Genomic DNA, 58,120 nt, shown 5'->3' on the forward strand with positions numbered 1-58,120 from the left:
TTTGTCTGGCAGCAGGCATACAATTGGCTGGTGATGAATCTCTGCCTGTTACCAGCACTGAGTCCTAGTACAATTTTCTTGCTTTAGTTCATTTTATGCCCGTTGCTCAAGAAAGACACCATGCAAATGGCCAGGATTTCATCATGCAATGAACATTCAAAAAAAGATATTGCTGTGATGCATTTTTCTGTTACTTCAAGACAACATTACAATATGCCTAAGAAAATGATAGTTGCAAAAAAAGTTTTTGTATTTACTGCACTGAATAGCTGGAAGCAGGACTTTCTTTAGCAAGGCTGATAACATATAAGGAGGGGGGCACTGCCAGATTGGAGCCTCAAAAGGGATGGAATTCAGCATTCATTTTCTTCATTGAGCCAGAAAATCTGGGTTCTGTTGACTGCTGGAAACAAAATTTCTTCTTTTGTCATTTTTGTCACTGAAGTCGATCTCATTGATTGGCTTTGCTTTGTGCATGGAAGTCAAGACCAGTGTAACACTTGGTTAGTGACTGTGAATGTCTGTTAAACTTCCAGTTTCTTTCCAGCAACATTAGTCTTACCCCGCTTCTAACTACATTATTAATACAACGAAAACTTCCCTATTATATACCTTTACATTTCTAGGAACCAATTTAACCGATTATCTTTCTTGCTCAAAACACATTATAAGACGACATGGTTTGGCTGCGCCAGCCACGGAATATGGCGTGAAAGCACATTTTGTTGGACCAAATCAGCCATTCTCTTGCACCAAGCTAGGCATTGCCATGCCATTATTTGACCGGTTGCTAAATGAATGCTTTGTAGTGGTGATGTCGTTGTTAGACTTTTTTTGTAAGGGAGGAGTGACTAAGCGGCACGGCACGCTGCTTATACTATAGGGAGCACGGTTCATTTTCATGATGTGCGAGCTGTCACAAAGAAAGAAGACGAAGGGGCATGGGGTGCACACGCCAAGTGTGTCAAAGAGCTGGCTGGCTTTGGAAAGAGAGAAGTATGCATGAGATCGTGGCCTAATTGTTAAAGCACTGGGATGCTGCACTTCACAGCCGAGGTTCCGTCCCACCATCAGGTACACATTATTTTTTTTAACGCGGGGCTGTATGATTAAGCTTCATCCATAAAAGTTCGGTTGGGGCTAGTTGGTACATCGTATTGTAAGGCGGGAAAATTCCAGTGCGAACACCCAGGACAACTGCTTGTCTCATCTCTGTGGTTGTCCTGGGTGTTTGCGCTGGAATTTTCCCACCGTATAATACTTCACCCAGACCGAGGCAAAATCGAGGTTGGTAGGCTAGTAGTGCTATCGCACTAAAATAAGCAAGGAAGTTAACTGCGTTCTTGATTACTTGCATCGTTGCTGGATACTCGGACCACTTTCTATAAAACTACTAGCATATTCGACAAAAGTACGATAAAATAATGTTCCAGTCCAGTCTGGGACCTTCCAATATATTTAAAGCCCTACAGCTATATTTGTTTATAACGAGTATTACTACTACAGTTGCATGTCCTTACAGACTAACTTTCACGACTTAAAAATAAGACAAAACTTTCCTTTTTTTTGCATTTCGAGTTCTTCCTCTCTTAACTGCAATATCGCCTGTACATTGCTACCGCGCCATTGGGCCTCCAGTATCAGACCATGTATCTGCTGCCTGCACATATTTCTTTGTACCTGAAATCCTTCGTTCAGACGGCTGCCGATCAAACTGTACCATTTCGAGGGCACTACAGAAAAAAATTTTCTTTATCGAACAGAAGCCCACCCCTCATGTAATACTCTGACAGAGGTGTTTGAGGAATTAATAAATTATTTGAACACAGCAAATAGTGGGTATTCCATAGAGCTAACACGGAACACAGCTATGTATTGCGATAGATAGATTTTATTAGCTTGTTTAATCACTTTGCTTTTTATAACACGTGCTATATACCACTAAGAACAAGGGTGAATATAGGTGACCTACTTGCTGTAAAATGTGTGCCACAGTTGGCAGTTCTCAACATTGTTTTTTCTGTAAAAGTTCCTTCTAGCCAAGACTGGCCAAGGTAACACTTCAAGGTAACCCTGCATGGTAGTACCTTGTCTGTTATGCCCTGCCATTTTTTACAGCTTAACTACAAAAAGCAGTTAATGTTGATCTGAAGGAAGCATGTGAGGTTAGGCAGTATACTTTGCAAGTTGTATCTGCAAGTTACAGTGACGTGTATTGGTGTGCTTAATCTTCCTTACCCATATTGCACAGATAGCATTGCCTGGAACCAATATTACTCAAGAAATGAACACAAGGCACATTTATTGGACTAGTGTCTTTGGGGTTTTATTTTCATTATACTGATTTTGACTTCTCCATCAGGAAGACGTGCCATCTTTCATTTCTGCATCATGTTACATTGAAAATATCACTTTTTCTTTGCTGAGATGTGGCAGTTCAAGCTGAAAGTTATTATAATCATATCATATCTTGCATATATAAGAACAAAGGTTCAGTTGGTCCATCACTGATTATGCCTGTTAAGAATGCAGGCACAGATATACGTATACAAGCTGTTCATTACATGGATACCATCATGGCTGCACATATTTCCATTGCAGCATGGAATAGCCTAGCATGAGTGCCAAAATTTGGATAGATGATTGTAGCTGCGGAGATCTGTGTGTATCTACTGGTAGGGGCTGAAATTACGTGCTAAGCTTAGTAGAGGATGCGAAATCAACCTGGAATTATAATTTAGTTACCACAATGGTTTTTTGCATGGCTGTTTTTAATTGCATTTGTCACCTGCCTATCTCATATTCATTCCAGATACCTCGTCGGCATATTAGAAGAGGAGGGCACATGCCAGCAAATGAAAAGGAGCTCGAAAGTTTTGGCGGCGTGCGCAGAGATTGCGTCATTCAAAAAGAAATGGAACTCTGTGAGTGTTATTATTGCTTGGTTGACTTCAGGTACTGACTTACGTTTCCTGCTTTTCATTTTCAGCTCTTCTGATGGCCGAAGACAGGCTCGTGTTCTGGCTGAGGTTGATGTTCTTTGAATACACTATTGAAAATTGACCTTCTTGTGTTTGTCTTTTTTCCCAAAGACTATCCTGAGTATTCATGTAACCTTTATGGAGTATCAATTATTACTGCATACATTTGGTGGTGTTAGAAAAGGAGAAAGCTCACCAACAAAAGTTCAGCTCCTAATTCCCATACAAGAACCAAAAAGGTGGTTTTGTTCATTTTGTCTAACATCTTTATTTTCTAATGGACTCTTGACTGTACGAGTTCCATTTTAATTAGACTACCTATATGATGGCAACAACATTGGGTAATGCTGCACAAGGCAGAAGAAGTCACACACGAGCACCTGTAGCAATCGCTGGTGTTGCGATTTTTTTCTTCCATCTACTTATGTTGCATTATTTTATGACGTTTACATTATTCATGAAACCTGCTCTACAGCACAGCAACCATACAAATTCATTACGGTGTCATTACAGTCACAATTTCTCACAGGCGAGATCCCTTGTGCACCAGTTACGGTTCCAACCCTGAACTTGCATGTTACATTTATATAACTTCACCCGTGGTGCGGCATTGACAATGTCGATAGGTAACTACGGCTTTAAAAGTTTTCATTCGTGGTACGGCATTGGCAACATTAGGAGGTACTACAGCTTTAATGGTAGTTTCTTGCAGTACGGCATTTGTAATGTTGATGAATAAGTACGGCTTCAGAGGTTTTTGCTTGTGGTACAGGATTGGTAATGTTAAGGAACACTACAGCTTCAAAAGTAGTTTCTCGAGTTACGGCATTGATAATGTTTGTTGGTAACTATGGCTGCAGTAGTGTCATGTACCGTTACGGGAACTTCCTGGCATCATGAGTTTGCAGGTTGTTATACCGTAATATGGCGGGAGTTTTTTTAGCAGCCGTACTAGGTTCTCTTCCAGATTTCCTTTCCTCATTTTTCGAAGGCCATCTTTAATAGTCCGCACTGCCCTTTCCGCCGCACCGTTAGATTGAGGATGGTATGGAGCACATCGAAGGTGCACAATGTTGTTGTTTGCCAAGAACAACGCGAAGTCTTGACTGGCAAACTGGGTCCCATTGTCGGAAACGATCGTGCGTGGTATTCCAAACCTGCTGAAAATGCCACGTAGACAGTTAATGGTAGTCTGCGTTGAAGCATGGGACAAAGGTTGCTTCGAGCCATTTGGTGTGTGCGTCAACTACTACGAGTATCATTTTTCCGCAGATCGAACCCGCGTAGTCAATGTGAATACGGGACCACCTTTCGCCTGTTTCAGGCCAGTTAACAACGGGCGCCGCGGTTGGCATCGGCAGATTTTGCACACAGTTCTGGCACTGAGCAGACACCTCTTCAATATTTCTGTCGAGGCCTGGCCGCCAGAACAAAGAACGTGCGACAGATTTCATTGCCGGTGAACCCTGGTGCGTCTCGTGTAGAAGATGCAGCACTCGCTCTCTAGCTTCGGTTGGTATTATGACCCTATTACCCCAGTACACCAGTTCATGTGCTACGGATAGTTCGAGCTTATGGTCAAAAAACGGCAGTAGCGCCCGGGCCATTCCGTTTGCGTTTCTGGGCCACCCATGTAGTATGTACCGTTTGACCTCGACCAGGACAGGGTCAGAAAACGTTAATGCATTCAGCTCATGCGTTGTTATAGCGCCATTGTTCAGCTGGTTTAGCGACAGCACATATTCGGGCGGCTCACCGTCGTCGTCAGATTCCGGAGATCGCTGCGGAAGTCGGCTCAGGGCATCAGCGTTCAGCATCTGTCGTCCTGGTGCGTATTGTAGCCGGTATCAGTAGGCCCCCAGGTGGAGCGCCCAACGTTGTATCCGTGCGGCGGCCATTGTCGGCGTCTGCTTGTCTGATCTCAGCAGGCCCAGCAACGGCTGGTGGTCAGTCACCAAGGTAAATTCCCGACCTAGAAGGTAGTCACGGAATTTCGTGACGCCAAATACCAGTGCCAGTGCCTCTCGCTCGATCTGTGAATAGTTGCGCTCCGCCTGCGTTAATGTTCGCGAGCGGAAACCGATGGGCCTGTGAACGTTACCGGTCGTGTGAAACAAGACAGTTCCCACACCGTACGGAGACGCGTCACATTCAAGTTTAAGTTCCTTCGAAGGGTCGAAATGAACGAGAACCTTGGCTGTTTTGAGGCTTTGCTTGGCAACATCAAACGCGAGCTCTTGAGGCTGTTTCCATTGCCAACGGGCATTCTTTTCAAGTAGTTGATACAATGGACCAAGTGTGGTTGACATGTTCGGCAGAAACCTCACGTAAAAAATAATCATACCCAAAAACGAGCGTAGCTCGCTGACATTACAGGGACTCGGTGCCTGCATGATAGCGTCAAGGTTTTTCTCTGTCGGATGAAGCCCATCCCGATCGATGCGATGCCCTAGATAGGTTACTGCTGGGCTGCGGAAGTTGCACTTATCGAACCTTAGCTTTACACCACGCTCTCGGAAGCGCTCTAAGACGTTTTTCAGCCTTTCGCCGTTGTCACTCGCTCTTTCGGAAATAAGCACATCGTCAAGATAAGCCTGTGCTCCTGGAAGGCCAGCCAATACCTCATCCATTTTTCTTTGGAAAATCGCGGGCGCAGAGGCTATCCCGAAAGGAAGTCTGTTGTAGCAAAATAGCCCTTTTGGCATATTAATGACGCAAACTTTCTTCGCGTTATCGTCTAGCGCCACTTGATTGTATGCATGCCGTAAATCCAAAGTGCTAAAATAGTCCCCATCGTGTAGTTGCGCAAACATATCCTCAATAATTGGCAATGGGTATTGCTCAGTTGCACACGCTGGATTTACTGTGGCCTTGAAATCACCGCATATTCTTACTGTGCCGTCTTAAGCACTACGACTATGGGCGTTGCCCATTCAGAGTGTGCCACCGGCGACAGCACGCCCAGAGAAACTAAACGGTCTAGTTCAAGTGACACTCGCTCGCGTAGCGCGTATGGAATGGGTCTGGCCTTACAGAACTTGGGTACAGCGCCTTCCTTCATGTGCAGGCTGGCTGGAGGACCCTTGATTAGCCCCAGTTCCTCGGAGAACACGTCGTGATAGTCGTTGAATATGCTGTTCACGCTGGATTCACTTGCTTCTTTTGTTGTCCCTGAGTCTTCTACAAAACGAACCACCGGAGCACCTGCGCTGTTGAGCTGCTGGATTAAATCGCGACCACAGAGGCTTGGTCCCGCACAGTCCAACACGGTCAGTGAACACTACTGTCACTCCTTTATGACAAACCTGGAGCGCAAGCTACCCAAGTACTGGAAGGCGTCCTGTGTAGCAGGATAAATTCAGACTGGACGGTTTCAGTTTCGGCCATTGGTCGCGGTGCGTATCGTACACTTGACGCGGAATGACAAACGGGCGACCCGGTATCGACTTCCATGCTCAGCTGCAGACCACACCAAGCAAATGTTCGGCGAATCGGCGGTTCCAGACAGCTTTTTCGTTGTGATACCAAAGTCCAAATGTGGGCGGCTTCGTGTTCCTCGTCTCCCGAGGCTTCCGTCCCCAAGAGGGTGTTAGTTTGTGCCGTCCTTGCCGTTCCTTGTTCTCGAACCCCGCGGCTTCGACATTTCCTTGCAAAGTGACCACGTCATCCACAGCGGCAACAGCGCGCGTTAGACCAGGGGCAACATGCGTCATTATGTTTTGTACTGCCGCACCTTGTGCATTCTTGACGTGCGACAGCCCTCCTCTCATCCAGCAGAGTTTCTCTCTGATACGCCTGTACTTTTAACACGGGTGTCGTTGTCGATCCGATCATGCACTTTACATCACTATCCGCAGCCTCAGCTGCAAGGGCCATCGCTTCAGCGTCTTGTAGCGTTAATTCCCGCTTTGCCAGTAGCTGCTTCTGCAGGGCACCTGACCGTATACCACACACAATGTGATCTCGTAGCATGCGATCCAAAGAACTGCCAAAATTGCAATTGTCAGCCATTCGGCGAATGTCTACCAGGAATTCATTAATCAGCTCGCCCTCCACTTGACAACGACTGAAGAACTTGTAGCTTTCGGTGATTTCGTGTCTCTTGGGACTGTAGTGCTCGCTCAAAACTTCGACGACTTCTTCATACGTCAACGCATTTGGCTTGCGCGGAGCCACCTTCCCTGCCAGCACTTGGATCGTGTGCGTATTTAACGCGGCAACCAGCAATGCTCTTTTCTTAGTCGAGTCTTCAATCGCATTCGCTTCGAAGTATGCTTTTACTTTAATAAGGTACGGTTTCCACTTATCTTTGCCTTCTTCGAAGTCCAGAAGGTGGTGAGCCATGATGGCCTTGGTTTCTCGGTTCTGCGTGGGTTCCGGATCAGTGTCGACTTTCACTGCATGGGCGATGTTCATTCTCGTCGCCACTGTAGCATAGCCATGGCGTGCTCGCAGTAACGCCAGGCCAGTGAAGCATCAGGGTAGTCAGTAGAACAAAAATGAGCCTTTTTCAAAGGTGTAGAGTGTACTTATAAGTAGCCGAGTGGCAAGAAGATAGGAAGGAGCACGTGTTAGTAGTAATAGTCCGAACTCGGAAGGATCGCCAGATGAGGCGATAAAAGGTGCGCGCACTTCAAAAATACACATGTAGTTCCAACACCTACTAAGATAAAATTGTTGAAAATAAGGAACATTATGGTAATGTGCATGCGAAAATAAATGTGGGTTGGCTAGTGCAGCCTTTGCTAAAAATTTCTTAAGCAGACGCTCGAAAGCGTTATATGCGGGTGATGTTTTCATCGGGTAACGTTGGAAGGTGTGCAATCCGCCTTTTTCATTTTCCTGTGCTGCCCTCTGCCGCACGCCACCGGAAACGTTTTGGTAGGGTGCCGGGGCTTTCGCTGGTTGATTTGTGAACCTGCGCCCTTGTTGAGTGCGCATCGGTTGTGCATTTCGTGGATCGCGAATAATTATTAATGGCTTCTGCAGGGCAGCATGTCGTTCCTGGAAGCCATGTAGCACTCACCAACTATATGGGCGTCTTGCGCTGGAGTTTGAGGTATAGTAGCGGCGCCTGGTGGCGGCGTAAAACGTCATCTGGGTAGTACCAGCTTGGATAGTATTGAGCCCTGGCTGTGGCGAAGCACGTTTTCTAGCCCGCGTTTTGCGTCGATTCGCACTTTTTTCTGTCCTGTTTCGAGTGCGAAAAGGCTCGTCACTTTTCACAGACCATGGCGACCAGGCTGCGAGCTGGCCGCAGCCTATAGTTTTACGAAAACGGACTCTCCGTGTGTCGCGGGACGTAATGCTGGAAGCAGAAGACATCGGCGACGCCGATCCGGAGAGAGCTAGCTCAGCCTCGAAAAAGCGTCACCGTCGTTACTGCTGCGTCGTGGGCTGCCATGAACAAGAAGGCCTGAATTCCAACATCAGATTCTACCGTTTTCCTTCAAGGCCTCACGCTGCGGAGCGTCGGGCGCACTGGATAACTGCAGTTCGTCGCGCTGGGTAAGCGAAATGGAAGACCGACATAGCAGCAGGCATGGCTGGTGATTCAAGATTCGAGACCCGGTCACAGCGACAATTAACAATTCGACCGGTGCGAAGTCGTGAAGTGACCAGGTGTGTGCAAATGACCACAAATGGTCGGGCTGATTCGGTGAAAATTCACTACCCCACTACGAGCAGCACAGGTTAGAGAGTTGAATGTGCTTATCCTTGACCTCAAGCCAGCACGTTGAGGCGGCACACCTAGGTTGTATTGATTACAGCACATCTATGTTCGAGCGCTGTCATTAAAAGCTACATCAAGCGAGCACTGAACGAGAGCGCGCTGCAGCGCGATTCGCACGTACGTACGTTACTGCGAGCTTATATGCATTGCATCAGTTATTTATCAATTGATAGACAGATGGCCGCTACTACAGCGCAGGCATAACTACTTGTCTAGCGGCATGCAGTCAACAAAGATTGCAGGAGACCCGCCGTTTCGCGGCATGTCGAAAGACCGCTGCCGTCACGGCGCGTACGATCGTGCGCTCGAGCAGTTCGTACACCGCGGCATGCTGAAAGACCGCTGCCGTCGCGGCGCGTACCATCGTGCGCTCGAGCAGTTCCGTACGCATGTCTGCTTATCGCTGCTCTGAATTCATTTATAGAAAGCAATTCCACGCGTTTGTGCGCCTGAATCTAGCAGCGTGCAAACTTTACCTGAAGTTCAACTTCGCACGTGCGTGACTCGCTTCACTTGCGATTGACACCGCCCTAAAACTTCGCCGCTTATTTCTTGAATGGCGTACACGTATTCGGCGTTGCATAATTTCTTGCCTTTAGGCAGCATGCCACCCATGCAAAAATCTTCGGAGCCTGATATTCGCTGCAAGCCGTGGTACAACACAACCGAAAGTGGCGGGTCCATATTGCAAACGTGCTTCCCGAAGCAGACGACCAAGCTTGGAACTATATATATAGGGTGAGCAGGCGTGATAGCGCTGTTTTGTTTATAGTGTGGCCTATAAAGGTACGCTGAGTACCCTCTGCCGTCGCGGCTGCTTTGGAGTTGTTGTCGCTGATTCCTACGCTTGCACCACACTTTTCTTTAAATTCTTTTTGCACATTCTTTAGACATCTTGCATAAATAAGAAGTTTTCGAGCCCGCAGCCTTCCGCGTCGGATTTAGCAGAGCGGTGCGCTTGTTTACATCGACATCTACAGCCACAGATCGTCGTTAGCGTGAAAAATTGGCAAAAGGTGCATCGCTGATATGAAAAAAAAAAATGTCAAAACGTAGAATAAAGCACACATACCTGCTCATATGAGCCGCGTTATTCCACCTTGAGACGAGTCAGTATGAGTGCCTGAGCTACTCAACGGCGACTGTAATCCAGTTACAAATATCGGGCTGTTAATTTATTACTGATTCTCGCTTTTCTTTAGCTTCATCATACTTAGTTTGCGCGTGTCATAAAGCATTATTAGAGAAAAATGTGCTCACATAAGCGCTCATTTAAAGGCTGTGTTGTTCTCCCGCAAAAACTCGGATGCCATCGCTGACACCGTTGGTACATAACTGAGCGAGGCGGCTGTTTATGCTGCTGTACCGAATGTACCGTTTCTTGTTTCGCGTTTGACGCAGAGATAAACAGTACATCTCAGCAATTAAGAAATGCGTGAGCATACCAACACGTACAAACCGACCCATCTACGTTGCGAATACGAGCGGCAGCCTACGGCAACGGTGACCTACAGATGTTGGCACCGCGCTGTGTCGCCGCTTGCAGATTATTGTGTACGCGCCGTGCGAAGCGAAGAGTAGCTTATTTCAAATCCTTAAGGCCAGAACTGAACTATAAAAGCAGTTTCCTTCGTCCTAACTTGCTTACTTTTCAGTACAGGTCCGCCGGTAGCGGGTGCACGAACTCGACGGAGCCAGGCCTAAGCTTCGCAGAAATCAACATTGGCTCAAACGTCATGTGCACGGATTGAGAGGCCTGGTTGAAGCCTTGCGCATTTCAACCTTTCAACTTCGTAGGCATGTTTTGACTCAATTTGAGCGCGATTATTTATATATACCAACGAAGGTGTTGCAGCTATCGCGTTATCGGTTCGACGGCCTATCGCGCGGGTTTCGGTCGAACGATGGTATTGGCACGGTGATTTTATCGGTGCCGTCGACAAGAAAGCCCGTCGCACTACCAAAGCCAGTCTTACGCTATACGCACACTTTCAGTACTGCACTGACGTCGAGCTACCAGTGGAGTTTCAACGCGGTACACGGCACGAGCTGTCAGTAGCACGCGTCCGAGCGCTTTTTTTTTTTTTTGCGGGGGACGTTTCCCTGAGATGGGGCCGCACGGCCGCGCGCGCGACCCTTCCAAAACGTTTTGCGACTAATCCGCCAGGGCAGGGCGCATGCGCCGTCGGGCCGTGAAAAAGGCGGATTGACTACAGCAATCTGGTGTTGCGAAGGACCAGCTTCGCTGGAGTGTGATTCGTATGCCCGAGCGGAAGCGCGGGGACGCGCGCTATCACGGAGAGCGAACACACTCAATCTCCCACGCGCAAGCAAGGAAGCGGGAAGCCAGCGCCGGAGGGAGCGGGGGGGGGGGGGGGGGGGGGGGGGGCGCACTTCTACTCTGCCAATAACCGCGCTCGTCGCTCGCTCGCACCGTCGCTTATCTCCACACGGCTCTGACCTTTATGCGCCGTGCATTCGCCGCTCAGTTTCCGTTGAAGCGATAGACCGCACGTACCTTCGCCCGCTGCGGCGTATATACGCTCGCTGCCCGCGTTTTGACAGTCGTTGTCTGCAGTCATTCAGTGTAATCTATTCGTGTTTGTTTGTGCGCGCTCACACCACGCTCGTTCATTCAGTTAGTAATAGTCGGGCCACATTTTCCAACGCACGCTACACATGCAATGCTGCCCGGATCGGCAGTGCAGCGCTACAGGTGTGTCCCTTCGCACGCGCTGCCCACGGGAAGCGCTTCTCATCAACACCACCGTTTCACACGCGCCTTCTCGTGGTCATCGAGTCTATCTTCATGTCGGTCTACTTACGCCGCAGCACACCTGCTTACTTAATCAGCTCATGTTTACTACAATTCATATTGCTACCAAAGCCGCTTTCGTATGACTTTACTGTGTTGCTATCGCATTCATTGCTTCGCCCTTAGGGCGAAACTGTGACATTTTTTATTTACTTACTTGAAGTCCGCTTTATCGTCACAGCAGAGAGCTCCGCCGTAATGTGCAAATACAGTGAAACCTGGATATAACGAAATGTACAAATTCCCGAAAAACTTCGTTATAAAGAGGATTTCGTTATATGGAAATTAGAAAACGAAACTGTTACCGTATTTACTCGATTCTAACGCGCCCTCGATTGTAACACGCACCCGTTTTCCGTTTTCGTCACTCATCCTTGGAATGTTACACCAGGTACTGGATGCATGGACGCGTGTCGTTTCGCACAAGCGCGAGGCATCGGAAACGAAGAGTGGGCGTCACGATGGCGTCCTATAGAGTTACAGTAGAACCCCGCTGTTACGTTCCCGGGTGCTGCGTTTTCCCGGCTGTTACGTCGTTTTCGGCCGGTCCCGGCGCAGCTCCGATAGAACCCAATGCATTGGTAATCCCGCTGTTGCGTCGCAACTGTGGGACCGTTCCCGCATCATAGGTTGCGAACTGCCACCCCACGCCGGCCCGAGCGGCCATTTTGCCTTTTCATGTCACTTGGCTTGGTGGCTTGTCGATGGCATTGGCCACCCAAAGTGCCGGAGCCGACAACTATGACATATTTTCGGTTTCCGCCAGCAAAGGTATGGCCCTTGAGATCCGTATTTGCTATCCAAAGGTGGTGTCTATGACGCGTTGTGGCCCTAAAATTGGTTTTCACTTATAGATGTTCCGTATAAATTCCAAGGGCGATAACGCAGTCGCCGCGCGCCTTATGCTGTATGTGCGAGTGAAAACGTGCGAGGGGAGCCGACGACCGCGTCTAAATCTCGCGCGCGCAAGAAAGAAAAGCGGGGACGAAGCGCGCCTTCTTCCATTGCGTTCCGCTCGAGGCACCGGCAAGGGAGCGAGGGGGGAGGGGTAGCGGGCGGCGTTGTACTGTACTCCGGCATCAACTGCACACTGCGCGTCGCGCGGGCCTTATCTTGAAAGCGATCTGCGTTGGGGCACAGTCTAGGCAGTGTAGGTGCGTCTCGGCGGCTCGTAGCTTTGTGCGTGCTGTGTGTTCTCGGTGCTTAGTTTGCCTTGAAGCGATAGACAACAACACGAAGGTCACTTAGCTCGCTTCTAGGGTGGCGCTTCCAGACGCCGCCAGTGTTTGACAGCGCGTGTCCACGCTTATCGAGTGTGATGTGTCACAGCCTCTGCCAGCGCGTCGACATCAACTGGAAAAGGAGAGTGCCGGCTTGGCGGGCTAGGCCAGCTGCAGCAAGCGGCAGGATCAGGTTTGAATGAAGGGAGGGGGAAAGGTCACGGCGGCGGCGGCAAGATCGCCGGGTCGAGGGATGCAGGCCCGCCTCGCACACACACTCCCGCACGCACACGTGCGCTCGCTTCGCATTCCATCGCGGCGGAGAATGAGCTTCCGGTTGCTGCTCGCGCAAAAATGACAAAATTTGGGGCGAAATCTCTAGGTTGTCGGCGGGGAAAATTCGTTATTTCGAGGAGGTCTCCCGCTGCCTCTTCGTTACGTAGAGGTCCCAAATACATGTGCTTCTATGGAGTAACAACGGGGAATACAAAAACTTCGTTATATCCAGGAATTCGTTATATGGCGGTTAGTTATAAGCAGGTTTAACTGTAGAATCAGCTTTGGCCTCATGGTAGCCGCAATTACAGTTTTATGGGTAAATTTCCGAGCCTATTTAGACGTCCTTCTCATTTCAACTATTATCTTTATTATTGTGCTCTTAGCTCTGCATGACCATCACGTATGGCATTCTGAGACCAAGGCCAGGGGCCGAATTCACAAGTTTTTCATCCTTAAGTGCTATATGTCATTGGCTGGCTGCGTTTGTTAACGTGTCCGGCATCACAATTGACTGGAGTTTTTATCTTACGAACACTGGGCTAGCATGATAAAGTTTTTGAGAATGCGGGCCTAGCTTTGCCATCGCTCTTGCTGGCCAGTTCTCCAGCGTAGCCGCGACGACTGTCTCTGGAGTTGGGGGCACTGCAGTCACGCCTAGTGCGTCGTCTGCTGCAATATAGCACAACACTCCGAAGCGTATGTTCATTTGTACAGCCCACTTCCACACCCAACCGGCCGTGGTAACTCAGTTTATCTACAATTTTAAGACAAAATGGTCATTCTTGTCGAGATACAATTGTTATCGCATGTTGATCTTTCTTGCCTCGTGTTGCAATATCCGCCGCAGTGAAGTGCACGGTGAAGTCGCGATCACGCTCGTCGACAAAGCGTAATATTAACAGCGGAGCTGTTTAAGCCGACCGCCAGTCCATAACACGTTAACAAAGAACATCGCTCACCGATGAGTCACCTGGGTTGCCTAGCAACCCCCTCGCGGAGCGGCGTGTGCTTCGCCTCCTCTCCATGCCGTGCACATGTTGCCTTGACTTTAGCCTTGACATGGGACGTTAAGGAAGGGGAAGTAGAGCATGCGCGCGGCGCGCGCTATGCTCGAGAGAGAGAAAGTGAAAATAAGAGCGAGAGAGAAAGAAATTGTAGCAGCACCAACAAAGCAACGCGCAAAGCTGCTGCCGACGCCGTCCGCGTTTCCCCGCGTGCGCACCGAACGCGCGCGGTGTCCGGGACTGTAGCAGGCGCCTCTGGCGGCGACTCGGCAGGTTTCGACCCGCCACGACCCGGCAAGTGTGGAGGCGTAGCTTGGCCGTTACGTCACCTGCGGAGATAAAGCTCGGAGCCGCCGCGACGGCGGCATAGCTCTCGTTGACTCTGTGGCGAGTACATGTAGCCTTGACATGGGACTACCAAAGAAGATCCGGACACCTGAAGAAGAATTAAGCCGCTCATCTTGAAGCGCGTCGGGCGGCCAAGCGAGAATCTGCGCGTCGGCGGCGAGCTGATTCGGAATACCGTGACTATCAGGATTGAGTATTTCCTAGCAAAACTTAGCCAAGCCTAGTAAAACCTGGAAGAAAAGCTAGGTCGATCACCAGCTCTGCTGCTTACTCCAGCCTTGTGCCACTAGTGCAAGCTAATAAAAATATGTAGTTTTAACGCGATAGCGTTTAGGACCTCGTGTCGCAGAAAATCCGGCGTCGGCAACCGGCATGTGACCGCGAGTGGTGGAGAAAATCATCCAACCACATTGACCGCGCAGGCCCTCCACGTGGTGCTAGGTTTTGGTGAACAAACATTTGATTTTTCACAGTGAAATCCGTCAGAAAAATCGTAAAGTAGGACTTTACCATTCGGCGTTGGATTCACCGCCGGATTGTTTACCAATCGGCGTGGGATTGTAATTTATATGTACGAGAAAACCTAATTCTTCTACGAAGAAACTCAAACCACAAACTCCTTTTCCAGCATTTCTACCAGACCTGCGCGCGTCGGGGCAAGACAAACAATAAAATAATAAAAAAAGGTGCTAGGGCCTTCACATTACAATTTAAGACCACTTATATGGCCCCTGGAAAAACGCCTTTCCAGCAGTGCATTTCAGTTTACAAGTGAAGCCGACTTTAAGGGGATCGGTTTAAGCTTGGTCTTTGTAAGCCGGCTTTCCCGCGTTCAGTGTTGCAGTGAATGAAGCCTACTTGCCGTATGCGAACGATGCGATGCGAATGGGTCCCATTAACGCTATAGCGTTCTGCTCTTAAAGGCGAAGCTTAAGCGTCCTCCAATTTTTTATTAGTGCAAGGGCCAGATATGGCCAAAGAGCGCCATGACATATGGTGATGGTTTTTCAATCTATTATAAATACAGTGGACTATAAGTTATAAATGGTTGATGTAACGTGGCTGTAAAAAGGCCTAAAAGCAAGTCGCTGTAAATTGCGTAAAATATATTGGTATTATAAAATACGCAACCACTGAGTCATTGCCATTATTTTATAAAATAATGACAATGACTAATGGTTAGAGTTATGACTATAAAATTCCGTTACGAACTAATAATATACTTAAACATATACAATAGCAATAGTGCCTCAAGAGGTCCGTTGAAGCCAAGGGCTGAGGGGCACGTGCTGTAAAAAATACTTTGCACTGCAGCTGCAGCCTGCAAGACGAGGCTGCGCTACAGATACCCTGGCCAGATTATTTGTAAAGTGTTTACTTCTGCTAAACACTTTAAGACTGCATTAAAATAAAAAAGCGGCTCATGGCTAAGAAAGACTGCTGGGTGAAGAGGGATGTGCTCACAATATGCGGGATAAAAGTACTTTTTTGCGCTGGACTTCTATTTCAGGGCACTGGACAAGAACATGGAGGACTGTAACAATGTCGCCACACCTATCACATTTTGGAGGATCACTTCCAGAAAGGAGGTGAAAGTGTGTGCCATATGTATGACCCATTCTTAACCTGCAACGAAGCACTTCCTTGTGTCTTGCTGTTTTTTCGGACAACCATTTCCCTCTTCTTGGTTTGATCATATGTAGCTTGCGTGACACTTCGCTGTCCCACTGCCTTTGCCAATATCTCCGCAAATGATGGCACAAGAAAGGCTTTAGGTCTGTGGGAGGGATAGCTATGTTTGTGTCTGTATGTTCAAAAACTACTGACGTGGCACTTTCGTCTGCAGCTACATTGCCTTTTATGCCTCTATGGCCAGGTACCCAGCACACTATGACCACTTGGTTTCCCATGTAAGCTGAGCATATAACCAGCTGTAGAGTTCGTTAAAAACTGAATTCTTGTGTGTTCGTAGATTCATTAGAGCTCTAACGACGCTCAATGGGCCTGTGAACACAATATCTTCAGGAACATTCATTGGCTTTATGTGTTTAACTGCCTAGTGGATTGCGTATGTTTCTGCTGTAAAAATACTTGTATGCGGATTTAGTGCACCAGACGTTGAAAAAGACGGTCCCAGAGCTGCGTAAGCAACACCATTAGGAGATTTGGAAACGTCTGTGTAAACTTCTGCACATGATTACTTCGCCTGAAGCTCGAGCAAGTGCGAACGTATACGAGTCTCAGGTGCGTGCTTGGAAATCTCTATAAAAGAGACATAGCATTCAATAGTCTGCCACTCCCAAGGTGGTGGAAGTCGACTGGGAGCCGTTAAGACATTCTCTTGAAGTATTATGCATGTTTCTTCAGCCAACGCTTCTAGACGCAGGGTCAGAGGAGTCCTCATAGACGGCTGGTTTCGATAAAGCCTGGCAGGCGACCCACTAGTGCAAGCTGTCCACATTTTATCTTTTAATTCATTAATTACTCGAATAATAAATACAGCGCAAGAAAAACAAGATGTCCCGGTGAATGCATCTCCAATGACATAGACCACTTATTAGGCGGATGCCGTATGACATTAGACAGGCATGCTTGGTTCCGTCGCTAGGGACTGTCTTGCGAGAAGCTTCTAAATTGCCTAGCGTTGTCACAACTTTGGACCCGTTCTCGAGTATCATCCGCGTAGATGGTTGTGTTTCTTTGGCTGGAATTCGGAGTTTTCCTTTGACTATTCTGTACACTGTGTTTGTTGTGTAGAATTCTAATATGACATGGTACCAGTGTTTCCATGCTATAAAAATGGCAGTTGTGCCTCGATCAGAAATATTTCGGAACGAGGCGAGTTCGAATCCTACATGCAAGAACCTTTTTTATGCCATGTGTAATTTTGATGACATACACTCTGAGCGAGGACTGAGTTTATATTACAAATGACTATTGCAATTGAAGTAACAAAATTTCACCGCGAAATATGTAATGAATTAGGAATGGAGAATAAGAATAATATAATCAGAAGCGTTTAAGAATCACAGTCGTTTTATTATACACACAGTAGGCTACATGCACATGGTATATACATAGTTTGAATAATACCGAGGTCGTCGATGACATAAAAAGGACAGTCTTAGTAATGAATGCTTCCGCGTCTGCAATATCTTCCGAGTTTCCGGGCCAGGGCAAGCAGGCTCGGAAATTTCTTGAACGTTCCCTTTCCGCTCCTGCAAGAACACGGATGCATCACAGTGTAGCACTGCACTGACATCTGAAGCTCATTCGCCGCAGTTATTATGAATTTAGTTATTAGCTCATTCGCCCCATTTTTCTCACAGCATTTTCTTCTAAATAATTTAAATACGGAAGCTTCTTAGTAGGCTCACATTTTATAGTGACTGCCCCGGCAACATACGGCATAGCAACGCACAGTAGTACAGGATTTGATCCTCAGATCAAGACAAATCGTAACGCTACAGCGTTAAGGGCCCCGTTTCGCAGATAATCCGGTGCCGGTGGAGTTTTCTGTGAGCGAAAATTTCCGTACATATTTAGGTATATACTCGCATATATGCCATGCCTTGTTATATGACATGCGGTATATGCGGGCTCTACTGCACCACCATTCTATCCATAAAGTTGCTCATTCTTGACAAAGTTATTCTTCAGGAGTTGGAGAACGACAGCCCACAACGTAATGGATCAAAACACCGACAGTGCATGCCTTTTATGTTAAATCTTCTCAGACTGAAATATTAAAAGTGCGCGACAATAACAGAAACCTGAAAATGATGTCATTTTTTGGCGCGGCTGAGGACTACCTCTGGGATCAGCCCAAGAGAGAGGCCGCGTTTCCAAAAAAAAATGTGGTTGATCCCTCTTATATAGGAATCGGTATAGAACACGAAAGTGAAACGTGTCTTCACAGAAGTAGTGTAATGTTTATTGCACATTGATATATAATGTCTATTGGTGTTTTGTGGCTAAAGCGCCCTTAGGCGTTGATGCACCCACGCTGACGCCTGGTGGCACGTCTCCTCCATCACGACTACCAACGTCGATGACCATGAGCAACCGTCGTGCATATGGAAGCTGCACTACGCTGCACACGCTAGCACAACGCGAAAGACGAAGCACGTAACTGACACACTAATACAACGCGCAAGACAAAGCACGTAACTGAATCGTCACCGAGTCAAATCAGCGCGTACAGCGCGTCGTAATTGCAGCCTCCGCGATCAACTTCAGAAACATTTTCAGAGCTAATTGCGGAGGCCACGCTCCGCTGTGCTGAGTACGGTGAACGCCACCTAGGTGGCGTTGGTAGTGCTTCTTGATGCCAGCGTCCCTTCGAATGCTGGCATCGAGGCGTCGTAGTGCTGAGACCACCGAAGCGTTCACTGTCGGTGCGCGTTAGTGTCATAATGCAGTACTTCTCTTTTCTGCTCGTAGGCGGCGGCACCGCCCCGAGCAAGAGCGCGGGTACACGGAGGAGTGTTAGATATATAAGGCGCGTCTGTGTAGCTCTCTGCAAATGCGTTTGTGGCGCAATGGGTTAAACGCTCAGCGATCTATCGTCGCGGACCGAGAGGTCGTGGGTTCGATTTCCAAATTTTGCATGTTTGTGGAACTTTTTCTTCTGGTTTCTTTCTTTGTATTATGTTCGTGTATGTTCGTGTGACGTATTTCCGTGACGGAAATACGTCAGTGAAGTCTTGGTGGACCCCGGCATAAAACACTTTCGTGTTAAAAAAAAAAGAGCGCCAAAGCTTGCACTAGGCCGCGCAAAGCTCGAGACCACGTATCTTACTCCGTGCTGGAGACACAGCGAAGCTGGCCGATCGATTGCGTCACAACCTAAGATATATCTGGCATAACCAAGCTCAACTCAGACATAGCCAAGGCCGAACCTAGCTGCTACCAAGTTCCCAACCTAGGTACAACGAAGTTCAACCTAGCTACTACCAAGAGACGCAATCGATCGTCTAGCTTTGTTGTGACTGGAGCTTTGCGCGGCCTAGTGCAAGCTTTGCCTCTCCATTACGACGACAGAAAAGTGAAATTGCACGCTGGAATGATTAGCGGGCCACGCAGCCAGCTGTAGAAGAATACAACGACGATGAACGCGGGAGCAGTGGCACGAGCGCGTGCCGAGCACGAGTTCGAGCGCTAACCGAGGGGCGCCAACAAGGAGGATTAAAAAATCACAGCATATCCACGGGGTGAATGATGATGAGTGGGCGAAGCTCCGGAGGGAATCATCGGATCTCCCGCTTAAGGGGACGCTAGCACAAACGCGTTAGAAACGTGCAGTACTCTCTAGTAAGGGGGAGAGGCCACAGCGTCTTACGCAGCCGTTTACACATGCCGGAACGTGCACCGCGTTTGTCGACGCCATCACATGACTGCTGAGAGAGTATAACCCCCGTATTCATAAACGCTCCTCGACTTGAACTTGACTTGCCACCGCCTTCAACGCGTTTCGAACGCGCTGCCCAAGGCGGTGGCAAGTCAAGTTCAAGTCGAGGAGCGTTTATGAATACGGGGGTAAGGCGGAGAGGCCACAGCGTCTTACACCAGCTTCTTACACGGGCCGTGACGCGCTAGCACAAACGCGTTAGAAACGCGCAGTCTTTCGTTAATGTTGGGTATTTATTGTCATCGTGGTGCGTGTGTTCATGTGAGCTTCGTGGCGTAGTGGTTAGCGCCGCGCGTTTGGAAGCGAGGGGTCCCTGGTTCGATTCCGCGCTACGGACACAACTTTCGGAATTTTTTTTTCTCATAAAAGTAGACGTGGCTACCTACTACGACGACGACTACTACTACTACAGAGGAGGGACAGACGCACACCCTAAGGAGCTTCGCCCCTAAAAAAATGCTGGAGTGGCAGTCCCCGCAGTTTCTTACCAGTACAGGTGAAGCCACAGTTTGCCCATACTTCTACTCTGAAAGAGGGCCGTGACTGCTGAAATCTGCTAGCAGCTCACATCTTTTTGGTCAGTTATTGGCGCTGAGCCGTGCTCCCTCAAGGGCTGCAGAAGATAGCGCCAACCTTTCCCTTTCCCTCAAGAACCACTTATCATGGTCAGTTATTGCAAATGCTAGGCTAATTTGAAATTAAAAGCTCCAACCTTTCGCTTAAAATATTACCTTTGTCTGTGTATTAATATTATGATGTGCCATAAAATTTGAAAATAACTTAAGGCTTTCTTCTGAAACCAGTGACAAAAAGGAAGACGTCCAACGATATCTGCACGGCTAAATTTTCCACCTAAAAACAGCACGGAGTGGGAAGAAAGTGCTTCGCGTATTTCCCGCCATTTCCTAACGTTATTGCTTGCCTCTGGTAAGATGGCGGCGGTCCGGCTTCACTTTTGAGACGGCAGCTCCACTCCAGCATTTTTTTATCCTCCTTGGGCGCCATAGAGTTTCTAAATAGTAATATGAAACTCTATGTTGGGCGCCAACGAGCCAGCTGCGGAAGAAGGCGACGCTCGAGCCAATGCTGATGATGATAGTTTCGTGTAACGCGCGCGGCAGTGGCACGAGCGCGTGCCGAGCACGAACGTACGAGCGCTAACTGAGGGGCGCCAACGAGCCAGCTGGAGGAAGACGTCGACGCTCGAGCCAATGTTGGCTAAAGCACGTCCTCAAATCTATTAAGCCAATCCCCTACTCACGCATCACGTTTCAACGTGAAGTAGCGGTCTACATTCGAGTAAGTACGGTAATAATGGCCGTAGATACGCCGCTGCGCATCGTCACACGTTTCCTTTTTCGTTAACAGGGTCATGGCTTCCGTGTCCCTTTTTTGTTGCTGTTTTTTATTGTTCGTTTGACTGTCTGAACATGACATAAAATCTTTTTCATCGATCTTCTCGCGCGTTTGATTTTCCATACCCGCTTGTCACATTGCACAAAACTAGGCATAGTACTCGCGATTACGATTTATTTTCAGGCGTAGCCCATACTGGGTTCATGTTTAAATGACTGCTGATCCTCGTGTGTTTTCAAAGCTTTCTGCTGCATTTTCTGATATATAACCGCTGCTACATGTCACGTCGTGTGATAAAACGTTGTCGCCATTTTCACCGCTCGAAGATTGATAACAGATGATATGACACTGGATATCTTAAGTGTACAACTGATTTGATTTCGCAGTAGGCCGAAGATAGTTCTTAGAAAAGCGTCCTGCCAAATGTTCCATGTTCAAGAGCGTAGTTGTAGTAAATAAGTAACTTCTTAAGTTCGAGATTGAACAAGCATCGACCGAGAAAAATTGTGTGCGCCTGTAACTAGTCAGTGGTCGCCTGACCTAAGCCTAGCACTGTATTCATTTACAGGTCGATTTATGTTATATATTCGAACACTGCAAAACTAAAAAGACAGATATTTAATTGCGATTAAAGAGTTACGACCTATAAATGTAACTAATGGCACCGAACCCGCCTTTAGATGTGCTAAAAAGCCCCCCATCTGTGCCGTAGCTCCTGTCGGCTTGAAAAGTTGATTTGGCGCCTTGCAGCTACAGTCAATTTTCCTAAGCAAGGTCTGCAGTGCAACGAAGGTAGGACTCGCGTCAGCTAATCACTAACGAGGTATACCGCTGGTTGCTCATAAAATGGGAGAGCTCACCCATTGTGCACCACTAATCTTTTCGTGAAACTTTTGTGAACTCAGCGTCGAGTGGAGGGCGGTCAAATCCGATCAATTTAGGAGCACTGTGAAGGCCACTCTTAAGGTGGCAAGCTCAACATCAGGTGCTTTCCATGCGATCAGAATGCCTGTACTTCTGACTATTCCTTTCTCTCTCTTTATTCCTTCAATAAGCCACCACTTCTCTCCGGCACATAACAACGTGTACCTGTCTGCTTCCTCCTGATTCCTAGACAGGTCTACCTGGTTGCCTGTCCCCGCAGCGTCATTAAAATGGCTTTAGGCTCCTTTTCTTGAAGCCTGAACAACATGCTTTAATGTGTGCAACGCATTTCAAGGATATGTCGAAGATGTAATACCTGATAATAATGAGGGGGGGGGGGGGGGACCTCCCTTCACGTCGTCGCAAGCAGCACCAGCCTCGCAGCTTAAGGAGATGATGAATGGTGGGGAGAGGATGTCACAAGCTGGGGTACACCACTCACTTGGTGGATGGGACGAGTTAACAACCACTGTCACTGTTTCATAGTGTTTGATAGTATATGTCGGGAAGGGTGTGCGTTCGTGCATGGTCGGAAACGATCGGCCTCAGCTGATCAGCACTCCGAAAAATGGTGAGGAGCAGCTCTAGCTGCATTAAAAAAAGGAAGAAGGGGAGTTTCAGTTCGGTTGTTACGTTCCGCTTGTTGCGTTCCGCTAGCCCACAAATATGTCCACTACCCGAAGAATATCTGATCTGCCACAAAGTTGTATTGAGAGGTTGTGCAGGGGGGATTTTGTGTCGTGTTTTCACTGCCACGTGCGTTTCATGACTAATGCTCACTGCAGGCTAGTTAAGTCCACTGAGTTAGCTCGAATAAACGTGGAGTGCAAGCACTTGCCATGTCTGGCTAGGACACAATCCAGGCAAGCGTTGCTGCCGTATGATACCAGGTGGAAGCATTTGCTTTGCAAAAACTTTCTCTGGGGATCTTACGAATCAGAGCGTCGTACATTTGTATAATTTTGATAGTAATTGGTGCGAATGGCGGCTATCCGACTAGTTTTTATTTTTTCTTTCTGTATCATTGACGTGTACTTTTTCGAGCAGATACAAGGGTACACCCAAATTACCTTCAAGAGGGTGCAGGGGCTAAACGCACTCGTCGCGCGTAAAAATGTTCAATGAGTCTAAATATTCGATGGAAAAGCTGCTTGTTACTTAATCAAACGACATATTCGAATCTTGACATCAAAATCTGTCCCTGTCCAAAAACGAATTTAGTGTTGCGTTTCATATTGCTCACGCTTCTGTTTTGAGCTGCTGCTATGCGGGACGCATCCAAGAAATGATCTTGCTTGAGATCACAGTATCCTATCTGATCACGAGGAGCATTTATCGCTATGTGACCACGAGTTACGTTTATCATTGACGTGACACGGCACATGCGCAAAGAATGTTTGGCTTAACTTACTCCTTGGCTCGGTCCGGCAGGATGAACTTGAACTCCGCCGCCCTCTTCTGCGCGGCCTGTCGAGACTGCTTCCTCTTCTCTTTGGCAAGCCCACGTGAATCACTACTTTCGGTGGTCGCAGCTTTTTCTTTGTCGCGTTCAGCCGTCGCCGTCGAAGAACGAGTCTTCCTCAAGATCGTTCTCAAGAACACGAATCGACGGAGGTCGGTGCCGCGTCTCCAGTATTGCATTTCCTTGAACTTCCGCTTCGTCACTTTCGCCAGTTTCGAATGTCTGGGCGTCCCGGAAGTGCCCACCGGAAAGACATGCCGAACTCTGGCACCGAAGGCGAAAATCCTGCGGATGACCTTGCACACGCACGTCAGCGGCATGGCTCACTCCGCGGGCGTGACCCTCGCTTGGCAACTGCATCTTGTCATCTTCGCTTCTCCGCAGGAGGAAAGGAAGCGACGGCAACGTGGAATGGAGTTCGGTTCCGCTGTGGGATTAAGTGGGCGGGTCAGTGACACGGACAGGGCGGAACTAGCCAGCGCTCTCCGCGGCCGCGCAGGAAATAAGCCGGCTTCACTCCTTCAAGCCGCCACCCTCCCCCGCATCCCGCTCTCACCCGCGCTTTGAAACTAAAGCCTTCAATATGGTCGATGCATTTTCTCAAGCTTCCTCGTCGGCGCCCAACTATAGAGAGTGGAGCGTTTGCCGGCCTATGCATTTATCATGCGCGGCCATTATCTACAGAAAACGACTACTCAGAAAAAAAAAAAGAATGTTGCCAGGGCGTCTACATCCGTCAGATGCTATCAATCTGTGATACAAGTTGCAGCGACTGCGTTGTATGTGTCCTACACAGTGGGGCGATAGACGCGTCTTTGTGTGTCGCGAAGAAGGACGCTGATAACGCCTCCTAACTTCATGTTTGGAAACAAGAGCGCCGAGACGACTGCGGCGCTCAGCTAATGGCGATGAAATGCGGCCTGCTTTAAGAAAAGAGCGGTTCGATATAGCGAGTGAATGCAAAAAGAAATCGCGTGGTATTTCTTCTTCTGCTCACAGTTACGGCAGCAGTACACGGCTCCCGTCTAGGATGTCACAATAATCGGTTCGCTCACTGCTCGTGGAAAATTTGGGAAGCGCTGTTATCCCCAGTTTGGCTATCTAAGGAAGATACGAGTGGAGCGAGCCAGCGACGTAGCGGCAGTCGGGCCTAGACGCTGGCGGAATTCGGACAGCGCCTCTCACATTGCTGGCGTGCTTGCATGCGGCAGCTTAGTGCGATTGTCGAGGAGAAAATTAGGTGCATGCTGCTGGGTGATCGGTCGTACATCGTTATAAGCAAGATGCTGCACGATACAAACTTGGACGAGAAGAGCAACAGGGCGGGCGCAGACTGCCCTTTAGGGGGGGGGGGGGGGGCGCAGAATGCCTCCCCCCCCCCCCCGACTGAGTTTTATTCAGAAGAACACGCAAATTTATACCTACATGTCTGCAAAACCATCGCCTACGCGCATGCTAGAAACCTGCTTTCTTTCTGATACAATCTGATCAAGGTATATCACTGACACGATCATCACCCGTGCTCTTGATGAAGAAAGCCTCCGCAAGCTCGCGTGCCATCTGGTCACGACTGCGTCTCAAAATTTTTGTTTTTGCCAGCAAAGGCCGGCACGGTTTCTCACGTGTAGCCAAAGGGCATGCGCTGCAGTCCAAGGGCAAATTACACCCTTTTCCGGTCTTTATTGAAAGCTGGTGCTCCCTTAGCCGTCCATTTATACAATGGCCCGTTTGACCAATGTAAACCTTCCCACAGGACAGGGGGATTTTGTTTACAAAGTCAGCGGAGCAACCGACGAACTGAGAGGCGTGACGCTTATTGCAGTCTTGCAGGCTCCTTTCTCCTGAGGCGATCCGGGGGCACAGTGAGGCCAAATTGCATGGGGAAGAAAATACCACCGACGTATAGCAGCGATTGGCCACATTCTTCAGCTTGTGCGGTTCGAATTTGGACAATTTTATGACACTCCTTGAATTCTATCTCGAGTCAACCTTGTGCAACCTTTGCCAACCATATCCTTGTTCAACGTGAATGTATAAGCACTGCTCTTGTGTGGAATCTGTATTGACTGATATTTTTTTGGCCAGCATTGATCCTGATTTGGTGAGCTATTTTGACGAACAGATTGTTCTCAAGGTTTTTCGATAACTGTCTAGGTTTTCTTAAAAATATTAAACGTGGCTTTTATTAAACGTGGCAATTATAGTTTTGGCACATTTCGAAGTTTTTTTAAAGGCGCTTAGTGTGTGACCAGTACACAACCTCGCCCCCAATGAACAAGTTGTGAGCTTGGACATCATTCTGAGTTGTTTTATTCCAATGCGACATGTCAAAGATGAAGCTCAGTCGCTCACCCGCTACCTTAAACAAATTATTTTCAATACTCACGCCTAACTGATGAGCTAGGCTGACATTTCATGTCCCGTGGTCGCGAATGACAGCTTTAATGGTAATTTTGGCGCTTTGGGTTAGCGAGATCACTAAGTTATACAAAGCAGTTACCGGCGTCGATGTGAGTCCCATTGCAAACGCCACTTGAGCTGAACCCACGTTCCTAACGCAGCTTGAAAAGGGGTTTGTATTTGAACTTCCGCGTTACAGAATTATGCTTTCTCGTATATTCGAATTACAATCCGATGCTATCATGTCGGTAGATTGTGTGTAAGTTGTACCGGACAAAATTTCTGGCACATTTTACTTTGAGAAATTCAATTAGTTCAATAACGCACTTGCGCTAAGCAGAGGGCCTATACGAATGAGAATGCATGCTGTGCTAACGCTACCGCCACCTAACGGCCTCTGCTACGCAGACAGACCTCAAACGGCAGCTGGGAAATGGCTTTGCCTTTCAGTTGCCGCGTAACAGATTTATGTTTTCTCGCATATTCGAATAACAGTCCGAAGCTGTCATGTCTACAGTTTGTGCGTAAGTCGTACTTTAGGCATTTTCTGGCACAATTTACTTTTAAACATTATTTAAGTTCAAAAGGCACCTGCGCTTGGCGGACGGCCTAGAAGAATGAGCACTTCCGCTCATGTGCGTGCGCGCGTGGAGTACGTCGCTTGTCGTGGTGGTGCGTGTGAAACTTCGTCTAACGTCTGCACCAGATTCGCTGTGCATCCTCTTTCACAGGGTGGAGTAGGCGGCTTTCTTTTTTTCGGTCTATCTCATGAAAGCTTGAGGTGAAAACTTTACCGTGCTTATTGCATTTGGGTGATTACTGAAACAGGCTCAATGATTCCTGAAATCACACCTGGTGTCATGCTAGCATTAAATAGCCACCATCTCAGGGAACGCTGGGTAGGCAAAAAAGAAATTTGCTGCGGGAAGCCAGTAAGGCTCGCGGCCCACATAAGTTCAAATACAAGGTAAATTTCTTAAGGCACCCAGGGAACCGCTTGCCCTTGACCCGCTTTCTCAATGGAACGTGCGCACTCGAAACTATCAGCAGTTCCTGTGTCACACATGTACGAACGACGCCTACAGCCTTCGAAATGAACGGTGTTAACCTGCTCTGCTGCTTCCGTAACCTCCTGATGGTCCTTCGATAGCTTCCCACTTTTGCCTGCAGACGCTTCTCATGCAATTAGCATTCTTAGGGTACTTCGTGCACCTTCTGGGGAATGTATCTATCTAGCTTTTGTTTGTGTGCATGTACGTATGTTTGGGGCTGTATCTATGTATGTTTGTACGTAACCGTTTTCCGTCCTACACGTGTGACTTGGTAGACCGTGGCCAAATGGGTAACGCGTCGGGCTGCTAGCTGTCCTGACGGAACAAGGGTTCGAAAATGAACCATCGGGCCAACTCGGGTCACTGACTACGTCGCAATGTGTACATGCGTGCCGCTCTTCATCGAACCTATACTACGTCGACACGGGGCACTGTAGATGGGCGACGTGGTTGGTATACACCGCAGTTCAAAGAACCTCTTTGACGCCGACAGTAAATGCCACAGGTTTTGCGGCAAGCAAAGAGACAAGTCGTCAGCGCTCACAGGCACCGGCGTGCCACGCTTCTGGTCTCGGAGGCTATGGGCGGATTTGTCTGCGGCACCACTAGATGGCGCGGCGTGTGTCCAGAAAGAAGTGCGAGAGAGGAGCCCGCTTGTCGCATGGCGCTTTTCTCGGCGCGTTTGCACGCACCGGCGTGCTTTGCATTTCGGAGGCCCCGTGGAAGCTTCGCGGCGTCGCCGCTATATGGAACGTTGTATTATATCACACAACCTTGTCTTTGTCTCGATAATTCCACCATCACGAGAATGAATCGCATATAATCACTATTAAGCGTGTATCCATGGCAAGAAGGAATGTTACTCGCATTATACTGTCGCCAATAATTTCCATAGGATGAATGCGCTGCCAGCTTTTTTGGTTGTCCTGAATTTCTTTGACTGAGAGCCTATCGCTGGAGCGCCGCATGCAACTGTCACAAACAAATATACGTGTCTTATTAAAGCAAAACGTGTTTCAAGTCTACGGTTGTAAAACGCTCTAATTTACTGGTTCCCTCGTCCTCGGAAATGTCTTAAGGGACTGCAAAACCTGCAACCCAATGCACTAAGATTTATTTGAAATAAATATAATCGTCTTGACCTTATTGCAAAAAGCAGCCTCTTGCGGTGTGAAACCAGCGTGTTTTTTCACACTGGATCGCACTGGGGACGCTGGCTCTCGCTGGGAGTCCCTGGGAGGCCAATGAGATCGATGGAAAACAGCTGGGTCGCACGAGACGAGACGCTGATCTCATTGCTATGGCTCTTGGGCGCACTGGTGTGTGTGCTTTAAACGCGCTGGTTCTCGCTGGAGTTCGCTGCTTGGTACTGAAAACTGCGCGGTTGCGTTTGTGCCTCACTGATTCCAGTATGCAGGGAGTGTAGGCACCGTTGATTATTATATGCTTGATAAAATTTTATGATACTAGTGTCCTGTCCTAAATAACGCTACATTTTGAGGTCGTAAATATCTGCTTCGTGTCGCAACTTGGAATAAAGGTGCGTGAGCTGCTTCGTTTGTGCAAGCACGTGTGACACAGAAGATCACATTTTTTTTGCATTTCCATTTTGAATGTGCAGATAGCCATGTTCTTGAACGAAAATACGCAAACGCAGATGCCGCTTCGTTTTTGTAGTAGTGTGTATTTATGTTATGTTTTTTATTCATCTGGCGTTAACATAAGCTCATCGATCAGCAGCAGTGAATGTTTACATTTCTTGCACGTTCACCGCACTTCTTATGTCAGTGCGGCGTTAGCTGCCGTTATACCAAGGTAGCAAATGGTGTGACACTAGGCAGTAACCATTACGACCTTTTTTTTTTAACAGTGTAGAGCAAGATTGTTTGTTTAAACTTTTTTATGACCTCCTTCAGCTGGAGGGGATGGAACTTCTGCAATGTGCTACGGTGCCAAATATTTCTGCAGCGTGTCATAGGGATTTGGGTTCCTTGGAGTAGATACTGAATCAGCCTGGCTTCCGAATGCGATGGTTTCGCATTTGCCCAAGCGCGGGAGGGAAAAGCAGAAAAATTACTCAAATTTGGCACTAAGTGGTGTGCTTTGTCTAATTTTGCTGTGGTGAATAATACGTTATTGTTTTGTTTTCCTCAGCTCCAAATAACGAGGTGAAAATGTCGGACGTTTTTCAAGAGCACTCTACTTGCACGGAGCGCTTTTCTTCTGTAGCTCTGCCTATCTTCCCACAGAACCATTTTCGAGAGGACGCCGCCGATGATGATTAATTCTATTGTCATCTCCATTGAATTGGGGCAGCGGTGATATGTAGTCACCTAGCCTGATTGAGCTAACCAGTCTTATATATGTGCATAGCAGTCTAGTATTTTGCCTATCTGTCTTTGATGGGTTCACTCTTAATTAAAACGGCTATTTTGATGTTGTACAGTTAACCTACTACCAATGGCGATTCCGGTTCTTTCAATCTATTCGCTGCCGTTTTGTTAGCAGTGTATATCATAAACGTCTCCTGCTTATCTCCCCTGCTGACCAGTTTTGCTTCCGTCCGCCATCTTGGGCCAGCGGCACCACCTATCTTGAGGCCGGGCGAAGCACCCATGCATTGTATGTGGTTGTTTTGTACAGTTCTAAAATAAATATAGCATTTTCACCTTTCGAAGTAGTGAATGAAACCACAGTGTCGAAGAGCAGCACCCGCAGCCATGCAGCAAGTTTCAGCACCACAAAGCTTATAAATGACCTATTTACCAAAAAAAAAGAACCACTGAGAGTTGATCTAGAGAAATATGTTCACCCGCCCTCCCCCATCCCCCTTCCTAAAAATTGTTTGTGCGCAGTGGTGACACATTATTTGATTGAGCGGGAAGAATAATCGCACCCGAGGGGCTCAATTTTTATTGGTTACAACCATACGAAGAAGGAATTAAACCAGAGAAAGCACACGAGAAAAATTACACCATCTTCCCGTAGGGGAACCCTGACTAGTATGCGAAGCAGCCATGAGGTCGACTCAAGTTCCCATTAGTTTTCACTTCGTGGTTTCCGTTAGGTTGAGGTACGTAGCTACCGGCTTCGCGAGCCCGAAGTTCGGGATCGGCCTGTCGCCGCTGCCGTTTCGTGGCAGCGGCTCGAGCCCTCTTCTCCGCGGCGCTGTCCACGGCGCTGACGCGTTGACGCTGGCGCTGTCCGTGGCACTCATTGCGGCGTTGCGGGAGGAGAATGAGAGGAGCGGAGCGCGCACGCGCGTCATTATACCGCGAGCTACAGTGGCGCCTCCCAGCGGAGTATGCAGCGCCTACCGTCGCGCCTGTAACCTAAGCTGCTTCGCAGATGTTGCCATTCGTTACGCAATCCGGAGAGGAGGAATGCCGAGAGGAGAGATGAGACAAGGAGAGGAGGGGGAGGAGGATGCGCAGTGCGGGTGTGGGCGCCGCACGGCGGATGGATGGAGGGAGTGACATAGCCCCGACCATAAGCTGCTTCGCATCTAAAATATTTGTGTTTAATTAAAGTGTAGAAATCACAGGATAAAGCAAAAGGAAAGCGGACGAAAAGGTAACTTGCTCTAGTGGGAGCCGAACGCACACTATCCACATTACGCGTGCGGCGCATAGTATAACTAAGCTTCCGTCCACTCAGGTATTTTCGCATGTGTAAAACATCAGCCCTGAGAGTTAAAAAACCTAGATAGGTTTTCTACCTTGGGATTGTAAGCAACCGCCGCTCACGGCTAAGGTGGAGGTTGTGAAACATCCTTTTAACCGCAGGTGTAAGGTAGTACATGATCTCAGTGTTTTCTGAGTGCTCTCTAAGCGAAATTTACCATCACAACATTACAATAAACTGATCAGGTTGTATCGAAGTCAATCGATCGAAAAGAAGCTGCTTGGACCGTAGCTGTAATCAGCAGAAGCGTGCGCTGACTGCTCTTCATCAGTTTTTGGCAGGTAATTCATCTTGTGAATAAATACAAGAATAAGAACTGCATATGTATTTCACCCTCGCGAAAACGACATTACATATATATGCAGTGTATATACATAGACATTGTGGGAAATTGATCATAATTATATCATAAGTGAGACCTTTTTTTCTTCTTGTGTGTGTAGTGTACCTGTAGTGTTCGTGGCAATCTACGCTGTGTTTGTCTATGGGGGAATTTCTTGCTTTTAGGACTTATCGAAATGTGATTTGTCTATTTTTGTGATATTCGATTGTATTTTTTATGCCACTCCTGCGTAAAGCAGTAGCGACACCATGTGTTGGTGCCAATACGTGATTGTAGGAACAAAAAAAAAAAAATGAATATTTGGTCAACCTGTTTTAGTGACAGAAGAATACTTGGGATTGTATGTCCTAAAGCGACACCTATCCTCTGCATGAGCGACGCCCCATAGTGGAGGGCTCGGGACTGCACCCAAAGAGCAGCATATGCGAGTGTTTGCATTCTGCCCGCGTCTGATTGCAGCCCCCGGAGCCGGTAAGCAAACGTACGGCTTCGTGCTCAGCATCAGTTCTCCACAGCCACTGAGTAATAGCAGCGCGCCAAGTGCGCGAATAGCGCTTTTGCATTATCGAAACTGTCGCTGTTATCGTGAGAAGGGGCTTAAAAAGTTCCGCAGGGCCGCGATTTTGTAGCGATGCCTTATGACTTATTCTTATCATTCACCGCTCACGGCCGGCTGATCCCGTTGATAACGTGAGCGGACCGTCGCTCTGACCACTGACAAAGCGCGATAAGCGCGAGAAGCCATTATTACCGGAAATGCATCGCTACAAAATACCGGCCCAGGTGTTACACTCTTGTGCTACAAGAAGGCGAAAGCCTACTGCACATTTGGTAATACATGAAGCTATACAATCGGAGTTAGACTTCTTTGTAAGACGCATTAGTACTGCATTAGGTTATACAATCGGGGCTAGACTTCTTGCAAGACATAACGAGCCGAAATGGGAAGTACACGTGTGGCACTAAGGAGACCTCCTGAACGTCGCATATGTACAGTCTGTTTCACACTTAGGGGGAATACTCGGAGCACCTTGCAAGGCGCTCCGAGTTTTCCCCTATGTGTGAAACAGACTGTACACTTAATGTAGTACCTCAAGTGCAGCATGTTAATGCACGCATTAGGCCACACCTTTAGTCAGCGAGATGGCTGCGACGTGACGCACTAGGCACTAGGCAATCACGCGTTCACTAGGCACACCTTTAGTAACCCAGAACCATGGAGCAGCCGTCGCTTCAGGGAAACGTGGTCGTCTCGCACCGAGGAGGCCCTGGTTCGATTCCCACCGAGATCGAAATGTATACACGAAATTTTCTTCTCAAAGCCACTACTAATTTACTTTGTTAATAGGAACCTCCCTGAGAAATGTGACGTCAACCAGAGCATTTTTTGCGGCGTCGGCCATTTTTTATAACGGCGCAGTTTCGCCACGGTCACCGCCATGCAAGGGCACCACCAACATGGACACCTAAGGCATGCATGCTGTCGCCATTCTGTTGTCATCGAACCGCCATCGACACGCGGTCGTGATCCATTCTGTTGTCGTCATGACGCCTTGGTCACGCTGCTGTAAATCACCTTTGAATGTTTCTGCAACGATTAATCTCCACATTCTGCACCTTAATAAGCTACGGGAGACGCTACAGAGAAGGACGGTAGCGACCGCGTCGTGTCTGCGCGGGTATACTAAGGTCTAGCTTAGTTATCGAAAAACACTTTGCCAACGATACACTCTTAATTTAAAGGTGCACGCCGCCGATGCAAAGGCCCTATACAAAGGCCGCATGCTCTCCAGCAGACCTCTGTGGAGTAAACTATGGAGTAAACTGAGGAAGCGCAGGCGCGCCGCCGCTGTCATGTCACCGTCGTCTTGCATGCTGTCGCCATTCCGTTGTCATCGAACCGCCGTCGTCACGCTGTCGTGATCCATTCTGTTGTCGTCATGTCGTCTTGGTCACGCTGCTGTAAATCACCTTTGAATGTTTCTGCAACAATTAATCTCCACATTCTGCTCCTTCCGCATGACCTTTGCCCTAAGCCCTAACTAAACTAAGGCCAAGTTGCTGCAAGCTGAGCAACACCTGCAATGTCCCAACACGTTATTGAATTGATTTATGAATCGCCGCTGTCACTTCTTCGGACGAGTACGTAGCAACGGAAATTCCTTCCAACGTGAAGGGTATCCTGAAGCGTTAGGAAGTCGTTTATTCCAGAGGAATCACATTGAGCCCAATCAAAGTTAAATGGCCCCTTCCACCTTCAGCACCCATGCCCACGGCGTTGGCAGCTTGTCTGGGGTGAGCGTGGGAAATTTGACAGTCGTGCCCTTCCTAGCGGCTCGTAGTTGGCCCACGTCTTCTAAAGATTGAGCTGATGCCCAAGCGAACGTCTGTTCGGTGGGCAGCCCGAGCATCGTAACTCTGCTTTGCGGCGACAATTCCAACGACTCCAGGTAGAGCTGCTCGTTCTTGGGCCACCTCATCACGTACACGTACACCACGTCGGCCTTGGCCGTGTACCACACGTGCGGCGTGGCCGTGTCGTTCTGGTGCTTCCAGGGCTTCGATCCGTAGACGGCTTCGCCGTTGACCGCAAGCCACTCCCCCAACTGAGTGAGCCGCTCTTCGAAAGCAGGCACGATGATGCCGTCCTTGGTCGGGCCGACGTTGATGAGCAGGTTGCCGTTGCAGCTGATCGTGCTGGCCAGGATGTCGAGGAGCTCGCCGATGCTGCGGTAGTCCGAGAGGTCTGCATTGCGTCTGTAGCCCCAGGAGCCCTTGTCAACTGGCAGGCAGTTCTCCCACTTGTGTGGCTGCAGCACTCCCGGATTGAACTGGTCGTCGCAGTTGAAGAAGTCGCCGTGTTTGCAGCGCACGCCTTTGCCCCAGCGGTCGTTGACCACCACGGTGGAGCGGACGGGGCTGTCGTTGTACAGCCAGGCGAGGAAAGACGTGCTGTTCCAGTAAGTGTCCGGCGCTTCCCATTCTCCGTCAGACCAGACAATGTCCGGTTCGTACCTGTACGTGCGAGAAAACAGTGATTTTGTATGTAACCTCCAGCAACAACGGGTGAGCGCTGCAAAACCATGCCGGTCTGCAAGCATGCTTACAACGTGACAGATGCAGAACCGTGATTCATAACGGACAAATTGTATACAATTAAGGAACAATGCAGCCAAGTCCAGGAATACAAGTGGCTTCCGAGACCGCCACTGCGGAACACAAATCCGTTTTACCGAGTCCCCCTGTCAAGGGTCTGGCATGTGCACTTCTAGTCCCATTTGTTATCCTTCGCTCTGTCGTCTGTCTAACCAGCTGTCTGGACAGTATTCCTTCCCCTTCATGTATCGCAGAGTAGGATGTTGCAGGCGTAAGTCTCAAGGCTGACCACTCGGTCCTCTTTTCACCATGGAAGGAATCCATCCTAACCCTCTCACCATCCCCTACTATTTACGTCCTGATAATCCAAGCTGGACTGGAAGGTCTTGACTATTCAAGTCATTGAAGCTCTTTCCTCAGTAAGAGTTCAGCCAAAATCTTTTGATGATCATTCAATGACAAAGAGCGTCAGAAGTGCTTAATTGCTCGACATGTGCATACTTATGCTGCCTGCGACTACACCGCCACGTCTCCATACCTCCCCCCACTCCTTGAAGAGAGACGGAGGGAGGGTGATCGTGTCATCGTGCGCCTTTCCCTTGGCGCTGAGCCGTGCTCCCTCAAGGGCTGCAGAAGATAGCGCCAACCTTTCCTTTCTCAAATGAACCACTTAGTGCTCCTTTCCTCATTCTATTCTGCTTTGTTATGCATGAATTGCTATGAATTGCTATGGATAGACTGATATAACTACTTCATTTCACTATGTCATAGAGCAAAAATAAAGCAAGAAATGACAATACTAAAATAAATAACTGAACAAGAAACTAAAATACAGGGTGTCATCATCATAACCACCATCATAATTTATTGTACCCTTAAAGGTCCCGTCAAGGACATTACATAAGGGGGGGGGGGGGAGGGGGTGTGTAGCGGTCATACATAGGCATCGGTGGAAGTGGACGGGCTCGTAGAATGGTTTTGCGCCGGCGCGCCTGTTGTTATCGCGGACAATGGGTCGTTCGTCACTATTCCCAGGTTCTCCGTGCACGCAATGGGCTTAGACTGCGCATTCTCGCCCTGTATTGGGAAAGGTGTTTCCTGGTTTCACATGGCATTTTTCAACCGGCTCGCATATAACGCCACGAATCGAAATGTTATGCGGTGTTACCACACCGGGACGAGTCCAGTATCAGCTGAGTGGTTTGTTGTGCCAATCATTTTGAAGGACGAGCTTCGTGGGATGTCTCACCGCTCCGTTCCCGACGGAATGCTAATATCATCATCATTATCCGCTTATACCAGTGATATACTGTCTCTTGCGGTCATGTTGACCGAGCGCAGGTATCAGGTCGCACAAGGAGCTGTGAATTTTTTATTAATAGGACCTTTAAACACATCAACTGACGACTTATCAGAGCAACGATCAATAAGTCACTCAATGCGGTGTGACAGTGCTCACCTTTTAACGATCTCCACCAGTTCCGGGATGGCCTTGGCGGGTGGAAACAGGGCACTCTCGAATCCGGACGCCTTGTCGGCCAAGTATAGCGGGTGGTACCAATCCATCATGGAGTGGTACACGCCGAACCGCATGCCTCCGCGTCGCCTAACAGCATCTGCCAGGTCCCCGACCAAGTCCCGGTGTGGCCCCACGTCCTGGGCGTTCCAGTTCCACGAGACGTTCGAGGGCCAAAGGGTGAAGCCCTCGTGGTGCTTTCCCGTCAACACCACGTACCGGGCTCCCGACCTGAATGCGCACGTGAATATCGCTTTAGCACAGAGAGCGAAGGCTACAGTGGGAAATTTTATCATCAGCTTTCATCTATATAGCAGCTTCAAACATTGCAAATAACACAAACTGGTGTCATCCCGAGAATTCGTTTTAAGTGGATCCGCCTTGCGAACTCCACGGCTACAATTTCGAAATTCCAATATGGGCCATCAGGTAATTAGTTAATAGTGATTTTTTGTTAATTATTCGATTACGCATTTCAATTTCTTGTGCAAGTAATGTCCGCCTCTTCGAAGAGACCAGCTCATGGCCTAGAATTGTGCTATCTGCCACAGGCAACCTTTAAGAATTCTTTAAAGTGTTCGCTGAAACACCCTGTATAGTAACAGGCGAAAGGATGAAAAAAAGATTTAATTTATACTTTTTCCACGCTTTCACCTCTGAATATACATATTGCGGTCCGAGAAATATAACTGGCTGGTTGTTAGTTAGCTGTCTGTCCTGTAACCTTCTTCCCTTCCTTGCGAATCATGCGCAAAATAAGGATTTTCCTTGATCAAAGAGGATTACAAAACCAGCTGAAGCAGCTCCTGCCACACACTACATCTTGTCCCATAAAAAAAAATGCTGAAGCTGTAGCGCAACATCCGCTTCTTCAGATTGGTTACATCAAAATGAGTACATTACTTTCCTACCAAATCGTAGTGCTAACATAGCTGTTGCCCACATTTTAGCGAAATGACTTTTTTTTTTCAATGATTGGCTTTAGGACACGGTGTTGCAATTGTGTAACGTAGTGATGCCGTATTTATATTGGCAAAATCATGAGACTTATCCCCAGTTTTGAGATACCCGCTCCACAAATGTGCTACGGAAATCATTGACGCTGCACTTAATAATGTTAACGGGAACATTTTGGAGAAAGCTTTAACGCCAATGTAGTACAGGTTCTCAGCGCGGCTATCTAGAATGATAGCCTTAAGGCTTCTCTTGAATATAGGCGGCATCGCTACTACCCGGTTTCCATGCATACATCTATCGTTCAACATTTTATAGAACCCTTTTTAATCTGCATCCCTTCAGTGAGATACCTATGGGCAATATAATTTTGTGTCGATTTAGTTAATACTACCCCTCATAATTTTCGTGTTCAACTGTTCGGGTCTGCGGAAATATGCCTGGCAGGGGAAGTTTGGTGAAACAAACAAACCCTGCATCCACCGTAGAGTGGCACCAAGCTACAATGGAAGCGCAACACGTTTTCGCAGAACAGTTAAAAAAACAACTTGTCCTTGTAAATACATCGAACACGAAACAACGCCATTCCATGGTAGTCACTCTATCATCACGTTTTTTTTTTCAGTGTTTTTTTTTTCTCACCTACGAAGTTTTCTTGGTAACCTATATGAATGTCCTTAGCTTTGCACTGTACTCTCAGGTGGATGCTAAAAGCTACGTGAATTCTGCCCCTAATTCGAAAGTGCACTTGAGCATTGGCGGGCGCCTTCATTAATGAATGCCTAGCATTAGGATTGGCTGTAATTTTCTTAACGAACGATTCTAGCGCAAGACTATTTTGGGAATACGGACCCTGTCTTTAAAAGTATGTAAGTATTGTGCAGAACTGTCTATAACCTTCCAAGTTCTGGTAGCAGCTGCTCCGAGGAGAGATCTGCTCAAAACTGCTGCATACATCATGAGATATATTTTTGCTTGCACGGTCTAACTAACAGAAAACAACAATTAGCGCAAAAGAGTCCTAAAGGCTGCGCTGCAGGAAGTTTAGTGCCTGCTGGTTGGCGAAAGACGGAACTGTATTAGGTGAACCGAATTTTTATTTGGCTAAATTATCTGACGTATCTCATTTTTAAATACAAGTGCTCATTTCTTAGGCTGTATAAACTTTACAAAATAGTCTGTGTGGCAGATTCTGTGACACTGTTCTAATTCCTGAACTACTTGCTCGAAATTCCCTAATAAAGTTACATGGACTAATAAGTTTGCGGTACGTATTGCAATTGTGCACGTGGAACGAATTCTGAGAACGGCACCGGATTCATGATATGAATCGTTAAACCTGCGGTAAAATACATTGCTCATCCCCTTACTTTTATTTTTTAACATAACACCGTTTTATGCATTGAAGCATAAAAATAGCCGATACACCAGCGTAATTAGTCGCACACTTTGGGAATGAACTTCTCGAAACCGGTATCATCCTGAGAATCAGTTCCAAGTGGATGCACGCTGCGAACTCACCGGCTGCAATAATAAAAAAAAAACTTCAATATGTACCGTAAATTAAATATTTAAAAACTTGTTATTTGTGTAATTTTGGTAAATAATCAGCTATGTATTTTCATTTCTCATAAAAGTAATGTCCACCTCTTCGAGAAATCCGGCTCAAGAATTAGATCTTGTTGAACGGAGCAATACGAGACAGAGGACCGCGTTTTGAGCTGTTTAACAGGGCCGGAACACGAACGAGCCCGGTCTCGTATACCCTACTCAAGAATTATAATTGCGTTACCTGCCACAGGTGATTAAAAAAATTCGGCATAGTAATACAAAAAACACTCAGTATAGACACGCTAGAGCACTGGACGGGCCGATTTTTTCAGCCCGGGTCTGGCCCGGGCCCGTTTTTACGCTGGGCGGCCCGCCCGAGCCCGATCAAAACTTTTATGGCGAGACCCGGGCCCGGCCCGGAAATAATCTACGTTACCCGCCCGGCCCGGCACGCCACCCCTTTACCATAGGCCCGAGCCCGGCCCGAGCCCGACTCGAAACCAGCCCGAACCCGGCCCGAGACCGAAAAATAATGTTTTTCAGAGTTGAGACGCCCGAGAATAACTCGCTGCACGTTACATGCACACCACCAGAAAGCCCGAGCCCGGCTCGGGCCCGCGTCAAAAAACCCGAGCCCGGCCCGGACCCGGGTCAAAAAGCACACGCCGGGCCCGAGCCCGGCCCGAGCCCGTGTAAAAACTGTTCTACCCGGGCCGGGCCCGGGCTTTCGGGTAAGCTCGAGCCCGTGCAGTGCTCTAAGACACGCAACACGCAACGCACTCCACCGCACTCACTTGGCGAAGATGTCGGCCCAGCGAGCGGGGTCGAAGAACTCAGCCGTGAACTGTGGGGCGAAATCCTGGTACGTGAAGCCCGGCCTGTAGTTGCGCCTCATGAACTCCACGTACGCGGACTGCCCTTCGTGCCAGTTGTGCCAGAACCACTCGCTCCCGAAGCTGGGCACCGAGAACACGCCCCAGTGAAGGAAAACGCCGATCTTGGCCTCGTCGAACCACGGTGGCAGTGGCCGAGTGTCCAGCGACGACCAGTCTGGGCTGTAACGGCGGGCACTTGACGAGCCCGCCGGCCCCGCTGTCATCGCGAATACGAGAAGCAGCACGCACGATGCCGAGAGGCTCATCTTCGCGGTCTTCCCTGCCGCTCGCTGGCCTTCGCGGCACTATATAGTGTACCGCGGTCGCTCCGAGGCTGCGCCTTGTCGAGCCGGTTCGTTTCAGTGGTGCAGAGTCACAGGCACCTGAATATTGGTGGTCGCCAGGCGAAGTCTATATACGGACGCTATTGAACATGCTAAACGACCGAATACGCAGTCTTGCAACCGATCGAGCGTCTTGCAGCCCTAGCGAGAGTTCGTGTCAGGGCCTATACTCGGACTACTTTTCTTGACGACACATTTGAGTGGTGAATGCACTCTTCGCTGCAAGTGGCGCTCCGTTCGGGGAATTAAGAGCGTCCCCTTTCGATTCCTGACCGTTATATCCACTCGCTGCCAGTTGTTCGGGCAGAGATAGCCGTGGCTCACTCGAGAGCAGCGCGCTCTGCTTGCAAAGCAGAATTCCGCGGCGGATAAAGCCAGTTTTCCGATAAGGCTGAATGAGAAAGGTGAGAGAAAGACACCACGAATCGGCGACGGGATACAGCCGACTAAAGTGCGAGCGAAGTCGCAGCTTCGTGTAGCCTGTATGTTTTTGCCTTAAAATGTGGAGATTCCGACTTGAACTCCACTCATCTTGAAAGCAGAAAAGGGTGCAGAAAAAAAGAAAGAAATGGGAAGGGGAAGGTCGTGCGGAGAGAAGAAGTCTGGTCATCCACCTCTCAGCAAACACTCCTCCGGCGATTTTACTCTCTCTGGTGATAGTTGATCAGTGTGTTGCCCGTAGGCTAGCAATAAGGTCGCTATCTTGGACATGCCTCGCCACGACGTGAGAGCAGCTCATGGGAGACGGCTGTGCGCGAGCTAGAGAACGGATAAGATATAATGGAGCCTCAGCAGGAAAACACTCAGCTCGATGTCCAGAATGCACGGTGTTGCTGTCTGGGACCACGCTGCCGCCGCGAACAAGTTCAATAAGAATTCATTCGTACACAACATCGGACACGTCTTAGCCGTGTCGCTGAATCATTCACGGGCTTTGACATCGTGGGTGCGTTGCTTCCTCTGTTCGACAACGTATCTGGATTTTGATATATTTGCGCAGACTGACATGGCCGGGAAGTTGTTCAACAGGTTCTCGGAGCCCGTAACCGGACTTCTGTTTAAAATTATTATGATATTTACTGGTGTATTACCACGGCATAGCCTTTCGCTCTTTTCATTTTTTTTCTTGCATAGAGATTGCCACATCACATATTATAGTTTAACAAACGCGCGTAGGCATATACAGACTGCGACAGTTGCTTGCAGAACCTGTTGCTAATAAGCAACCGGCCTTATTTTTCAGAAAGGTCTATCCCGAATCCCATACATAAAAATAGAAATGAGCGTGTCACGTCAACAATGAAACTGTGGGTTTATATGTGGAAATATTGCCAAAGCGTAGCGAGTTGAGGCTTCTTCGTTTTTTGGTCACCGTATGGTGCGTTTTTATCTTTATTTCTTGTCACCGTCACATAAGAAACAGTCGCCATGCTGTGATGCCAACAGCCTACATATTCATGTCAAAAATCATCTCGTGAAAGTGGAGCAAATGATGTGTGTGTGTGTGTGTGTGTGTGTGTGTGTGTGTGTGTGTGTGTGTGTGTGTGTGTGTGTGTGTGTGTGTGTGTGTGTGTGTGTGTGTGTGTGTGTGTGCGTGCGTGCTTGCGTGCGTGCTTGCGTGCGTGCGTGCGTGCGGCGCGCGCGCGTGTGTGTGGCGGAAAGTGGTGATAGTGCATCTGTCTGCCATTTTTGTTGAAATTTCTCTCCTTGTTATGTCCGCGTACATGGTGTAAATAACATACCCTTGACATAGCGCGAGGAGCTCACCAAAATGCAGTACTATCGCGTACTAGGGGCGACTGACGCGCGTCTTCTTTTAAGCGCACTGTGTGATGGAATGTCCAGAGTAACTTGGTTCACAAATGGTGCGGAAAGCTCCACACTATACGCAATAGACCCTAACATGCGATTCAGCATACCTATAATAACCGGCTGCTCAACAGAAACAACATTTCATAGACTTCGGATTGGCACAGCCTGTACTAAATGCTTCTTGTATACAAGATAGGACAAACAAGATCCTGAGTACATGGCCATCAGAACACTCGCAACGCAATTCAGCACGCGCATTAGTGCAATTTCTCGGAGAATCTGGAATATCTGAATGATATCAAATTTTGTTATTGTAACTTTGATCCCGACGCTGTGCCTCATTTTTTAAATCTTCATATATACATGCTTCGCGTGTTCGATCATATTATCGCGTTGGTGTGATTGTTCTGTGCGTGTTTGTGTGCGATGTGTTTTCCACCAAACGGGGACCCCCGTGCACACGTCAACATGAACACTTGAACGCGTGTGAACTGACCAGAAACAATTGTTTTTGTTGTGTGTATGTGAACTTTAGAACTGTTCTTACTGTAGTCTTTTCTCTGTGCTTTACTTAACGTTCTTAGTTTTGAGCTCATCTATAAATTGGGAGAAGAGTGGTAGCCGGCGCCGTCTAACATGCGCCAAGATCTCCTTGCACACACTGAATAAAAAAAAAAAAACAACCTTTACATCACAACGTAACGTCTTTTCCCAGCGGGAATCACTCATCGCTTAACTCTATCGAGGAGCGGTTTACTTACTTTGCTACAAATTGAATACTTTGAATGGTATAGTTCAATATGGCATACTTTTGTCTGTTCTGGAAAATCTTAGAGAAGCATTTTAATGCTCAAAATTGCAGCAAAACAATAGTACGCGTTGATGAAGCTTTATAGTTTATGCAAGTTAGAATAAGTAATGGTACGCAGATAAATATTATGAAGAACCAACTCTGGTTTCTATGCAAGAATGCGTTTAGCATGCTTCGTGAGGTGGTTGCTTGTGGCACTCGGTTGGACTACGTGTTATCGGCGGCGCTCTCCTTACGACCGTGTCTTACCCAGATGTGGGAGCCAACCGGTGTTTCAAGCACCACTTCCTCAAGGACGAGTTCCGAACCCTGTGCAGCGTCTCTGACCGGAGGCACAGCGGCTCAAACGACTGCGTGTGAAAATGTTACCTGCCACGAGGAAAGAATGCGTGAACGCTTCCCTTACCGCCGGCACCAGCGGTGGTAAGGGAAGCGTTCATCCCGGTCCATGCAGTGTAAAGCATGCAGGCCAATAAACGTGCAGTCCTTCGTTTCTGGGTTCTATATATACCTCGTTTTTTTTCGCGCAGTTTATGAACGTCTAAAAACTATGAACCAACTAGCCCGCCAGAACGTCCTACTCGATGACCGCGGAAACTCACTGTCAAAACACTGGAGTGAGGAAGCGCGGCGGCAGCGAGCGAATTGACATTCGTGCTGTGTCTCGCATCAACGCGAAGTAAGCCGCGAAAAAAAAAATAGCAGCCATTCTACTCTGTGAATGTGGGCTATCAGCGGAGCTCTAAATGAACTACGCAAAGATCACTGTGTGAGTAACTACGAAAATGAACGTTTATTGGCAACGCACAACTTGTTTTCAGTTTCTTACTCACTTCGTGAGAATGACAGCAATATCCTTATGATCACTGTGGTACAGGGCAAATGGTATAGTAGATAAAATTCCCTGATTCTTGGCAAATACCAAGTCTATACACGTACGCCGCTGCGTGGTTGGTTGCGCAGGGTCACTGTAGCAACGCAACCCGAACTATCGTAACACGAACTGCACGAAGCGTTGTCCCTGCGTTGTCTACATTGAAATCACCAACAACCCCAACAGGTCTTGGGTCGTCCAGTCATTGAGGAAGGAACAAGTTAGGAGGAAGCATCGCGTAACAGGACTGAAGCCAAGCGTGTCGGCCCAACACGTGATAGTCCCATCCGATCACGCGGTAAACTTTAGGGCTCCTGTTCTGCATGCTGCGCTGCGGCAGGGCCCGCGAACAAGTGCGCATTGATTAAAGGACCACCGGGCACCAACTGTCTCGGCAAATCTCGATTCTTGCTCCGTGATCTCGACCCAAGAAGTCACGTGTTGGGCCGACACAGAGAAAAGGCAAAGGCGCAACGGGCTTGCGTCACGGAGCGTTCGCTTGGCAAGGCTGGCTGCGTGATGTCATGCTCTCTCTTAATTTTTTTTCCTTCCGCCATGCGTCCCGTGCAGCGCCTCCTCAGGCGCTGTCTCGTGCGACGGACATGAAGTGAGTGCACAGAAATATCTCCACCTCCACAATCGCGGCCCGCGGGGATATGTAGACAGTGTAGACAACAGTGCCATCTTCCGTTTGAACACAACACACATCCCCATATGCACCTTTGTATTCAATCAATCAATCAATCAATCAATCAATCAATCAATCAATCAATCAATCAATCAATCAATCAATCAAGTTTATTTTCATTCTGTCAAAAATACAGAAAGAAGGACTGTGACAAAAAGCTGTTTGTCGGAACAGCTTGACACACACACCATAGAAAATTTTCGGAACGCTAACAGCAATACCGTAAAATAAGTGAAAAACTGACACTTAACAGACAGCGTAGTACAATAGGGCACACACTAAGGTATGGAAATGTAAGGTTAATACAGAAGAGTTTAAGCAGTTATTACATTCTGCATGAAAAATAAATACAAAACAGTTTTGTAGAAAAAATAAATATGTGAGGTGATATCAAATTACAAATATCTAGAATAAATACACTGACAATACAAGAAAAAGAAAACAGTATAGAAATCAACTTGTTACAAAAAGTTACATACAACCAGGCAATTCGATACGATTATCGATTTGATAAATGAGACATGGTTTGTAATAAAAACAAGTCTTCATACAGAGAATCCATTCCACACGATTGCACACACGTACCGTTCCTCGCATACACCTCAACACCCCCTTCACGGTATTATCCAAATTGAAACGCGCCAAGCGTCTCAAGACGCTGGCTTGCCCGCAAGGAATTCATGAGGGCGGTCTCACGGAGCTTTAAAACCTCCTTGGGCGGTCTATGCCGCTTGTCGATGGGTGCGTCCGTGGCGTAACGCTTTCATTGTGGGGCTTCTGTGCTAGAGGTCCTCTGTGTTCGAATCCTGCCGGCGGATGACTTTAATAATGTGTATTTAGTTATTTATTGCGCAGTACTTTGTTGAAAATGACGAATTTACAGAGTCGATGAGACGTATAAAGCCAGAAGGACGAAGTTTAGGCAAACCCATGTACTTCCCACAATTCCCTTGCTGGCTGAACCGCCCCGACTGCAGCGCCCATAGACGCTAGCTCCACAGTTTCCTTCAGTACTTATTGCATGAAACTCAATGTATTGGGTGGTTTCTTAGCTTTCCTCTTGTAATACGCCAGGTGTCAAGACGTGCCTTACTGGTTTACTTTGCCTCCTCAAGAGGGCGCGGGAGTTTTGAGGCGCGGACATTGAAAATCTATGGGAGGGTAGACATATACAGCTCCGCTGTAACACAGCGTACGTTGGACTGTGTCCCCGTCGCAGATGGCTTTTCAAGATACAGCGGCCCGGCAGGCCGCCCGGAGAACAACGCCGCTCACTAATGGCGCCGTTTTCCCGCGATAAGGAAAGCCGCGCGGGTTATTCATCAAGTGTCAAGCCTCGTCTAATGGCATAGCGGAAAACGGCGAAGAAGTCAGGAGAGGGGTAAAGGGCGGGGAGGAAATTCTCCTTTCCTATTTGAACAATGGTTTGCGCTAGCTTTGGAACATACAGGGACCTTAGCAGGGGTTGGTGGACAGCGCCGCCGGTGGCAAACACTCCCTTTGCGAAGGCCGCAAGGGCCGGACGCGCGTGGAGACCAGTCCGTCCGTGCTCGATAATGTCAGCTGAATCATCCATTCAAACGTAATCCAATTTATCCGCGGACCAAGAAGTTTAAGAATTCCCCACTCTTGCTTTGCTATTTCGCAGTGCACCAGCCTTCCCAGAGAAATGTCTTATGTAACTCATCCTTTTTTATTATTTATTCAATTCAGTTTATTTATTTCTTATACAAGAAACAGGAGCAAGAGCTAAAGGCTATGCGGCCTGACAGAGATTGATTTTTCTCTTAAGGCATTGCGTCCTCTGTTGCTACTTTAGCATTTTATGCTCCAGTACACTGTATTATGTAAGAATTTACTTCTTTTCTGTGCATCGAGCATTGTTAATTTGCTGTTTTCAATGCACCACAATAACTTAATCCTCTAGTATTATTTGTAACATTGCATCTTTTGCACTGCCCCCCTCATTTATGTAATACACGACAGGGTGTTTATGGTGCACAAAATAACTATCGATCGATCAATCAATCAATCAATCAATCAAACAAGTAAATAAAGAAATGAAAATAAAAAGTAATCATTTTGCATTTAACATACTTTCTGACGTATGTTAATGAGATTGTTGACGATATTAACTGTACTGTGCGCATGTTCACAGATGACTGCGTATTGTACAGGGTTATTAATAATTTAAATGATTGTGTAATATTACAAGGTGACATCGACAGGATTACACGGTGGTGTTCAACATGGCATATGAATCCTAATGTTAAAAAAAACAGTGCACATGTGTTTATCTAAAAAGAAAAAGAACCAATTTCAGTCTAATTATAATATTAATGAAACGCAACTGCTGACTGTGTCAAAATTTAAATATTTGGGAGTGTATTTCACCACTGATTTATCTTGGACACGTTGATTTTGATCACATTACTGGCAAAGCATCTCGTGTTGTAGGTTTTATGAAAAGAAACACAAAACAATTTCCAATAAAAGCAAATGCTCTACTTTCCAGTGTCCGATCAATACTTGAATATGCCAACACTGTTTGGGATCCTTGGACACGAACAAACATAGACAAACTGGAAAGAGCTCAGAGTAGGGCTGTGCGCTTTGTATTTAAAAATTACACAAGGAATTTTAGTCTAACAGAGGCCAAAAAGAAAATTGGGTGGGACATGCTGCAAAAACGACGTTTAATTCATAGATTAAACCGTTTCTATGATGTTTTCCCTCCAAGAACAGGTATTAATCGCATGAACTATTTGCATTTGCCCGACTACGTGTCCATGAGAGTTTATCATAAGCTCATAGTGAAAGAAACTTTATGTAACACTAACGTGTTTAGAAAGTCCCTTTTCCCCAATACAATCCGTGACTGGAATCGGTTACCACGTGATATTGCGAAAATGACCTCAAATGATATGGTTGTACAGTCACTTCATGATGTAATAGTGTAGTATTGAACATGTTGGGGTGTTTTATCCTATGTTGCCTGTATTATATTTCTTTTTCTGTTTTTCGGTTATGTAATCCCCCCCCCCCCCCCACACACACACACACACATGTAATGCCTATTGAAGGCGCTGTGGTATAATCTGATAAATAAATAAATAAATAAATAAATAAATAAATAAATAAATAAATAAATAAATAAATAAATAAATAAATAAATAAATAAATAAATAAATAAATAAATACCTGAAGTTTAAGTGGGCCATCTGTGGAACCGTTAAAATGGTGAGTGATCTACTCACACGCTATTTCAAAATAAAATTCATTACATTTCACAGTGACCACATCTTAAACACAAAAGTGTGTTTCAAACAACGCAGAACCTGCGAACACTGACGATCGACTTTCATAACAAATGACTATAAGTGGAAAATTGTTCCATTTCAAGGGAGGGATAAAAGCCAGGAAAGCAAACAGTGCGGGGGCACTGACACTGATTACAGAAAAACACAATGGCGTCAGATTATAGAAAAGCTAAGAGCAAGAAAAGAAGGCAAAAATTCCGCCGCCATTCCACCCTGTGAAACAAGACGTACAGCGAAGCTGTTGCCCACTTTACACAAGCACCATCACCACCACCACAAGCGACGTACGTCACGCGTGCACGCACGTGTGCGGAAGTGCAGCGTACATGCTCATTATTCTAGGCCCTCCACTATAGCGCAAGTGCATTAGTGTGCTAAATGAATGTTTACAAGCGAACTACGTCAGAAATACGATTTACACACAAGGTGCAGACATAATAGGTTCCGATTTCTATTCGAATATACAACAAAACCTAAATGTGTTACGCGGAAACTGAAATACAAAAAAAATGTCACAGTTTCGCCCTAAGGGCGAAGCAATGAATGCGATAGCAACACAGCAATGTCATACGAAGTAAGGTGAGCGGCTTTGGTAGCAATATGAATTGTAGTAAACATGAGCTGATTAAGTAAGCAGGTGTGCTGCGGCGTAAGTAGACCGACATGAAGAGAGACTCGATGACCACGAGAAGGCGCGTGTGAAACGGTGGTGTTGATGAGAAGCGCTGCCCGTGGGCAGCGCGTGCGAAGGGACACACCTGTAGCGCTGCACTGCCGATCCGGGCAGCATTGCATGTGTAGCGTACGTTGGAAAATGTGGCCCGACTATTACTAACGGTGGTGTGAGCGCGCACAAACAAACATGAATAGATCACACTGAATGACTGCAGACAACGACTGTCAAAACGCTGGCAGCAAGCGCATAGACGCCGCAGCCGTCTATAGCTTCAACGGAAACTGAGCGGCGAATGCACAGCGCATAAAGGTCAGAGCCGTGTGGAGATAAGAGACGGTGCGAGCGAGCGACGAGCGCGGTTGTTGGCAGAGTAGAAATGCCCCCCCCCCCCCCCCCCCCCCCCGCTCCCTCCGGCGCTCGCTTCCCGCTTCCTTGCTTGCGCGTGGAAGATTGAGTGCGTTCGCTCTCCGTGACAGCGTTCGTCCCCGCACGCTTCCGCTCGGGCATACGGCGCGCGGCGAAGATTTTATCTATACGGAACCTCACGGCGACGGCGACGCCGACGGCAGAAATCCGGTGGAAGTGTCCATATAATTGCTATCGCAATAAAAAGACAACGGAAACTCAGTGCCATTCCACTCTGTGAAGGTGGATAACCAGCGGAGCTGTATATATGGTGATAAACTATATTGATTTAGAGATACATACCACATGAATTGTCCTTTTCTACCGTATTTATTATTTTGTCGCTAAGGTGACTACATTTTCGTGGTCGCTATAGTAGACGGCCATACGTGTTCTGTAACGATGCTCGAGCGGGAAAGGACACGAAGGCGGCGGGTTGCGTTAGCTGCCTTTCGCCGCCTTCGCGTCCATTCCCGCTTCTGCTCACGTGGTCGTTCTTCGTAGACATGCTGTTCTTCGTCGGTCCGCACAATACGCGGACTAGCCATTACACGGCCGGAACGCTACTGAGATACACGTGCCTATGCAGTGCGTGACGTCACCAGCCACATTGGCTATTCAACGCAGCTGGGTGTGAGTGATTCTTAGAAATAGGAGAAAAGTGCAGCGCCGTTTCGGCCCACCGGCGATACGCTTTTGTTTTGTATCGAGGTTACGGCGTCTTTGGTCTACGCGCTCGGTCTAAAACTGGCGAATAACAGCACCGCTGTAAGAATCTCGACCAACTAGAAGCTTCGCTGTGAGACACACTATAAAAAGAATAATTACAAAGCACATAACTAAAACAAATGCAACGATCGGCTGGCATTGATATATAATGTCTATTGGTGTTTTGTGGCTAAAGCGCCCTTAGGCGTTGATGCACCCACGCTGACGCCTGGTGGCACGTCTCCTCCATCACGACTACCAACGTCGATGACCATGAGCAACCGTCGTGCATATGGAAGCTGCACTACGCTGCACACGCTAGCACAACGCGAAAGACGAAGCACGTAACTGACACACTAATACAACGCGCAAGACAAAGCACGTAACTGAATCGTCACCGAGTCAAATCAGCGCGTACAGCGCGTCGTAATTGCAGCCTCCGCGATCAACTTCAGAAACATTTTCAGAGCTAATTGCGGAGGCCACGCTCCGCTGTGCTGAGTACGGTGAACGCCGCCACCTAGGTGGCGTTGGTAGTGCTTCTTGATGCCAGCGTCCCTTCGAATGCTGGCATCGAGGCGTCGTAGTGCTGAGACCACCGAAGCGTTCACTGTCGGTGCGCGTTAGTGTCATAATGCAGTACTTCTCTTTTCTGCTCGTAGGCGGCGGCACCGCCCCGAGCAAGAGCGCGGGTACACGGAGGAATGTTAGATATATAAGGCGCGTCTGTGTAGCTCTCCGCAAATGCGTTTGTGGCCCAATGGGTTAAAAGCCTTATCCTCAGCTCCGAGAGATGACACTGTGTCAGTTAAATGCGCGGCTGTAGTTCACGCTTACGTGGCACGTGGCAGGGCAAGCTCACGTGGCCCCGAGCTCGAGCTGAATATGCAAACACACACAAAAAAGCGGGCAAGTTTGCAGTCGGTCGTGCAAAGCTTAGGCACAGCGAAAGTGTCAATCCTCAAGTCTTAGTGGCAGCTACTGCTAAGTATTAACTTGGTTGCTGCTAGGTCTTAACTTGGTTTAACTTAACTACGCATGTAGGGAAGGTATTCTCTAGCGATCATTTTCGGAGGTACCTTCCCTTTAGGGACATTTCGCGTGACTAGCGTTGGACGCGTCGGCGCCTACGAGCTACAGCGTTCCTGGCATGCCACAAACGCAGTCAGGCAGGCGGGAGCCGTGTCTGTGTCGGGCGAAGCGAGCGCGCAGCTGCGCCGGCGGTTACTAGGCACCGCTAGGTGACGTCATCGCTACCGCTACGGCGCATGCGCGGCAGGCAACGCGGTCGGCGTCGGCAGAAACTCTGCGCGTTGCCTCGTTGGTGCTGCTACAATTTTGTTTCTTTCTCTATCTCGCTCTCATTTTCTCTGTCCCTCTCCCGAGCATTGCGCGCGCCGCGCGCATGCTCTCCTTAAAGTCCCTAAAAAAACTAAAGTAGCGCCATTCGTGTCGCCCATGCAGGCTCCTCCTCTCCCGCGTGTCTTGCAGATTGTAAATGGAGCCAGTTGAGGGGTGGCATGGCTGTTGGCCGAAAATATGGGCTTGTTCATATCTTTCCGCTAAACGGACTAGAGCGCTGCGGTCTAAAGCGATTCATTGGAAGAGTGTTCGAGAGATAAATACGGCAAGTATCATGCTTTGTAGACCAGTGAAATAATAAAAACGCTTGCACTGCAAAAAACATCACCTCAAGCAAGCAATACTCGATGCGAGAGCCGACCGTTTGCTTGCGGACGCGCTCGGCGCTGACGCTCTCGATGGCAGCGCCACTATCGCCGTGTAAACTTGGCGGCGCTAAGAATCTGCAAGCAGGACGCACTAGCTTTTCTGAAGGTAGTGAAGGCGCCATTTTGTCTGTCCACTGCGTTGTTTATTTTGGCACGCGATGCCGACCCGAAGAGCCGCGAAACGAGCGCGCGTTCCACAGACGACACCGGCGTACCGTTCGCCGAGCGGCTGCCCGAGCGCGGCCGCGCGCCGCTTTCGCTTTCGCGTCCGTAGTTTCCTCCTGGACGCTGTAGGGGCGCTGCTGCAGCTGCTGAGAGAGGAGGCAGAGGCGAAGGGGTGCGGTTGGCGCTACTTTATTTGTTTATTTTTTTTTTAGGGACTTTAGCTCTCCTTCCCTCTCCTTAACGTCCCATGTCAATGTAAGATGTCCACGGCACGGAGAGGAGGCGAGTAACACGCCACTCCACGAGGTGGTTGCTAGGCAACTCAGTTAGCTACATGGCTCGGCGAGGTTTTGCGACAGCAGGCGCCACTTTTTACGGTTAGCTAGAACAGCTTCGCTGTTAAAAAGAGTACCGATTATAGTGTGTGTCCATCAGCACTATAGGCCAGCAAAGTGCCTTGAGCAGCACACCTTCGGCTACGTTCTGTCAAAAAAGCGTTCACCAAGTCATAGCTAGTGAGTGCCGTCTGATTTGGAGTGTCGCTAGGCGAAACTAAAATCAACCTCCATTTCAAATTTTAGGTTCTAGAACATCATATATCAATTTATGCACACTGGCACCCGCCTGGTTGTAGAGTATAGATATATGCGAGAGTAATAGGCGTGAGAGCACCATCTGAAAAGGACGTCAAAAATAAAATATGCTTGAGAGAGAGAGAGAGAGTAGATTTTAATGAAGAGAAGGGAGGAGAGGTCGGTCCTGGAGAGCGTGTCTCTAGCCTGCTACTCCTCACTGGGGTAAGGGGAAGTGGGAAATACAGAGAGAGGTAGGTGACAGGTGATTATGATATCGTACAATGAGCTACTATTTACACACGTTGTCCAATACGCGGTTGTGCACTTTTCACACACTACACGCAGGAGTAGTGTTGTCCACACAGAACGTCATCGCACAAACACATTTCGCGCACTGCACACTGCACAGGTCCTAGAGACGACCGTCTAAGCCAGTCTCACACATAAAGTTCAAAAGTGATCTTATGGTGCGCTGGGCATGAACAACGCTTCTCCATGCGCTTGGCTTCCGAAAAGGGGCGGGAGTCCAAACAGTCAACACTACGTTTTAGTGTCCTTCGCTCGGTCGCATATTGAGGGCACACGCAAAGTATACGTGTTCTATTGTCTCGGGAGTGTGACAGACGCTACAATCAGGGTCCCGTTCTCGTCCAATCTTGTGAAGGTATTTGCGAGTGTACGCCACACCAAGCCGTAATCGATGGATTAGTGTTTCCTGGCCTCTCCGCATCCGAAGTGGAAGTCGGAATCGCAAACCGGCGTCAAGTCTATAGAGGCGCTCTTGTCGATGTTCGGGGTTGTCCCATTGTCGCTCCATAGAGGTTTGATGGAGTTGTGTAGCAAGGCGTTGATGTCATAACGTCAAAAGGGAAGTTTTATAATCTTCCCGTCAGTGTGCGCCATTTTTGCTTCCGCGTCAACCTGCTCATTTCCGGCTATTCCACAGTGGCTGGGAATCCACTGCAGTGCAATGGTATGTCCGGATTGAGACGCCTCAGTAAGCAGAGCCATGATGTCGTATATTAGAGGGCTATATGCGCTTCTGGGATTCATATAATTGCTTATGAGTTGCAGCGCCGGTTTTGAGTCGCAGAACACTGTCCAGTTAGCGAGGTTTTGTTAAAAATATGGTTGAAGCTAGCCAAACCTCTACGTCCCCCTCTCCCTGCATAATTATGCAATGAATAGCAAAATTGCGCTACTCGCTACCCGGAAAAAAAAAAAAAAACAGGCCAGTTTGCACTCGGTCGTGCAAAGCTTAGGCACAGCGAAACTGTCGGTCCTCAAGTCTTACTGGCTGCTACTGATACGTATTAACTTGCTTGCTGCTAGGTTTTAACTTGTTTACTGCTAGGTTTGTAAGTAGGTTTTGCTTGGCCTAGTATTTTGCTGTCACTTCGCATTACTGGACCTGAGGATCGACAGTTTCGCTGTGCCCATGGTGTAAGATAAGGGAGGTGGTTGAACGCGCGGCTCTCCCGTTGGAACGGGCGTGTGGAGCAAACGTTCGCAGTTCGCGCGCCTTCTGACAGATGGCAGCTGCACGCGGCGGGCCATAGTTTTTCCTTTCTCACGTTTGTTGTCGGCGGAAGTGCATCGTTGGGTGCCGTGCATGGTGTTGTGTTTTCGATTGTTCAGCGAACGTTTCTTCAAACAATGGGAAGAAAGTGCTTTGTGCCGCGTTGTAACACCGGCTACAAGTCATGTCAGCAAAAGTTTTCGCTATTTTCGGCCCCGAAAGACAAAGCATGCCCGAAACTGTGGAGGCACGCCATTCCGCGGAAGGATCGGATCCTTGAGCCGTCGGATCATATCTGCGAGAGAAATTTCGAGCCTCGTTTTGTCTGGAAGACCTGGACTTCTGAGTACAACGGCAACGTCCTTGCAAGTACTGCACATTTTTGTGCACAAAACTCCTGAGGCACACGACATGTTCAGCGTCGAAGCAGGGGCTTGTCTCACCGACGCAGTTTTTAGAAAGGCCTGAATCGGAATACTGCAAGACCCGTGGAAAAGTGCTGCATCCCACTACCAATGTATTTAATTTCGTTTCTGCAGCAGAAACATGCTTTCAGAAGCACTCTGAAAGCAAGTTCGCTTACGAGCAAACTATGGATGAGGTCAAGGACACCTTTCATTTATCGTTCCCCTGCGCCACTCATAAAACCGACATAACAGCACAGATCTTGCACTACTATATCTCAATGAGAATGAGGCAATACTGCAAGCAGAAAAACGCGTGAGAAGGCAAACAAAACACGAGAGCTGAGAAAACAGTCTAAACTGGTCTAATGTGCAATTTTCGCAGAGATGACTCATTGTGCCAGGGATATGCAGTATTTCAAATGCAAGTACATGAGATATATATTCTGCCAAGGAGAGCAGTACTCCAAATACAATGAATAATAATTTCTGTGGTTTTACGTGCGAAAACCACTATATGATTATGAGGCCCTGAAAGACTGAAATACATATTAAAGGAAACTGATGGCCCCTGGCTCATCCCTGGGGACTTCAATGTGCACTACTTGCTTTGGGGAAGCTGCAAGATAAACTCCAGGGGAAGGAGTGTTGCGTCGCTTGCCTCTGATTATGACCTCTGCATCATGAACGATGGTAGCCCGACTTATCTGCGGGACTTTGGTGTCACGGAACTTCACATCACATGCTAAATGGTTTTGCGACATCGAGACTCATGGGAGTGATCACATATTCCCACCTACTTAACGATTAATGGACTCACTCGGTCTTTCTCTCGTGGTATATTGAAGAGCACTGACTGCACTATGTGTACGTCGCTTATGGAAGAAGCATGTGGGGGAGATTTCGCCGGTGACATCGACGACACCATCGCAGAAGCACTTAAAGTTTCCAAGTGTTCATCATCGCTGTCATCAAGCCGAAGGGATTTCGACATTGAACTTGAAAGACTTCGTGCGATTCGATGGCGTGCAGAACGACGATACAGACGCACTAAATCAATTTATGATCTGAGAGACGCACGTCGCATTCAGAAAAAAATTCAACGTGACATAGACAAACTAGAGAGTGAGCGACGGAAGACATTCTGCGAGTCACTGGACCCTCGCAAGCCGCTTTCACATATCTGGAGGACAGTACGTGGTCTTAGTTCATCCCCACAACAACGACACCCATTTGCAGCTTTGGCCCTCCATCTTGGCCAAACAGAGCGTGGTGCGGCGGAGGTATTCTGTGCGAGAGTCACTGGTGAGCCTGACAACACCAACGTTGATGTAAGTGACCTCCCAGCGGCTAAGGTACCGGAAATGGACGTGTCCCTTACCATGGAAGAACTCGAAGCTGCCCTGGCAGTCTCTAAACAATCATCCTCTCCAGGCCCTGACGGCGTCACCTATTCTGCCCTGCGACACCTTCTACAAGAGGCAAGAAGAGCGCTTCAGAACAGCTTTAACAACTCATGGCATAGAGGAACAGTTCCCCGGCAATGGAAGTTGAGTCAGCTGGTGCCATTACTAAAGCCGGGTAAATCTCCGTTGTTCTTGGCGGCATATCGCCCGATTGCTCTTGCCAGCTGCATTGGCAAGGTTATGGAAAGGATGGTCCTTGCACGTCTAGAATGGTATATCGAGCGTTACAATATCTACCCCGCTTCCGTGGAAAGCTTTCGTCGGGGTCGTTATTCAATTGACAGCGTCATTGACCCCACAACGTTTGTGCACCAGGAGAAAAGCCGTAAGTGCATATCAGTGGCGCTCTTTCTCGACGTGAAAGGCGCGTATGACAATGTTGCACATGATGCCACCGTCACCTCCATGGAGACTATTGGAATCGGCGGCCGCATGCTTCGTTGGTTATCCGACTACATAACTCGCCGGTCGTTTTTTGTGCAAACAGAAGATGGCCCCACAGCTGAACATTACACGTACTGCAGCGTGCCTCAGGGAGGAGTATCGAGTCCGACGTTGTTCACTGTGACCCTCATTGGACTAGCTCACGTTTTAACTAAGCCTATCTGCCTCTCGATATACCCAGATGACATCTGCTTTTGGACTACTGCAGTTACTCGGCTTCAGGTGCGCGCGCGTAACGGGCAGCAACCTTGACATCAGCATATATTCAAGCACAAGGCTTGATGTATCAACCGAGAAATGTGCATTGGTTGCATTCACACGAAAACCTATGACACCATACCCAGTCTCTATTAATGGACACACTATTGCCTACGGAAAGACCCATCGATTTTTAGGTGGAATAATCGACCGCAATCTTTCCTGGAGCCCTCATTGCACCTACCTGAAGAAAAAAAACTGTCGTCGATTGCCCAGGTATTGAGATTCAGGTGCGGGAAAACAAGGGGGACATCTGTACGCTCCATGGTTAAGTTCTAGAGAGTTCTAATTCTAGGATACCTACGCTAGCAACCTTCCAGTGTTGTCCAATACGTGCAAGTCAAATGTTCGCTCGTTGGAGAGCTTATAGTGCTAAGCATTTCGCACTTGCTTAGGACTTCCTCGCTGCGCGTCAACACCTGCAACAATCGTCCTCGCCAACGATCATCCGATCCAAACATTCGTTGCAGTGGATTGTCTCAGGGCACATATCCGCCATCTTTCCCGCGTCCCCGATCATCACTTGGCGTTCTTGCCTTCACAGAGACCTCGTTCCACGTTTTCTGAAGTTATCGTCAATAATCCAGTTTGTCCTCCATCAGGATACACATTAGCAGCAAGGGCTTCATTCCCCTTGTGGTGCCTGCAACAGCGTCAGGTGCGCCTAAGTATTCCAGGAGTTAAGAAGAAGGCCAATAACCCAAGAATAGCTCTGAAACAGATGACGCTGCTATTAATGAATTAGACCTACGCGGACTTAATACACATCTATACGGATGGTTCGGTCTCATCTACCAGCTCTTCAGGTGACGTTGTCTTTCCGGTTACGAAAACCACACTCAAGTTCAAACTGCCACACGTGACAACACAACGACGGCAGAGCTTGCTGCCCTGCGTGCTGCTGTACAATACCTCCTGCAAGAGAAACCTCAGAAATGGGTCATCTTTTGTGATTCTAAGGCAGCGCTTCAGAGTCTGCATTTTGCCCTTTATCACAGGACTCATGAGCAGCTGGCATATGAGATAAGAGAAGACCACCATCAAGCTATCGCTAAAGGGCATGAAAGTATATTTCAGTGGCTACCGGGACATACCAGCATTGCTGTAATGACCTCGCCGACGAAGCCGCCCGGTCAGCTCATCTGGAAGGTCAACAAGTCCCAATCCCCTTATCCAGAACCGACGATGCAGGAAAACTTCATATTGTGGCTAAAGCTATGACACACAAATATTGGTCTTCTCTTAACCTCCCGAAGTGTCATCTCCACAAAATTGACCCATCCTTGAGGCTACAAGTGCCATCAAACATTTGCCGCTCTGAGGCGAGAGTATTGTGCCACCTCTGGCTCGGGGTGGCATTTACAAAGGCCTACTCGTTCCGCATTCGAATGAGGGATACGCCCATGTGCGACTCTTGTGGAACAAGAGAAACATTCGCACATGTCTTATGTCTCTGTCCCCAGTTCGACGTCGAGCGTGAAGCTCTCCGGACAGCATTGAACCGGATGGACGCTCAACCATTTTCGTAAATGAAGATCCTTGGACCATGGCCGTATGCGTCGATGGCACAGAAAGCCACGAAAGCCTTGTTGCACTACCTCAAGTTGACAGGTCTTGGCGACCGTATGTAGACTTCGTGCGAAGTTTCAAATGTGCGCGAAACTGTGCTCTATTTCCTTTCTCTCTCTTTTCATCCCTATACCCCCTTCTCCTAGTGCAGGGTAGCAAACCGGACGTGCATCTGGTTAACCTCCCTCACTTTCCTCTCTTCTATTTCTCTCTCTCCTTCGTGAGGGACTCTGGTAATTTTGACCGCACGGAGTTCTTTACCGTGCACCTAAATCTAGGTACACGGGTGTTTAAGCTTTTCACCCCCATCGAAACGCAGCCGCCGCGGCCGGGAATCGAACACACGTCTTCGAACTTAGCAGTCCAACACCGTAGCCGCTGATTTACAACCAAATACAAGTTGTTGTAATATTTGTATTATGCCAGGGATGAGCAGAATTTCCATGGGTGCGCAGTATTCAATGGCCTTCGGGTATTTTTTATGTGTTTGATTGCGCATTAGGGGATGAATTGGGTGACTGTATCCAAACACCGAAAATGCAAAACGAAGCGAGAGACCTTTCCGAAATGTGCCGGGACTTTTCTCGTGTAGAAAAATATTAGGAAAAAAACACATTTCTTAGTTGTGTTTGCATTATAATTTCAAGACATCTTTCCATATTGCATATCAGACATTTACCACTGTGGTCCATGTTTTGCAACATTTCTGCACATATTTCTCATGCCTGTTTCATACTTTCCGTTTCATTTCCCTGTGCTTTAGACTATTCTTAGCTTTGCCATTTATCTGAGCCCCCTGCTTTGTGTATTTCAAATAAAACTTGTATTCGTTTGTTTTAACTACCTTGAACAACCTTGAACTACCTCTGAAATTGTACTGGAACCGCAAGAATAAGGATCCAGATTAGCCTACTTTATCTGAAGAAAACAAGCCAGGAAAGTGCATACCAATGATATCTCGCTACAGCCAACGATAATGACGGGTTGCATTGTTTTTTTTATTTTTCTACTAACCTGTAATACGTTCTGGAGACGTTAGCAACCGCACCGCTAACAAACTTGTGTAGGAATCCTAGCATTGCATTGCCATGCGAACAGAGCACATCGCGACTGATCGCGCCTTACATTACGGCCGCTTTACTTCCCAAAAAAACACATAAATATTGAAATGTTTCGTTCGTAACGCATACCAGTGTTGTTTTTCTGCCTATTTGCACGACTTATGTTCAATCAACGGGCCTGTCCGCTAGAAAATGTGTATTCTTCAACCACTGGCACATGCACCGCGCTTTCGCCTCCTGTCATACAGCCCCCAGCGATGGCCCGCAGTGCGCTAGCGCTATCTGCC

General features: G+C 47.9%; 2 protein-coding genes and 1 long non-coding RNA gene across 4 annotated transcripts in view; 1 reads left to right on the forward strand and 2 right to left on the reverse strand.

Moving 5' to 3' along the window:
* LOC119444956 (uncharacterized) overlaps nt 1-3,062 on the forward strand; it is a 21,911-nt gene extending 18,849 nt beyond the window's left edge. The window contains exons 5-6 of the long non-coding RNA XR_007466075.1: nt 2,813-2,924; nt 2,990-3,062. This is a non-coding gene — a long non-coding RNA (uncharacterized LOC119444956). The remainder of the gene's footprint in view (nt 1-2,812; nt 2,925-2,989) is intronic.
* Nucleotides 3,063-17,405: 14,343 nt separating this feature from the next.
* LOC119444085 (uncharacterized) lies at nt 17,406-24,380 on the reverse strand. Its single transcript, XM_037708582.2, has 2 exons — nt 23,483-24,380; nt 17,406-17,599 (listed from the first exon to the last, which is right to left on the reverse strand). The coding sequence occupies exons 1-2, from the start codon at nt 23,851-23,853 to the stop codon at nt 17,506-17,508; spliced, it is 465 nt and encodes a 154-aa protein (XP_037564510.1). The 5' UTR covers nt 23,854-24,380; the 3' UTR covers nt 17,406-17,505.
* A 5,504-nt stretch (nt 24,381-29,884) lies between these two features.
* LOC119445982 (alpha-L-fucosidase) lies at nt 29,885-39,878 on the reverse strand. 2 transcript variants are annotated; one of them, XR_007466076.1, is made up of 4 exons: nt 38,924-39,733; nt 35,568-35,855; nt 32,984-34,027; nt 29,885-32,588 (listed from the first exon to the last, which is right to left on the reverse strand). XR_007466076.1 is itself a non-coding variant. In XM_049663773.1 (4 exons), the coding sequence occupies exons 2-4, from the start codon at nt 39,268-39,270 to the stop codon at nt 33,250-33,252; spliced, it is 1,413 nt and encodes a 470-aa protein (XP_049519730.1). In that variant the 5' UTR covers nt 39,271-39,387; nt 39,766-39,878; the 3' UTR covers nt 29,885-33,249. The 2 variants fall into 2 exon arrangements, 1 of the variants encoding a protein (XP_049519730.1); XM_049663773.1 differs by adding an exon at nt 39,766-39,878 and having other exon boundaries at nt 29,885-34,027; nt 38,924-39,387.
* Nucleotides 39,879-58,120: the final 18,242 nt, after the last annotated feature.

The sequence above is a fragment of the Dermacentor silvarum genome, chromosome 3, assembly GCF_013339745.2.
Source record: "Dermacentor silvarum isolate Dsil-2018 chromosome 3, BIME_Dsil_1.4, whole genome shotgun sequence".
Taxonomy (NCBI): Eukaryota; Metazoa; Arthropoda; class Arachnida; order Ixodida; family Ixodidae; genus Dermacentor; species Dermacentor silvarum.

Excerpts from the sequence above, each read along its gene's own strand:
- LOC119444085 (XM_037708582.2), bottom strand. The coding sequence starts at position 23,853 with ATGCCGCTGACGTGCGTGTGCAAGGTCATCCGCAGGATTTTCGCCTTC. Across the intron at positions 17,600-23,482 it reads CTGCCGGACCGAGCCAAGGA|GAGCGGAAAGGGAACGTTCA; the intron begins GTAAGTTAAGCC and ends GTGTTCTTGCAG.
- LOC119445982 (XM_049663773.1), bottom strand. The coding sequence starts at position 39,270 with ATGAGCCTCTCGGCATCGTGCGTGCTGCTTCTCGTATTCGCGATGACA. Across the intron at positions 35,856-38,923 it reads TGGGCCGACATCTTCGCCAA|GTCGGGAGCCCGGTACGTGG; the intron begins GTGAGTGCGGTG and ends GTGCGCATTCAG. Across the intron at positions 34,028-35,567 it reads CTGGTGGAGATCGTTAAAAG|GTACGAACCGGACATTGTCT; the intron begins GTGAGCACTGTC and ends TCGCACGTACAG.